This window comes from Mya arenaria, chromosome 16, assembly GCF_026914265.1.
Source record: "Mya arenaria isolate MELC-2E11 chromosome 16, ASM2691426v1".
Taxonomy (NCBI): domain Eukaryota; kingdom Metazoa; phylum Mollusca; class Bivalvia; order Myida; family Myidae; genus Mya; species Mya arenaria.
The window spans coordinates 19,276,933-19,349,021 of record NC_069137.1 but is presented as its reverse complement, the minus strand read 5'-3'; the positions used below and the strand labels follow the sequence as shown (position 1 = coordinate 19,349,021).

The window sequence follows — 72,089 nt, the reverse complement described above, 5'->3', positions numbered from 1 at the left end:
ACTATTTCGTAAGAATGCCATGCACAGTTGAAGGAGATATGTTGAGTTCACTGGCTTTGGTTTCCTTGACTGTTCAAACAAACAAGCTGCTATTTTCAAACCGGATGTAGTAAACAACGGTTAATTTTTACGGAAATAACGTCATGTCATGGATATTGAACGTGCAAGATTTGCGCAGTTTTTGACGATAAGAACCAGTGTATATATTACATTACTTAAGGTGGATGAATGATAACAAGTATACACTTTTCGGTGTGCGCCGACTAGGGCCTGATGGGTTGCCAAGGATACCGTTTATTGTTGTTATAATTAGCCGATTATTATTTCGCCTCGTATTTTATCTCTAAATATATTGATCTTGTGGATAATACAGTTTCAGATGTATTGGAATAGAAATTAAAATGTTACGAACAATTTACACGAACTTCGCGATCACCCCTCGTACATAAACGATAAGTAGATAAGATGCAAATCAAACAAGTAATATTGACAAATTGTATCAAAACTAGGCATACTGAAAGTAAGCCGTACTAATTTGCTTAAACGAGCGCAAAGGCGCAATAACACACTTGTACATGTTTTCAATACAATGGTTTAAATATCGGTTGAGCACAAATCCCATAACTTAACTAAAGGTCTAAATTATCAAACTTATCATAGTGAAAACAAATGTTTTAATACAAGTATTTCGCTTTATTCATTTAGTGAGACCAATGACTATTTGTATATGAAAATTATTTATAAAAATAATATTATCAATGTTTTACTTATTTCATACATTCTTAAATTGAAATTAATATTTTACTCCTTTCCGTGTTTATCACAAAGAACAATAACTTATATATATATACGTATAATTCCCGAAAAAAATCTAATTTATAATCGCGAACATGACGCTGTCAACAGCTCTGACTGATCCATACTTTTGTTATTGCCTTAAAACATTACTAGTCCTGTAACAATGGGACAAAAAAAATGGAATTGAACAAATTAAACGCCAAAGACATAGAAAACAAAAACAAAAAAAATCAAAACATAAACCATGAAAGAACAGAACAAAACTCCACAAACAGCAAAGTGCGTACATAATATATATATAAAAAAAACTAGGTATGTTTATTAAGGATTGTTAGGTACCGCCTTGGAACGGTCAGTAAAATGTAAATTTACTAGGTTTTTAAACCAGTTTGTGTGCACAACCTCACTCTTACCCGAACAATCCCGAATAAAAACGTTAATAGTAGACTTCGTAGAATTATGCATTCTCTTGTCAATGTATGTCTGAAGGCCTAAATATGGGCAATGTGGATCACACAATTAAAGCATATCCTTACTTGTGTTTTTTTATTGTATTGTTTACTGTATAGTACGTCAACACATCATTTATTTTTAGGCTCTTAAACCTATTTACGTCAATACTTGTTGCCAGTTTTACGTATAAATAGTAACACATTGAATACGAAAACCTAAATATAACATCTATTGGTTTTCCCACTCTGGTTTTCCTGGTGTCTGGTTTTCCATGATTACACTGACTGGTGATATAATTTCTATATTTAATATTTAGTACTGTGTACTCATTTGTACAAATCAAATACCAACGGTCCAGAATTTGAGCCTAATGGGGTGGAGGGTTAAGGGTGCTACCTCAAGAAAAGACTTGCATTATTAAGTCTAAATGGAAAATGTTACTTGAATATTAAGGAATGGGAAGGTTAGGTGTGGGGCGCCGAATGTGTCCCCACTATCTGATCCTCAAGTGAATACAGTGTCTAGTATACATTTGTATAGTAATTAAATTATTGGCAACTTCATAGAACAAAAGTGCTTGTGTTAATATTTCAATATTATAATACTGTTCAACTTATTTCTATACACCAAACAATTAGGCTTACAACACAGGTATTAAGGCCCTTATGTCAGGCATTTATTCCCATACAGCAAACCATTAGGCCTACAACATAGGCGTTAAGGCCTTTATGTAAGGCACTTATTCCCATACGGCAAACAATTAGGCCTACATCACAGACATTAAGGTCTTTATGTCAGGCATTTATTCCCATACGGCAAACAATTAGGCCTACATCACAGGCATTAAGGCCCTTATGTCAGGCATTTATTCCCATACGCCAAATAATTAGGCCCACATCACAGGCATTAAGGCCCTTATGTCAGGCATTTATTCCCATACGGCAAACAATTAGGCCTACATCAGAGGCGTACAGGCCCTTATGTCAGACATTTATTCCCATACGGCAAACAATTAGGCCTACATCACAGGCATACAGGCCCTTATGTCAGGCATTTATTTCCATACGGCAAACAATTAGGCCTACATCAAAGGCATACAGGCCCTTATGTCAGGCATTCATTCCCATACGGCAAAAAATAAGGCCTACATCACAGGCATTAAAGTCCTTATGTCAGGCATTTATTCCCATACGGCAAACAATTAGGCCTACATCACAGGCATACAGGCCCTTATGTCAGGCATTTATTCACATACGGCAAACAATAAGGCCTACATCACAGGCATTAAGGCCTTTATGTCAGGCATTTATACCATACGGCAAACAATTAGGCCTACATCACAGGCATTAAGGCCCTTATGCCAGGCATGTATTCCCATACGGCAAACAATAAGGCCTACCTCACAGGCATACTGGCCCCTATGTCAGGCATTTATTCCCATACGCCAAACAAATAGGCCTACATCACAGGCATTAAAGTCCTTATGTCAGGCATTTATTCCCATACGGCAAACAATTAGGCCTACAACACAGGCATTAAGGTCCTTACGTCAATCATTTAATCACATATGGCAAGCAATAAGACCTACATCACAGGCATAAAGGCAATTATTTCTTGCATTTTTCCCATTCGGCAAACAATCAGGCCTTTAACACAGGCATTAAGGCCCTTATGGCAGGCAATTATTCCAATATGGCAAACAATCAGGCTTACATCACAGGCATTATGGTCCTTATGTCAGGTATTTATACTATACGGCAAACAATTACGCCTACATCACAGACATTAAGGCCCTTATGTCAGGCATTTATTCCCATACGACAAACAATTAGGCCTACATCACAGGCACTAAGGCCCTTATGTCAGGCATTTATTCCCATACGGCAAACAGTTAGACCTAAATCATAGGCATTAGGGCCCTTACGTCAGGCATTTATTCCCATACGGCAAACAATTTTGCCTAAATCATAGGCATTAAGGCCCTTATGTCAGGCTTTTATTCACATACGGCAAACATTTAGGTCTACAACACAGGCATTAAGGCACTTATGTCAGGCATTTATTCCCATATGGCAAACAATTAGGACTACATCACAGGAATACAGGCCCTTATGTCCGGCATTTATTCCCATACGGCAAACAATTAGGCCCACATCACAGGCATACAGGCCCTTATGTCAGGCATTTATTCCCATACGTCAAACAATTAGACCTACATCACAGGCATTAAGGCCCTTATGTCCGGCATTTATTCACATACGGCAAACAATTAGGCCCACATCACAGGCATACAGGCCCTTATGTCAGGCATTTATTCCCATACGTCAAACAATTAGACCTACATCACAGGCATACAGGCCCTTATGTCCGGCATTTATTCCCATACGGCAAACAATTAGGCCCACATCACAGGCATACAGGCCCTTATGTCAGGCATTTATTCCCATACGTCAAACAATTAGGCCTACATCACAGGCATACAGGCCCTTATGTCAGGCATTTATTCCCATACGGCAAACAATTAGGTCTACATCACAGGCATACAGGCCCTTATGTCAGGCATTTATTCCCATACGGCAATCAATTAGGCCTCCATCACAGGCATTAAGGCCCTTATGTCAGGCATTTATTCCCATACGGCAAACAATTAGACCTACATCACAGGCATTAAGGCCCAAATGTCAGGCATTTCTAACATTCGGCAAACAATTAGGCCAACATCACAGGCATTAAGGCCCTTATGTCAGGCATGTATTCCCATACGGCAAACAATCAGGCAAACATCACAGGCATTAAGGCCCTTATGTCAGGCATTTATTTCCATACGGCAAACAATTAGGTCTACTTCTCAGGCATTAAGGCCCTTATGTCAGGCATTTATTCCCGCACGGCAAACAATTAGGTCCACATCACAGGCATACAGGCCCTTATGTCAGGTATTTATTCCCATACGTCAAACAATTAGGCCTTCATCACAGGCATAAAGGCCCATATGTCAGACATTAATTCCCATACGACAACAGTTAGGCCTACATCAAAGGTATTAAGGCCCTTATGTCAGGTATTTATACCATAGGGCAAACAATTAGGCCCACATCACAGGCATTAAGGCCCTTAAGTCAGGCATTTATTCCCATACGGTAAACAATTAGGCCTACATCACAGGCATTAAGTCCGTTATGTTAGGCAGTTATTCCCATACGGCAAACAATTAAGCCTACAACACAGACATTAAGGCCCTTATGTCAGGCATTTATTTCCATACGGCAAACAATTAGGCCTACAACACAGACATTAAGGCCCTTATGTCAGGCATTTACTTTCATACGCCAAATAATTAGGCCCACATCACAGGCATTAAGGCCCTAATGTCAGTCATTTATTAACATACGGCAAAACAATTAGGCCTCCATCACAGGCATTAATGGCCTTATGTCAGGCATTTATTTACATACGGCAAAAAATTAGGCCTACAACACAGGCATTAAGGCCCTTATGTCAGGCATATATTTACATATGGCAAACAATTAGGCCTACAACACAGGCATACAGGCCAATATGTCAGGCATTTATTCCCATACGGCAAACAATTAGACCGACAACACAGGCATTAAGGCCCTTATGTCAGGCATTTATTTACATACGGCAAACAATTAGGCCTGCAAAACAGACAATAAGGCCCTTATGTGCGGCATATATTCACATATGGCACACAATTAGACCTAAATCGTAGGCATTTAGTCTCTTATGTCGGGCATTTATACCCATACGTCAAACAATAGGGCCTACAACACAAGCGTTAAAGCTTTTATATCAGGCATATTCGTCTGGAATTATTTCGATTTTATTTCGTGTGTACGTTCCAAACAGTCCGATTATGTAAAATTACTTAATGAAGTTTACATTTGTTTTCTTATTTATGTTCCATTGTTGAATTAAAATGAAATTATAATCTGGTTTAAAATATTAGAACGTTACTTATGAGTATAATTTCAATAAATTGACTGATTCAGAAATGTTTATAACTTTTTCCTGAGGTGCCATTTGACTAAAACGCTCAGTTAAACAATATCATACGTATGTGAAAAACTACAGAAACAAGCTCAGAAGCAAATAGTGTAAACATAAACCCGGTTTAATGGCACTGGGTAAACGCCAAAGACATAGAAAACAAAAACAAAAAATATCAAAACATAAACCATGAAAGAACAGAACAAAACTCCACAAACAGCAAAGTGCGTACATAATATATATATAAAAAAACTAGGTATGTTTATTAAGGATTGTTAGGTACCGCCTTGGAACGGTCAGTAAAATGTAAATTTACTAGGTTTTTAAACCAGTTTGTGTGCACAACCTCACTCTTACCCGAACAATCCCGAATAAAAACGTTAATAGTAGACTTCGTAGAATTATGCATTCTCTTGTCAATGTATGTCTGAAGGCCTAAATATGGGCAATGTGGATCACACAATTAAAGCATATCCTTACTTGTGTTTTTTTATTGTATTGTTTACTGTATAGTACGTCAACACATCATTTATTTTTAGGCTCTTAAACCTATTTACGTCAATACTTGTTGCCAGTTTTACGTATAAATACATAAACACATTGAATACGAAAACCTAAATATAACATCTATTGGTTTTCCCACTCTGGTTTTCCTGGTGTCTGGTTTTCCATGATTACACTGACTGGTGATATAATTTCTATATTTAATATTTAGTACTGTGTACTCATTTGTACAAATCAAACACCAACGGTCCAGAATTGGAGCCTAATGGGGTGGAGGGTTAAGGGTGCTACCTCAAGAAAAGACTTGCATTATTAAGTCTAAATGGAAAATGTTACTTGAATATTAAGGAATGGGAAGGTTAGGTGTGGGGCGCCGAATGTGTCCCCACTATCTGATCCTTAAGTGAATACAGTGTCTAGTATACATTTGTATAGTAATTAAATTATTGGCAACTTCATAGAACAAAAGTGCTTGTGTTAATATTTCAATATTATAATACTGTTCAACTTATTTCTATACACCAAACAATTAGGCTTACAACACAGGTATTAAGGCCCTTATGTCAGGCATTTATTCCCATACAGCAAACCATTAGGCCTACAACATAGGCGTTAAGGCCTTTATGTAAGGCACTTATTCCCATACGGCAAACAATTAGGCCCACATCACAGACATTAAGGTCCTTATGTCAGGCATTTATTCCCATACGGCAAACAATTAGGCCTACATCACAGGCATTAAGGCCCTTATGTCAGGCATTTATTCCCATACGCCAAATAATTAGGCCCACATCACAGGCATTAAGGCCCTTATGTCAGGCATTTATTCCCATACGGCAAACAATTAGGTCTACATCAGAGGCGTACAGGCCCTTATGTCAGGCATTTATTTCCATACGGCAAACAATTAGGCCTACATCAAAGGCATACAGGCCCTTATGTCAGGCATTCATTCCCATACGGCAAAAAATAAGGCCTACATCACAGGCATACAGGCCCTTATGTCAGGCATTTATTCCCATACGGCAAACAATTAGGCCTACATCACAGGCATACAGGCCCTTATGTCAGGCATTTATTTCCATACGGCAAACAATTAGGCCTACATCAAAGGCATACAGGCCCTTATGTCAGGCATTCATTCCCATACGGCAAAAAATAAGGCCTACATCACAGGCATTAAAGTACTTATGTCAGGCATTTATTCCCATACGGCAAACAATTAGGCCTACATCACAGGCATACAGGCCCTTATGTCAGGCATTTATTCACATACGGCAAACAATAAGGCCTACATCACAGGCATTAAGGTCGTTATGTCAGGCATTTATTCACATACGGCAAACAATTAGGCCTACATCACCGGCATTAAGGCCTTTATGTCAGGCATTTATACCATACGGCACACAATTAGGCCTACATCACAGGCATTAAGGCCCTTATGCCAGGCATTTATTCCCATACGGCAAACAATAAGGCCTACCTCACAGGCATACTGGCCACTATGTCAGGCATTTATTCCCATACGGCAAACAATTAGGCCTACATCACAGGCATTAAAGTCCTAATGTCAGGCATTTATTCCCATACGGCAAACAATTAGGCCTACATCACAGGCATACAGGCCCTTATGTGTCCGGCATTGATTCCCATACGGCAAACAATTAGGCCTACAACACAGGCATTAAGGTCCTTACGTCAATCATTTAATCACATATGGCAAGCAATAAGACCTACATCACAGGCATAAAGGCAATTATTTCTTGCATTTTTCCCATACGGCAAACAATCAGGCCTTTAACACAGGCATTAAGGCCCTTATGGCAGGCAATTATTCCAATATGGCAAACAATCAGGCTTACAACACAGGAATTATGGTCCTTATGTCAGGTATTTATACTATACGGCAAACAATTACGCCTACATCACAGACATTAAGGCCCTTATGTCAGGCATTTATTCCCATACGACAAACAATTAGGCCTACATCACAGGCACTAAGGCCCTTATGTCAGGCATTTATTCCCATACGGCAAACAGTTAGACCTAAATCATAGGGATTAGGGCCCTTACGTCAGGCATTTATTCCCATACGGCAAACAATTTTGCCTAAATCATAGGCATTAAGGCCCTTATGTCAGGCATTTATTCACATACGGCAAACAATTAGGTCTACAACACAGGCATTAAGGCACTTATGTCAGGCATTTATTCCCATATGGCAAACAATTAGGACTACATCACAGGCATACAGGCCCTTATGTCAGGCATTTATTCCCATACGGCAAACAATTAGGCCCACATCACAGGCATACAGGCCCTTATGTCAGGCATTTATTCCCATACGTCAAACAATTAGACCTACATCACAGGCATTAAGGCCCTTATGTCCGGCATTTATTCACATACGGCAAACAATTAGGCCCACATCACAGGCATACAGGCCCTTATGTCAGGCATTTATTCCCATACGTCAAACAATTAGACCTACATCACAGGCATACAGGCCCTTATGTCCGGCATTTATTCCCATACGGCAAACAATTAGGCCCACATCACAGGCATACAGGCCCTTATGTCAGGCATTTATTCCCATACGTCAAACAATTAGGCCTACATCACAGGCATACAGGCCCTTATGTCAGGCATTTATTCCCATACGGCAAACAATTAGGTCTACATCACAGGCATTAAGGCCCTTATGTCAGGCATTTATTCCCATACGGCAATCAATTAGGCCTACATCACAGGCATTAAGGCCCTTATGTCAGGCATTTATTCCCATACGGCAAACAATTAGACCTACATCACAGGCATTAAGGCCCAAATGTCAGGCATTTCTAACATTCGGCAAACAATTAGGCCTACATCACAGGCATTAAGGCCCTTATGTCAGGCATGTATTCCCATACGGCAAACAATCAGGCCAACATCACAGGCATTAAGGCCCTTATGTCAGGCATTTATTTCCATACGGCAAACAATTAGGTCTACTTCTCAGGCATTAAGGCCCTTATGTCAGGCATTTATTCCCGCACGGCAAACAATTAGGTCCACATCACAGGCATACAGGCCCTTATGTCAGGTATTTATTCCCATACGTCAAACAATTAGGCCTTCATCACAGGCATAAAGGCCCATATGTCAGGCATTTATTCCCATACGACAACAGTTAGGCCTACATCAAAGGTATTAAGGCCCTTATGTCAGGTATTTATACCATAGGGCAAACAATTAGGCCCACATCACAGGCATTAAGGCCCTTAAGTCAGGCATTTATTCCCATACGGTAAACAATTAGGCCTACATCACAGGCATTAAGTCCGTTATGTTAGGCAGTTATTCCCATACGGCAAACAATTAAGCCTACAACACAGACATTAAGGCCCTTATGTCAGGCATTTATTTCCATACGGCAAACAATTAGGCCTACAACACAGACATTAAGGCCCTTATGTCAGGCATTTACTTTCATACGCCAAATAATTAGGCCCACATCACAGGCATTAAGGCCCTAATGTCAGTCATTTATTAACATACGGCAAAACAATTAGGCCTCCATCACAGGCATTAATGGCCTTATGTCAGGCATTTATTTACATACGGCAAAAAATTAGGCCTACAACACAGGCATTAAGGCCCTTATGTCAGGCATATATTTACATATGGCAAACAATTAGGCCTACAACACAGGCATACAGGCCAATATGTCAGGCATTTATTCCCATACGGCAAACAATTAGACCGACAACACAGGCATTAAGGCCCTTATGTCAGGCATTTATTTACATACGGCAAACAATTAGGCCTGCAAAACAGACAATAAGGCCCTTATGTGCGGCATATATTCATATATGGCACACAATTAGACCTAAATCGTAGGCATTTAGTCTCTTATGTCGGGCATTTATACCCATACGTCAAACAATAGGGCTTACAACACAGGCGTTAAAGCTTTTATATCAGGCATTTATTTACATATGGGAAACAATAAGGCCTACATCAAAGGCATTAACGACATTTTGTCAGGCATTTATTCCCATACGGCAAACAATTAGGCCTACATCTCGGGCAGTAAGGCCCTTATGTTAGGCATTTATTCCCATACGGCAAACAATTAGGCCTACATCACAGGCATACAGGCCCTTATGTCAGGCATTTATTCCCATGCGCCAAACAATTAGGCCTACATCACAGGCATTAAGGGCCTTATGTCAGGTAATCATTCCCATACGCCAAACAATTAGGCCTACAACAAAGACATTAAGGCCCATATATCAGGAATGTATTTACATACGGCAAACAATTTTGCCTACATCATAGCCATTAAGGCCATTTTGTCAGGCATTTTATTCCCATACGGCAAACATTTAGGCCTACAACAAAGGAATTAAGGCCCTTATGTCAGGCATTTATTCACATACGGCAAACAATTAGGCCTACAACACAGGCATTAAGTCCCTTATGTCCGGCATATATTCACATATGGCACACAATTAGAACTAAATCGCAGGTTTTAAGTCTCTTAAGTCGGGCATTTATACCCATACGTCAAACAATAGGGCCTACAACACAGGCATTAAAGCTATTATTTCAGGCATTTATTTACATATGGCAAACAATAGGGCCTACAACACAGGCATTAAAGCTATTATTTCAGGTATTTATTCCCATACGGCAAACAATTAGGCCTACATCACAGGCATTAAGGCCCATATGTCAGGCATTTATTCCCATACGGCAAACAATTAGGCCTACATCACAGGCATTAAGGCCCTTATGTCAGGCATTTATTCTCATACGCAAAACAATTAGGCCTGCATCACATTCATTAAAGGCCTTATGTCAGGTAATCATTCCTTTACGGCAAACAATTAGGCCTACAACACAGACATTAAGGCCCTTATGTCAGGAATTCATTCACATACGACTAACAATTATGCCTACATCACAGGCATTAAGTCCCTTATGTCAGGCATTTTTTCCCATGCGGCAATAATTAGGTCAACAGCAAAGGCATTAAGGTTCTTATGTCCGGCATTTATTCCCATACGGCAAACAATTAGTCGCACATCGCAGCCATTAAGGCCCTTATGTCAGGCATGTATTTACATATGGCAAACAATTAGGCCTACAACACAGGCACTAAGGCCCTTATGTCAGGCATTTATTCACATATGGCAACAAATTAGGCCTACATCACAGGCATTAAGGCCCTTATGTCCGGCATTTATTCCCATACGGCAAACATTTAGGCCTACATCATAGGCATACAGGCCCTTATGTCCGGTATTTATTCCCATACGGCAAACAATTAGGCCTACAACACAGGCATTAAGGCCCTTATGTCAGGCATTTATTCCCATATGGCAAACAATTAGGACTACATCATAGGCATACAGGCCCTTATGTCCGGCATTTATTCCCATACGGCAAACAATTAGGCCTACATCACAGGCATACAGGCCCTTATGTCAGGCATTTATTCCCATACGGCAAACAATTAGGCATACATCACAGGCATTAAGGACCTTATGTCAGACATTTATTCCCATACGACAAACAACTAGGCATACATCACAGGCATTAAGGCCCTTATGTCAGACATTTTTTACCATACAGCAAACAATTAGGCATACATCACAGGCATTAAGGCCCTTATGTCAGGCATTTATTCCCATACGGCAAACAATTAGGCCTACATCACAGGCGTACAGGCCCTTATGTCAGACATTTATTACCATACAGCAAACAATTAGGCATACATCACAGGCATTAAGGCCCTTATGTCAGGCATTTATTCCCATACGGCAAGCAATTAGGCATACATCACACGCATTAAGGCCCTTATGTCAGGCATTTATTCCCATACGGCAAACAATTAGGCCTACATCACAGGCATACAGGCCCTTATGTCAGGCATTTATTCCCATACGGCAAACGATTAGGTCTACATCATAGGCATACAGGCCCTTATGTCAGGCATTTATTCCCATACGTTAAACAATTAGGCTTTCATCACAGGCATTAAGGCCCTTATGTCAGGCATTTATTCCCATACGGCAAACAATTAGGCCTACATCACAGGCATTAAGGCCCTTATGTCAGATATTTATTCCCATACGGCAAACCATTAGGCCTACAACACAGGCATTAAGGCCCTTATGCCAGGCATTTATTCCCATACGGCAAACAATTAGGCCTACATCACAGGCATACAGGCCCTTATGTCAGGCATTTATTCCCATACGGCAAACGATTAGGTCTACATCATAGGCATACAGGCCCTTATGTCAGGCATTTATTCCCATACGTTAAACAATTAGGCTTACATCACAGGCATTAAGGCCCTTGTGTCAGGCATTTATTCCCATACGGCAAACAATTAGGCCTACATCACTGGCATTAAGGCCCTTATGTCAGATATTTATTCCCATACGGCAAACCATTAGGCCTACAACACAGGCATTAAGGCCCTTATATCAGGCATTTATTCCCATATGGCAAACAATTAGGACTACATCATAGGCATACAGGCCCTTATGTCCGGCATTTATTCCCATACGGCAAACAATTAGGCCCACATCACAGGCAAGAAGGCCCTTATGTCAGACATTTATTCCCATACGACAAACAACTAGGCCTACATCACAGGCATTAAGGCACTTATGTCAGACATTTATTCACATACGGCAAACAATTAGGCCTACATCACAGGCATTAAGGCCCTTATGTCAGACATTTATTCCCATACGACAAACAATTAGGCCCACATCACCGGCATTAAGGCCCTTATGTCAGACATTTATTCCCATACGACAAACAACTAGGCATACATCACAGGCATTAAGGCCCTTATGTCAGACATTTATTCACATACGGCAAACAATTAGGCCTACATCACAGGCATTAAGGCACTTATGTCAGGTATTTATACCCATACGGCATACATTTAGGCCTCCATCACAGGCATTAAGGCCCTTATGTCATGCATTTATTCCCATACGGTAAACAATTAGACTTAAATCACAGGGATTTATGCCCTAATGTCAGGCATTTATTCCCATACGGCAAACAATTAGACTTAAATCACAGGGATTTATGCCCTAATGTCAAACATTTATTCCCATACGGCAAACAATTAGACCTACATCACAGACATTTAGGCCCTAATGTCAAGCATTTATACCATACGGCAAACAATTAGGCCTAAATCACAGGCATTAAGGCCCTAATGTCAGGCATGTATTCCCATACGGCAAACAATCAGGCCCACATCACAGGCATTAAGGCCCTTATGTCAGTTATTTATAACATACGGCAAACAATTAGGCCTACATCACAGGCATTAAGGCCCTTATGTCAGGCATTTATTCCCATACTGCAAACAATTAGGTCTACTTCACAGGCATTAAGGCCCTTATGTCAGGCAATCATTCACATACGGCAAACAATTAGGCCTACATCACAGGCATTAAGGCCCTGATGTCCGGTATTTATTCCCATTTGGCAAACAATTAGGCCTACCTCACAGGTATTAAGGCCCTTATGTCAGGTATTTATACCATAGGGCAAACAATTAGGCCCACATCACAGGCATTAAGGCCCTTATGTCAGGCATTTATTCCCATACGGCAAACAATTAGGCCTACATCACAGGCATTAAGCCCGTTATGTTAGGCATTTATTCCCATACGGCAAACAATTAGGCCTACAACACAGACATTAAGGCCCTTATGTCAGGCATTTATTCCCATACGGCAAATAATTAGGCCTACATCACAGGCATTAAGGCCCTTATGTCAGATATTTATTCCAATACGGCAAACCATTAGGCCTACAACACAGGCATTAAGTCCCTTATGTCCGACATTTATTCCCATACGGCGAACAATTAGGCCTACATCACAGGCATACAGGCCCTTATGTCAGGTAATCATACCCATACGTTAAACAATAAGGCCTACATCACAGCCATTTAGGCTCCCATGACAGGAATCGGGCCTGAATGACAAACATTTATGCTTTAATTTCAGGCATTTTCTTCCCAACTTTTTTTTATAAAAGGATTTTTATTATTGCATCATTTCCTGTTAATGACAATTTATTCACTCGTATAACCATACTTTCGTCTGAACTAATTTTCATTTTATTTAGAGCGTCTATTTCAAACGGTTCGATTGTGTAAATGTTCTTTATGAATTATACATTATCTTTCTAATGTATGCTTAATGTTTTGAAATTATAAGCTGGTTTGAAATTTTGGTGCGTTAGTTATGCGTATAACTTCAAAAAATGTAATTTCGTTATGACCTCATTGACATTGAAGTTAGTATAATTCAGAAATTTTCATTACTGCTTTTGGACGTGTCATTTTACTGATACACTTAATATAACAATACAAGATAATGCATGTCCGAAGGCCTTAACTCGCGCAATGTGACTCAAACGATAAATGCATATCATTTCTCGAATGTTTTTACATGGTTGTGTAAAATGTTTAATAAGTCAAAAAATCATATATTTTAATGCTCGTTAACCTGTTTCAGCAAATACATGTTTACATTTTTAACGTATCCATTGATTTGTACGAATGAGTGCACGCTACTTATTACTTAATATAGAAATTATATCACCAGTCGATGTAATCATGGAAAACCAGACACCAGGAAAACCCAATACATGTAGTTATTTTTAGATTTCTAAATTCAAGATGTTACTATTCATACGTAAAATATCATAAGTTTTATCCTATAACTTTTTAATTGGTTCATAGTGCAACATGAATCCTAAAATCTGACTTAAAGTTCTGCCGCGCAAATTGCAATATGGTTGCCATGAAATTCGTATTTTGAAAAACATTATAATGTTTGGGCGTGAAATATTTGTAATGTTGTCGCAATATTATACTTTTCATTGAACTTTAAAACTCGTTGATACATCCAAATGAACCCTTAAATCTGACAAAATGTTCTGACGCGCAAAATACAATATTGTTTCCATGATAATCGTCTTTTGGGACACATGATAACTTTTTTGGCATGAAACCCGCCCCACTCCCTTTAAAACGTAATGATGAAAATAAATGAAACTAATAAAATGATTACTAAGCAACTAGATTAAATGCAAATCAAATATTGTAATATGACAAAATTATCCATAAAACTGTTTATAAAAATAAGCATAATGAAAGTAAGTCGTACTTATTTGAAAGACGCAGCCGCATTGTTGTTATTTTTTTAATAGAGCTGTTCCTTATATAACACGATCAGTTATCAGTGAAAATGATTCTTTCGCTGTACACGTTAGAAACGCGTTAACTAAATTATCTGTATAAGTCATCTATAACAATCATTTTCAAATCGTAAGAATTTGCATTTCATTTCCAAAATGTTACCATATTAAGGAATAATTTATTTTAACCACACGGGTATATTTAAACACAGTGCATTCCCGGGATCCCAACTAACCTTATTTTAACCCCATGCGAACATTGGAGTACACTTCAATCATGGGTTCCCAACTGTCACCTATTATAATTACTGACATAATGTAATATTTTCAATAGAGATGTTCCTTTAAATTTATAATATGCGCAGTTACACGTGAGAATGATGCGTTCCCTGTACACGCGTTAATTAAATCATTTTTTATTTCATTTATAACAATCATTTAGAAATCGTAAGAATTTGCATTTCATTTCCAAAGTGTTACCATATTAAGGAATAATTTATTTTAATCACACGGGTATATTTAAACACAGTGCATTCCCGGGATCCCAACTAACCTTATTTTAACCCCATGCGAACATTGGAGTACACTTCAATCATGGGTTCCCAACTGTCACCTATTATAATTACTGACATAATGTAATATTTTCAATAGAGATGTTCCTTTAAATTTATAATATGCGCAGTTACATGTGAGAATGATGCGTTCACTGTACACGCGTTAATTAAATCATTTTTTAATTCATTTATAACAATCATTTAGAAATCGTATGAATTTGCATTTCGTTTTCATAATGTTACCATATTAAGAAATAATTCGTGCAATAAACATCTATTATATTTACATAATTGTTTAGATAATCAATCTTTAGAAATATACATTAACACAGCAGTTGTTTGAGATTCAAACATTAAAAAGCTATTACCAAAATCCAACATCATATTAACAAATTGTTTTATTACCAAAATCCAACATCATATAAACAAATTGTTTAATTACTCACAATATTTCCTTTCCACCTCAAACGGCAGCGACGCAAATAATGATTTAAGATCTTGATTCCTACCTTAGGCTTATAATTTATGATATATCGATTGGTAAAGAAGATCAATGTCACTATTGACAGGCTTTGTTAATTGATCAGTTGATTTTGAACTGTATTGAGGTATACAATGAAAAATGATTATAATTTAGGTAACCCAATATCATTTATGTAGCATGTTAAAATTGTTCGATGCGTAAAATAAGAAATAGATTTATTGTCATTAAAAATGCCAATAATAATTTCAGGACCGATTTCATTTGTAGTATAGAACAACAACTTTAACTGCAATCGTACTATTATTATTTCGCTTAAAGCTGCGCTCTCACTGATTATTTTGTTTTACATTTTTTTTTGTTTTGGAAAAAGCATTTTTTGGCGTAAATTTCTGCAAACTAGTGATAAAAGACAGTTGAAAAATATAAGATCACAGATTTTAATAGTTCAGTTCCATGAGTTTGGGAGCTGTTTTGTGACTGAAAACGTTATTAACGGTTTAAGAAAAATGTACAAAACATCAGTTTTTAAACTTAAATAGAAAACTAGGTTTATATGCATTTTTGCATACATTGGCTCATTCCAAGACCAAAAAATAAAACAAATAATTGTCAAAACGTTCAATCTGTGAGAGTGCAGCTTTAAGACAATTGTTTCATTTTTGTTATCAGAAAGAAAAACATCTCTTTTAAAATATATTTCATGCGATTACGGATCATCATAGTTTAACATCATTACCAACGTCTCGAAAGAATGACAAAATCATTTCTCCTTTATGTACTTTAAGAACGTCACTTAAAAAACTAGGAACAATGGGATGGTTTTAGTAACGTAAGTTTATTTGAGATTTATTATACTAGTTCAAGGTTATAGCGTTAAAGACTGTTTAAGGGCAAATACAAAATTGTGTTAACGCAAAAATGCATTATCAAGTATAACGCACTTCTCATTTATGATCAAAACAAAAAGGAAAGCATTTGATAAGTGTAAAAATAAAAACATATAAAAGCAATGCTTGCACTTTTAGCCTAGCCTTTTATGGCCAGGTAGCTACTGACAGAAAATCCAATTCATAAAAGCTTTTTTTCATTTTTATACAAATCAAATATTTTTCCAACTCGTTCTGTGAGTCCTTTGAAATGATTAATTTGATAAGATTTAGTTTCGACTTCAATTTACAAAATCCTTTTTAAATGAGTATGTGTATGTAGACGTTTGGTGTTTGAGCAAAGAAGGAGTCGTCTCGGCATTATACGATATAGACGAGTGCCTCTAACCAACGGAATCCCATTTAACCTAATTATAACAATATGGATTCATTAGATGACATTTCATTCTCGGGATCCCAGCTAACCTAATAATAACTCAATGGATTCATTAAAAGACACTCCATGCCAGGGATCCCAACCGAAACCAATTTAAACTATATGCAGATTGTTTACCTACTTTATTCATGGGCTCTTAAAGTCAATACAGTGGTCTCGATTAAAGTATAAATAATGAAAGCATTGAATCGAAAACAAACTTTGTGAGCAGCCCCAGAACGTTATAAAGTTAAACGTATTTAAATAATGTTAATTGTATTTCTCATTTCGTAAGTGTCGGGTGTCCTTGAATTTATGACAAAACACGCGAGACTTGAGTTGTGTTGTTTTTTCTTGTAATGATTTTTAATTTATATATAGATGAAAATCCAAAATAAAATGTTTACGAAAGTTAACTTCTTGATATTCACCTTTCTAACTACTTACGACATTGGACATTTTAACTGAATGAGAAATATGATTGAAATCGCAATAGTTATAACATTATCGGAAGCTGGACGTTTGATTTATTACCACATATTTGAACAATGTTAAACGCAAACGCTTCTGTTTGTCGAAAGCTAAATCACGCCATTATTACCATTATTACCCTACTGACAAAATGATGGTGCAACAGAATACTTTGAGGTCAACACAATAACCAGCAGTGTTGTGTAGCCGCAGTTATAGTTTGGTATTTGATCAAGCAATGGATAAATGATAAAACTCAATGTAAACAAGTCAAGCGGATAGACTGTATGAACTAATCCCGCTTACAATTGGGATCCAACCAGTGACTAATTATAACTACATATACACTATTATTAAACACATTTTATGTAGCCGAAATATAAATATAAATATCTGCGTATTGATTATTAAGAAAAGTCAAATATCATACAAAAAGTATAAAAAGAATTGCATATCAAAATACCTTTACATTACAATTCAATTGTATTACTATTGAGTTGTTATTAACATTATACATGTATGTAACAGAACATGTGAATTTCAATGGAATATTGTCAGTTTGTTGTGTGTGCATATTGTATATCATTATATATATATATATATATATATTAACTAGTTGTTAAAATAAATAAACAGACTGTAAGTGTTTGCATTTCCAAATAGATTGTAATTGTTTCTCAAAACGTCTCCTGCTTTAATCAGAACTCACATTCGCCACAAATATTTTAGAAAACGTTTTTAACGAATCATAGCACAATGTGTTTAACGCAGTTCTTTTATTTGTACTACAAGTTCCTGTCCTGAGGTAAACAACATTCAGAGGCACATTTCTAACTGTAAAGTTATTCATCGACTGATCTGCACTGTACCATATAAATGGCTTCAATGTTGTAATTCATTGGTTTGGTGTAGAAACTGATACAAACATATTGCAAAAGACAACGGTCTTATCTTCAATCACTTCATTGGAATTTATAACATGGCTGTGCAAAATTAATATTTAAGATCGGTCGAGTCTAAAAAGGGCATAATTGTTATGCTGTTTCTAATATTAACAGTGATGGCCAATTAGGAACATTATTATTGTTTTGTTTTTGTTTTTGTTTCAAAAATGAGGTAATAATCTACGTTGATATTAATATATTTTCATAGATAATCATTATGTTCTTCTGAAGATTTGCAAATGGCATTACTTATTAGAATTCAAAGTTTTTCTTTTTTTGGTACCACATACAAATTATACGCTTAACAGCAAAGTAAACTTAATTTATGAAATAATAAGTAATACAAATGCCACGAGTTTAACATTTTATACAATACGTCTTAAAGTTCATAGCACGAAAGCAATTAATTATTTATTGTGCCCATTTAATTTAATTATTTAAGGTGCTTTACGATGAAATAGTTAATACGTAGGTAAGAAGTGAAATTTAAAATTGTTTTCTTAGGTTTGTCTAGCGTTAAGGGATCTAAATAAAGTAAAATAGGACTTATAAGTAAGAAACATGACTGGTGTACTTGTGAACTCGTTCGAACTGATTGACATTTTTGACACGTATGTGTTACCCAGATTTTTGAATTAGGTAAAAATATTTCACTTCTTTGTTAAAAGTTCGTCCGATAATGTCGAGATATTTTGAAACGTATTTTTCATTATAACAGAAGTTACGAAGATATTTGCAGTGCATTGAATTGACTTACCATTTCGTTAAAAGCTGATGTAAACTGGAAAAAAAGCTTGGTCTTAAGTCAGAGTTTTGGGCTCAGCCTCAGAAAACCTAATTTTCAAATCTTTAAACATATCTATAATATCAATAATTTTAACAAAGTCTAAGTCATAAACATAAACTCAAGCAATTTGTAGATATTTGCCCTGTTTCGTGTATATTTTTTTTACTTAGTGCATGCGATTGTTATTTCTCGTGATCCTGCCGAGAAAGTAAATGTTATAGTGCAGACTTCATGGACAATTCCAGAATATGCCAAATATTAAAAGGAGCCTCTGTTTAAAAATCGCGTGGCTAGGACCCATCATACGCCAAATTATTGACACAACACACACAAAACTAAACATACATCTATAGTTTATTGCGATACCTTGTTTGCAGGACGTTTACGTTGTTATTAAGCCAGACTGCGAATGCGGAACAAAGCTTATTCTTCCCGGATACTTCAGCTTCAGTGACACATCAATGTCAAGAAGGTGGCGTAAAAACAGTACTAAAAATCCTCTTCTAGTACGCATTTTGGGGTAGGTAAACTCATCAATTTTATTGCACAAACTCTTGCTAATTAATGTAATTAATCTATACAAACATTAAGAGGTGTATTCCATTAAACGCCGATATGTTCTCTGAAAATAACAGGACTGAATTATCAACCGCTTAAAACAAAAACTAATTTTCAAAACATATCATCTTAAGGCACGATTCCCGAGGAAAGTCGTCACTCGGTTTAACTCATTAACTTTTCAATTGAACATTTGACAGACTGAAATGTGTTTATATTTTTAAACAACAACACTGTAACATATACATATAATTTCTAATTATTCAATAACAAGTCTAATCTTTTTACATTCAGACTTAAAATGCATATTGTTCAGAGGCACAAGGCAAGGACCCAAACGACAATGAACTAAAGAGACAAACGTGTAAAAACCACAAACACCAAATACACAAACATGAACCCACTACGCTAGCAACAAAACAGTGCTACCGATAAAATAACATTGGTAAATGCACAGTTACAGCAAAATTGCGACTGCATTGCATCGTCTGAACGGTACTGGCGATAAATGCAGGGTACGGGAATGGTCCATATCCTTTGCTTCGTTTGTCTTTCGGTTCCGGTTGAGTGAGAGAACTATGTCCAATATGACCACATCGACCATTCAGCGTCTATACAGAATGATTGAAATGACTTTGAAGTGTTTAAGGTGCGGGTTGAGAAATTAAACCGTGGTTAGCATTTGTCCTCGGGCAAGATGATATTACTTTCGAATGCGATTTGTCTGTTTGTAAACAGAGGAAAATAGTTTTAAACGGACTTGCCGCCAGTCCGGGAATTAACTCTTTGACAATGTCTTGAGAGAATAATTTCACTTACCAAGGCGCTGTGCTGTTAAATTTCATAAGTAAATTTAAATAGTATGTACATTATATTAACTTTATAAATGAGTAACAAACCTCTGCAAGGGTGCAACTTGCACATTTGGAGTGACCAAAACATTGATCTTCAACCCTCTCTTGTCGAGGGTATTCTCATGTCTGTGTTCTTGTCTGCAAATGCTTCCCGCAGGTTTTCTATCATGTTTCCTAGTTTTGTAAATGGTTCCATGCTCTATTAATTAAAAACATACGATGATGATTCAAAATCATGTATAAAATAGTGACTTCTCTATGAAATAGGTTAACATATTTTTTGTGAAAGGGAAGAACATTTGATATGTCAATCAAAGTTTCAACGGAAATGATAAAGTCCAGTAGGCAAGCAGATATGTTATATTTCAATGAAACAACAAACGAAGTCATAGCCACTTGTATATTCCTTCCTGGACACCTTAGCATTGTAAACCTTGCGGGCTATGAACAAGATGAGTAGGGCTTGACATGGTATTCTCATTGGCGAAACTGTCAGTAAGTGTCTACACATAGGATGACCTAAAGGAGCAGGTAAACATTCAAGAATGAATGTTTATATCCTGGCGACAAATCTACACTAAAGAAACCTATCATGAGGATAATTTACATTAAATCTGTATCGTCATTGAAAATGTTACTAAACGATAAAATATACCCAGGCCGGGAAATCGAACCAAAGTTTCCTTGGCCTTCACCTGTCAATATTTAAAGAATCAGTGCATCATTGCTTTTATATGGGTCATTTCAAATAACACATTCAAGAAATATACTGATTGTCACATTTCAATACAATACATTATTGCCACAAATACTGAAGAATAGTGCAACATCTGTCACGGGACGTGTTTTGTTTACCGAGAAGTAGGACATAAAGTAAACAACCTGTCCATCTAGAATTCTGTCGAAAAACATCTTCTAACTTCACACAACTTAAGAGTAGTCGGGAAGGTGCTTTGCGCGTTTCTTTCTTGCTACGAACTTAAATGTGAAGGTCATGAATTGTGACCATCTTATTAGTACTGGTTCATTAATGCTGTAATATTCAACGGAATTTTGCTATTTAAAGGATTTAGTTAACATTCATAACGAGTTTCGTGAATTGTATTCGTGCTGTTTACCTCAAATGTATTTAACAATTTGAAACTACATGGACAACTGCAGTAGCGTAAGAGATTATCAAGGTCCTGTTTAAAACTACTGTTTTCCAGGCTAACAGACACTATTGCCATTGATAATGATGGAGGTTACCGCCCTGGTATGGTCATTTTCTCACTGAGGTATAACGATGATGGAGGTTACCGCCCTGGTATGGTCATGTTCTCACTTAGGGTATAACGATGATAGAGGTTACCGCCGTGGTATGGTTATGTTCTCACTGGGGGTATAACGACTGCTCAATCTAACACTTGTCCAACATCACGTAATACATGATAAAACATGTAAACCACAACCGAACATGCATCAACTTGAATGCAATGAGGTTTACAATGTAACATAGACTTATCAATTAACTGGAAATGCTCATCGACAAGATACAGGAATTAACCGCAAACGAATCGCGTCGAAGAAACATTTGTAAAGTCTCACTTGGAGATCAGTGTTATTCCACATCGATTTAATGGAAATGCCGTGTCATAGCCTAAATTGTTTTAATATTTGTTCTACCTGAACATTAAAGACTTGCAGTGTTATTTTGGAAACTTCGTATGCTAACGTTATAGCTGTAGCTTGATCAGATTCCTTTGACAGCTCTAACAATTTAAACGTCTTGATTTCTCACATTCAAATCAAAATTCAAGCGAAAGGGATATGGCGACAGTATATAAAGGTGGTAAGTTCAGTAAAAGTTCACCATAAGAGCATTCGCACTTTGTTTTCGTCTTAATATTTCGCAAAATCGGCTGCTGGTTTGTGTCTCGAAACATTTTCAACGATAATAAACTTTCTTTCTTAATTATTTGATATACATGAACTTAATTTGGGCATATACAAATACAATTCGTCGATAATTTTCCGTTCAGTTTAATGAGCATGTGTATACTCTCAAGAAATCCGTTTTAGCGTGAAACCTCCTTCACCCTGCAACGAAAAATACCACATTAAATTGAATTTTTCAAACATTGATTGCATAATGATGTTTTTAATTTTACCTTCATCAATATTTTAATCAAAAAATTATTGACCGAAACACTTTTTGAGTGTCTGTTCGTTTGATTCGGTATGAACGGATACTTCAATGATGTGCTTATACTCCTCTGTAAATTGAAGTTTAACCTCAGTAAAAACTAAACCTGTTAGAACAAAAAAAAAAAAAAAAAGAAATTGATAAGTCAATACTTCCAATGACCTATGTTAAACTTGGTTTCTATTTTCTTCAATTTCTGTTAGATATAAGGAATTCTTACCAATGACACCCGGGATTATGCTGGCATCTGTGCAGTTTGAGTTGCAGAAATCTGTTGTACAACAGTGAGAGCAGTCCGGAACATTTCTCCCTTCCCTGTCAAGTTCAGCCATAGCTCGTTTTCTTGTATTACTGCAGAGCTAGAGCAACAAAATGGAAATGACACTGACCCTGTCGGATTGGAGTGTCAGAAGGGTACAGAAGTGATAGCAGATTTACACGATCCTTCCTTTCCGGTTTATCCATTGTGTAATTTCTGGAATCACTACAGAGCTAAACCAAATACAAAGCAAATACAACTTTTCGCGGCCAATACAGTGTTAGTCACAAAATTGAATTGCACGACGTCAGGGTCTGATTGCATTGCTAGAACAATGATTAAGAAATTATCAAGCCCGAGCACACAAAATTTCACTTAATACCAAATATATAATAACCACAAGTAATTCAATTTAAAATTTCAATGACTTCCATAAACTAGGTGTTAAAACTGTAAATGGATGCAACTGCATATCATATGAATAATTAAACTTAGACGACAATTATTATCACAAGAAACACTCAGTCAACAACAGAATAATTAAGCACGTTGTGTTCAGACAGTTCTTGGTTTTATTATACACACCTGAGCGTCAGTGCATCCCGTAATGAAGTGTCTGTCATTTTCACCCCACTTATACTCCTCAATCAAGCACTCCTAGAAAATATAATTACTTTCTTCTAACACAAACCTTAAAGTTGCATACCCTACTCTATTGGGTTCATGGGTTCAGCCACCAACTGGAGCAATGGAGACCATTACCACAACCACTTATATTTACAAGGTATCGACCTAGGATGTGATCTTTATTGATTTACTTATATTGTATAGAAAAAGGTTATTGCACGTTGATCAAATATAGTTGATTAATTGTCGATTGTTGCCTAACAACGTCTATGATTTGTTATGCACATACATAATCGACTTTCAGCAAACCTATAATTTTTATCTAAAACTATTAAATACACTTGTATAATATCATTTATTTACGAATATCGATTTTTTTCCTTTACAATGATCGATAATGGGTGTCCATTTCAATTCGATTATTGATTTGAAATTTGTCCGATTATCTAACACTGCTTAAATGTAGAATATACCTTGATTTTCGACATGTTTTCTTTGCGTGTTTTTTGTTTGTTTTGTTGTACCCCTATTCTGTTGGTTTCCGTTTGGAGTTCAATGTATTATATGATAGTGAGACATGATATGAAAAAAATGATTTCGTTTAAGGTACCTCAGTCACAGAACACAACCCCACGGTTTCACATACATCTTCGGCCCCAGTGTGACCACATTCAAAACAGAATGGACCCCTCTGAGATATCCCAACCATACCTGTAATCAATGAACAAACTGAGAGCATCCTTTGTGAAAGCATTCAAAGTAGAATCAACTTCCCTGGCCTGTAGCAAAATAAAACACTTAGAAGAAAGGTATAAAAGTGTTGGCAGTGAATGCAATACAGGCGTGTTATAAGCATTTATTCATTGATTGAAAAATCAAAGCAGAACGGTATTTTGACCATATCGTACATCAATACACTCGGAAACGACGTAACGGCACGTCTGTCTATATACAAAACGAAACCAGTACGAAAACTCTGCGACGTTTTGGCGTCGAAAATTCAAAGAACAATGGACCTCATTGCCATTTGTCTACGTTGTGGTGTAAATCAGTGCAATATGGGACGTTGACCCGCTGCATCTGTCTGTGAAAACATCACCACCCCCAGTTGGGGATAGTGAAAGCTTATTCCTTCAGACCATTTTATCAAAATGAAAATGATTGACATTTTCTAAATATTTTTTTGATAAACGGTAAGTTTAAACATATGTAGCCTTTTCATTTTTTCTTTTTGGAAAAACATTTATTGAGTCAAAAGCGATGTATAAGGAGAGGTAAATTTACTTAGATTTAGATAGATTTTAAGCGTTGTTCGAAAGGTGATATTGTCACTCCTTTGTTTGCAGTGAGAATATCAGATTGATATTTTCAGTGATGGCATTTTACTGATTAACTCCAAATTTCATCGAAAAGCAAGAACCAAAAACTTATTTCATTTCTGTAAACAATATAACTGTGTAAGAGTGTCACATTTTGAGTAAATCCAGGATACTTTTACTGATATTCACGGTGTATTTTGTAAGTAAATTATTTGATAGTATTTTCAGTATACAGGCCATATCTCTTCTACGAAATATTCTCGTTTGTTTTACGCTGTTAATCATAATGACACACTTACGTTTTGCAATAATTATATTCATTTGTCATTATTATGTATTCATATTTATCAACAACGGTAACAATACTAACCATCATCCTTACACCCTCGTATATTGCAGTAACTTCCAAAGCAGCATTCAAAGCACCCGGATAGACCGTGACTTCTACAGCGCTGGAATGGAGAGGAAATGCATCAATCAGTAGACGTAGTTGAAAATATACGGCAACGGGCCGAATGTTCAGAACTTGTTTTAAAGTTAACAAACAAGTAAACGAAATCGTTGTTGCCCCAAATCTTGTTAATAATAACGCAGATCACTAATGTATCCATAAGAATTTCAGAGCAGTAACGAGTTTGAAAGTTAACAACTACAAATTCAACTTTACCTTGACCAAGTTCAGAAAAATTACTACAGTCGAACACCGTTGGCTCGAACTAGCTTGGAGCTTCGAGCCATCAAGGTTCTACTGCATCTGATCTCAACCAGGACCTCGGAAATTACTCTTTCTAATACATAACGTAAGTTTTCAGTCGTATGGAATTGGTCAGTAATTTTAACTGTGTATCTGGGCAGCGTTAAAAATGTTAAACTTTGAGCCAAAATAAAGTTCAACTCAAAAAGCATGGAACGGCATGGGCACGTTACTGATTTCTCATTACATAACAACTGCTAGGTATTTATTAAATTCATTACAAGCTAATCTGTGCAGCCAGACTTGTAGCGAACGGTGTCGAGACCCTTGGAGTAGCTCTGGACGTAGCAAACCTGCAGGTCAAATCGAATAGTTGAAACATGTTGAATGAACCGTCGAGATTGTCATGTAAATTGTAAACATGTATATTTATCATGAACGCATTTTTGACTCATCTTATTTTTCGTCCACGTGAGCAACCTGTCATACTTGTTTGGTGATTCATAACATTTAACAACACATACACGCACCATCCATGAGCTATTGAAAGAAAGGACTCGTGTAACATTATTTAAAGCACTCACCTCGTTTTCCCTACATGTTGTAACCCTGTCGCAATACTTGAGGTGTGTCATATCGTCACAATTGAAGCAGTGAACACCATTACCTTAAATAAATATTTCATATGTTCTGAGGTTAATGCAAAATAAAGTACATGTAAGCAATGGATACACGGCTATCTGATAGGACTGCCATAAGTTCAATTTTGGTTTATTGTTTCACATTGTTTATGAATGTTACCATGTAAAACATCCAATTCAATTAAGAAGCAACTTTCAACTTTTGAGGAGATTATTATGACAAAAGGCCAACATTTATCCTAATCGAACAGTGAAACACATTTTTGGAGGTATTTGATAGAAGGGTTTACAATATCGATCTAATATAAAACAATATTGTTTTATAGACTGGTTTGTGCATGTCCTCAAAAATTCTTTAACTGAATTGGGTTTTCGAATTACGTCTATAATTGCGATACCAGACTGGTAATGATTGGAAATGTGACTCAAGGTAAGACCCGTATGATTCTCGATTTCCCGTACAGTACCGTACCGTTATATAATTACGTATATTATAGCGATACCAGACTGGTAATGATTGGATATTTGGCCCAAGATAAGACCCGTATGATTCTCGATTACCCGTACAGGCCCATACCGTTATAGAATTACGTCAAAAATTGCGATACCAAGCTGATTATGATCGTACATGTTGCCCAACGCATTACCCGTATGATTCTCAAATACCCGTACCATATCGTACCGTTATAGAATAACGTCTGCTATAGCGATACCAGACTAAAGGTAAGACCCGTATGATTCTCGATTTCCCGTACAGTACCGTACCGTTATAGAATAAAGTATATTATAGCGATACAAGACTGATTATGATCGTACATGTTGCCCAAGGCATTACCCGTATGATTCTCAATTACCCGCACAATCCCGTACCGTTATCAAATTGAAAGGAATAATCATTACATCTAATAATGAAGCATAACGCATGCTTGATAAGCCTACGTTAGAACCTTTTGATTTGACGTCCTTATTCAATCTAGACAAGTAATGCACTTAAATGACAATTGACTAATATATCGACCTGCTTGTTTCAGTGTATAATTGCCATCTATTTCACCGAGTGAGCACCAAAGCTATCTTTTAACAGTGAATAAATAGTGTGTTTTTCTTCTGGTGTAAGCCTGGTTAAATATTTGAAATCCTGCACCGAAACAGCAAACTATATGAGAACAGGACGTTTGTTCATTTCTTGAACTAAGTTAATTCAACTGTGTATGGACCCTGAGTAACCTGACATTATATTTGGAGAATGAGCACAATTTTCAAAACTGTGACAAATATCAATTATACTCTACAAATCTCTTAAACAAAAAGGGATACCCTTAGCAAAAGCAATTGTCCAGTTTGGTTTGTGGTCACCAAGCCTGACAAGTGGGTTTCCTCAGGGAACTCAGGATTCCCCCATAACACAAGACCAAACTCCTGTGTAACATCGTGGCAACGAATAATGTTGTAATATCATTGTAAACATGACTTGAATCTGAACAAAGCGTAGGATAAACCTATAGCTTATTATAAGGAACAATGTCAGTTGATGCCTTCATTTAATGACTATGCTCATTTCTGAAATACAAATTATCATCTGAGAGACATAACATCTGTCATTTTCCGTTGATGTATATTCGAAATAGCTCATGTATGAAATTAGGATTTATAACCATACCAGAAGCTTGGTAGTCGATTTGAGACCCATGGTGAGACCCTTGTCCTGGGTCGAACGTACTGTTCGTGCCATTGATCAGGTAACATCCTGAATGAAGAACGATACAACATTTAAAACCGTTGTTCCAATATTGCTTTACACTTGCGGGCTGGGTCTGTGTCTAAAGCATATTTAGGATGAAACGTGTTCGCACACCCTCGTGTTTTCCTACATAATTGACATTAAAAGTTCAAATACACTATTAGAGTTTGAATTGGAGAAGAAATCGGTATAATGTTTGAATACTGTATTTTTCTTTGGTGTGTTGCGGTAGTAATACTTAATATTTCGTAATTGGCTGAACATTGAAATCGCAAACTAAATAAATATAAGGTATCTAACTGTGCGAACTCAAACGTTTGAATAATATAATTTTCTGCGTTTGAACATTTGAAATAAGAAGAAAATTATTAGACTGAACATTTGGAAAAAACTCACAAGAGAAATAAGATTATGAGGATTGCGGATACCTCAACATGGGGCTGGGAGACTGTAAGGCAGTATGAGACGAATCCAGTGGCCAGTGATTCGGACGATGAGTCGAGGATCCAGAAAGCAGAAAACAGGGCCCTCAAGAAGCAGAAGACTCGTCAACGAGGCGGCCTACGTCGCTCTTACGGTAACGCTGCTGTTTCGACTTGAAATCCCAGTTTTGCCGGTCCTTAGCCATACGGACCCTTTCCGAGTAACCGCGGGAGGTTTTTTCGAGGCCCCTACCATACAGCAGGTTTCACCTCAGCAACTTCCGGTAGTTTCCCGCCCGGATCCTGTTACGCTTGTGGGGACCCCGACCACTTCCGGCGGAACTGTCCCAAGTATAGATCCGCTGCGTTCGCTTCAGCCGCCGGTGCCGGGAACCAGTCTGCCAACGGAACCGTTGGACGTTAAACCGGAAGTCGCACCGGAAATTCAGCATGACATGTTTGAAGATGAGTATTTTGACTATAGTAAATTGACTCATGATTTTTATGAATATGAGCAGGGACATAAAGGCATTATTGTAAGAGGAAGGTTAAAGAAACATATACAATTTTGGCAATCTATTGATGCAGGTGAATTTATTTTGGACGTTATCGAAAACGGCTATAAACTTCCTTTGTATTCAAATCCACCAAGGACATTTTGTAAAAATAACAAATCTGCTTTGTTAGAATCCAAATTTGTTACAGAAGCTATTCAGGACTTGTTAGATCGAGAATTGATTTCAGTTTGTAAATATCCACCATATATTGTTAACCCTTTAAATGTTTCTACTCAAAGTTCAGGAAAGAAACGTCTTATTTTAGACTTAAGGGAAGTAAATATACATTTGTGGAAGCAGTCCGTTAAATTTGAAGACATTGAAGTTGCATTGTCATTTTTCAAAGCTGGGTGTTATCAGATAAAATTTGATTTAACGAGTGCCTATCATTTTGTTGATATTTTTGAGCCTCATACAGAATATTTAGGGTTTTCTTGGAAAACGCCAGAAGGAACGGATGTGTTTTATAGATTTCTAGTGCTACCATTTGGGATTTCAAGTGCATGTTATCTTTTTAATAAATTGACCAGACCTTTGTTGAAAAAATGGCGTGGAGAGGGGAAATTTGTTACAATGTTTTTAGATGATGGCTATGGAAGTTCACAAACATTTGATGGTGCAATGTCACTTGGTCAACAGCTTAAGTCTGATCTTTTATTGTCTGGTTTCGTTCCGAACGCAACGAAATGTATTTGGGTGCCTACGCAGGTTTTAGAGTTTTTAGGTATCACGCTAGATTCGGGAAATGGGCTTATTTCTATTCCAGATCGTAGAATAAATAAATGTTTGGGTATAATATCAGAGATTTTTGATAATCTCAAGACTCACAGACATGTACATGTTAAGAAGGTTGCAAGTTGTGTAGGTCAGATTATTTCTATGAGAGTTGTTGTTGGACAAATTTCATTAAACAAGACTAGAAATTTGAGTATCGATATTCTTGTTGCACGCCACTGGGAACAGTATATCAAACTTTCGGATGAAAGTAAATCGCAATTAGAATTTTGGCGGGAAAATATGTCAAATTTAAACACAAAGAGTATTGTTGAGTCTTTTAAGTGCTCAAAAATTGTGTATTCGGATGCTAGTTGTACAGGGTTTGCAGGGTATGCTGTAAGCACGAGAAACAGTGTATCACATGGTACGTGGACTACGGAAGAGAGTGTTAGGTCTTCTACTTGGCGAGAGTTAGCCGCTGTTTACAGGGTTTTCCAGTCTTTAGTACATGTATTGGCAGGTCAGAGTGTAAAATGGTTTACAGACAACCAGGGAGTAAAAGCCATAGTAGCAAAGGGCTCGATGAAAGTTGATTTGCAGGTTTTAGCAATAGATATATTTCAGTTTTGTATTGCAAAATCTATTACTTTGAAATTGGAATGAATTCCAAGATCTAGCAATGAGATTGCAGATTACTTGTCAAAGATAGTAGACAATGATGATTGGGGTATTTCGAAAAATTTGGCAAATTGCAAATAGATTGGTTTGCCTCGGACTATAATGCAAAATTGCAAGTATTTTATTCGAGATTCTGGAACCCTACATGTGCAGGGGTTGATGCATTTTCAGAATTTTGGGGAGATCATGTTGGTCTATTTGTGCCCCCGATCACAATGATTACACATGTATTCAAGAAAATGTCATTTGATAGAGCATCAGGAGTTCTGATTGTTCCATGCTGGAAATCGGCATTGTTTTGGCCGTTTATTTGTCCGAATGGATCATTTGTAAGGGAGGTAACCGATTGGTTTGATTTGCCTACTAGGAGACAGTATTATTTCCCTTGCAGAAACGGTAAAGGCATGTTTGGTAACACGGATTTGAAATTCCGAATGTTGGCTTTAAAAGTCGATTTTTCTTCTAAATGAACAGGCTGAATGATTTACGTTACGTATTGATATATGGTCTTTGTATATAGTAAAAGCAGTATTGCACGATTTGATCTAATGTTGCTTGGTCTAAGAAATATGACAGTATTGTCCTTGTTTGACCGCGGGCAGTATTGCAAGGCGCGGAAATCTATTTTAATCATGTAAATAGCGCGGGCAGTATTGCAAGGCGCGGCACTTTATTTTAATCATGTACATAGCGCGGGCAGTATTGCAAGGCGCTGGTTTTGATTCAATTTGATATTTAAAGAGAGCGCGGGCAGTATTGCAAGGCGCTGTATTTGATTCATTTAGACATATGAAAACAGTGTGCACAGGCAGTATTGCAAGGCACAAAAATGCATGATAGATAAACATAATATGCACAGAGCGCGGGCGCGCAGTATTGCAAGGCGCCAGTTTTTCTAGTTGAGCTATTTAAAGAGCGCAGGCAGTATTGCAAGGCGCTGTATTTTTATAATTCAGTCATGCAAACAAAGCAGAGGCAGTATTGCAATTTCTGGATGTAGATACGATTCGAATGTCATTGATGTTTCTTTGGAGATAAAACGTTGCCAGAATTGGTTTATATTTGCATGTAAAATAACATGATCTATGTCGATTTTGAATGTAAAATAATCATGCATAAAATTTTGGTTGTATTCGATACTGTTTTGTATTGTAGATATTATTTAATGCAATTTTATGATTAAAACTGATATTTAGACATATAACTAAAGGCAGCCCAATCTGTATTAAGTTATACATGTATATCATTTCATTTTATTGCGTATTTCAAGCTGATGCAATAAAAATTATCATTTTTCTACACATGTATTTTTTCAGGTCCATAAGAACGAAATTGATGAGTTACCGGAAGCGATGGCGGGCAGGGCGCACCTACTTCCGGATTTGTTGAAGAAATCCAGGGCAGATTCCACCATTAGCAAATACCACGGAGCATTTGTGCGTTTTCAAAAATGGATTATGTGTAATGGGATGGGAAGTAGGGACGCTTTGCCCGCTGGGGCTTTCGTAGTAGCAATTTATTTGGCTTCACTTATACAAACTGTAAATTCTACAAGTCCAGTTTTTGCTGCTTTTTATTCTATAAAATGGCACCATGAAATAAATGGGTTGGTTTCTCCTACTAGTTCAAAATTAGTTGAAAATGTTTTGGAAGCTGCTAAAAGAATATTAGGGAAACCTGTTGTAAAGAAAGAACCTATTACCATAAATATTATTGCATCAATTTATAAGACTTTATATGAATACAAGAATTTAAAAAGTCAATGAACTATTTGTGCGATTTTGATTGGTTTTGCTGGTTTTTAACGAATTTCTGAATTGTTAAATATTAAGGTATCAGATATTGTTTTTCATTCTTCTTATATGGCAATATTTATGGAAAGCAGCAAGACAGATAGATATAGAGACGGTTTTGGGGTATTAGTTGCAAAAATTGGCACGCCCCTATGTCCTGTTGAAAATACTTTGAAATTCATAAATTGGGCAGATTTGAAACGGGATGATTTCTTACTTTGTAATTTGAGTGCGACAAAATCTGGATATAAAGTGAGAAACGTGAATAGGAAAATGTCTTATTCTAATTTACGTGATGTGTTCATAGAGGCATTAAAGCCTCATGTGGAAAATGTTAAGAAGTTTTGTGTGCATTCTTTACGCTCAGGCGGTGCATCCGTTGCAGCGAACAACGGAATTGCAGATCGTATGTTCAAGAGACATGGTCGGTGGGCTAGCGAATCCGCTAAGGATGGTTATGTGAAAGACAATATTGACGAGAGATTGAAAGTCTCATTAAGTCTAGGTTTATAAATGTGTTACACAATGTTGTGTTTTGATAATTTGTTTGAGTTTTGCTGATCCAAACGTTAGTTAATGAAATATAATCATTTTTGGTAATGTCTGTTTTATTTCAATACTATTATATTGAAAACGTTTATTAGTACCCGTTCTTTATCGTCCATATACGTTCGAGTGCTAGAACACATTTCAAATCAATAAATGAAATTTTGCATTCATTATGTGTTGTTTATTGTAAGGAACATGGAGTCAGTAAAGGAAATATGATTTTCTGCGTTTGAAAATTTGAATAAGAAGAAAATTATTTTCCTTGATTAGATTTAATGTCCAGTAGGTGGCGTGCAATGTATGCACGAGTAGTTTAGGCGGTAAATGGTCATTCAGCTTCGAGACGTTGACTGGACAAGACTAAGTTAATTTTTAAGAAATGTTTTCTTTAGTTTAATAATAATTTGTTTGGATCAGCTTTAAATATCATATATTTATTCGAAATATGTTTGATATGGAACTGATGTATTGTTTGTCAATGATATATGTTTATTTCAAAATATCATTTGATTTAAAATATATGTATACACATATGCACCAGTCATATACGTTCGAGTGCTAGAACACATTTCAAATTAATAAATGAAATTTTGCATTTATTATGTGTTGTTTATTGTAAGGAACATGGAGTCAGTAAAGGAACTGTACTTTTCTTTGGTGTGTTGCGGTAACAATACTAAATATTTCGTAATTGGCTGAACATTGAAATCGCAAACTAAATGAATATAAGGTATCTAACTTTGCGAACTCAAACGTTTTTTCTAAACATATGAAAAATAGTATATGTTGTGTTTCTACTCAATCTATTTTGACCTGTTTATAAATACTATTTGGTTATATTTTTAAAATATTTTCATTTACAAAATTATATAGTACTAACCAATATCTGTCAGCGTCATTTGAAGAGGCATTCCGTATGCATACTGATTTGTACCGTACAGAACCGCTCCAAACTGTCGCTGCCTAGAGTGATGGATTCGGTGAATTGTTGCTTCAGAGATTGGTATGTATAGGACACTGTAGTCATGTAGAGGGGATGCGACCTGGGTGACTTTCGAGTTTTCTATGGCAATTTTGTTGCCGTCAAGATATGGTTCACTGATTTCTGCTGTCTTGATAGTTACAGCAACGATGTTAGGATTATAATTGCCTTGAAGGGTGAATTCATACTCAGACTGATACTGTGACATAGCCTGCGCAGTCATCATGAAATTGCTAGTTGAGTAAATCATCACATAAATGGGCTTATCAGCTAGCAACACGGTCGGTTCCGCCATGAAATGGCGCTCATATTGTTCAAGCCTTTTCAGGAAGTGTGAGTCATGAGTAGTTGAATTGTATATGTACACTCTCGTGTCATCATAAATGGAGAAAATGCGAATGTAGTAGTCGTCTCGTGGGCTAATTGCAGGAACTATGAACTTGAAATCGTAGAATCGTGTTGGTAGGACTTGCTCAACCATATATCCATAGCCTGAGCCGTTGACAGGCACTGTACCATAGGAAGTACCGGCGAGAACAGAAACTGGTTTATCACTAGTGACAAGTGTTCCAGTGGTGTCCATTCGGTTTTGAAACAGATATGTTTGATACTTTTGCAATTCAATCTTAATGCGGCCTTTTGCCCATGGTGTAAATGTAGAGGGAAATTCAATATCCACCTTTGTGTCAGTTTCGGTGGCAACGATTAAGAATATATCTAGCCCGGAATTAACTTAACTGGGTTTTCCCATGCCGGTACAAATAAAAGGTGAATATCGAGCTATTGAATTTCATGTAACAGTTCAATGACTCTATTGTCTCCGAAGTAAAGTGTGTATATAACAACGGTTTAATTCTATTTGTACCGGAGGATTAGGCTGGGAAAACCCGAATAACTATAATTCCGGGCTTAAACTATTGGGACATATACCTATTGGTAGAGTATGGCTGGTACGACGGAATGAAATATTCCGTTGATAATGCGTTCACCGGAAGTAGCAGAAAAGCCTCGAATTCATAACTAACTGTAGTCACAATCGCGGCCCAGATCGGACTAGTTGAATGGAGTTCAATAGCTTTTTTTATGAAAATAAAAAGAAATGGATTTCATAAACTGTGTACATGTGGTTACACGTGATACCTACTTCAATATGCTAAATTCTAGGCTTGCGTAATTGAAGCTACGTGTGTCATACACAGGCTCTCCAGCAATACATATAACAAAAAAAACAAGGAGAAAACTAGGAAAATTGTGACAAAAACTAGGAGGTTTTATCAGATAATGTATTACCTTACTACTGCTTTACAGTCCAAAAACCTTACATATTAGTGTTCTACTGACTGTAAATTTGTTCCTGTTTGGAGTCACTTTAGCATAGATCTTTAATCATCATGAGTAAAAGCAAAACAGCATTTTTTTCCTTCAAGAAAATGTTTAAAACGAAATGAAAACACAAAATTGACACTTTCAGACTGCAAAAAACTAGCAATACTATGAGCATTTTATAATAGCTAGGAAAAAACTAGGAACACTTTAAAAAAACTGGGACAAACTAGGAACGGCTGGAGAGCCTGCATAAATATACACGACTAAATACATTTCAACTTCCATCAACTGTATAATAAAATAATAATATGAAAAATAATAATAATAATAATAATAATAATAATAATAATAATAATAATAATAATAATAATAATAATAAAAATAATAATAATAATAGTAATAGTAATAATAATAATAATAATAATAATAATAATAATAATAATAATAATAATAATAATAATAATGAAAATAATAATAATAATAATAATAATAATAATATTATTAATAAAAAATAAAAAAAATAAAAAATTAATAATAATAATAATAATAATAATAATAATAATAATAATAATAATAATAATAATATAATAATAATAATAATAATAATAATAATAATAATAATAATAATAATAATAATAATATAATAATAATAATAATAATAATAATAATAATAATAATAATAATAATAATAATAATAATAATAAAAATAATAATAATAATAATAATAATAATAATAATTATAGTAATAATGATAATAATATTAATAATAATAATAATAATAATAATAATAATAATAATAATAATAATAATAATATTTATAATAATAATAATAATAATAATAATAATAATAATAATAATAATAATAAGAATTATAATAATAATAATAATAATAATAATAATAATAATAATAATAGTTATGATAAAAGTAATACTACTAATGTTTCCATAACTTAAAAATAATTGTGATAATATTACCGAAATCTTATACAATAACCTTATATTCCCAATGTCAATTGTATCGAAAATAATACACATTTGATGGCAGTTGGTTTGAACACTTTGATCTAACGTCAAGATTTTTTATTAAAACACTTAACCTTACCTTTAAAATGGGTGCCATTGACCTTGTGTGCCACAGAAGTACCGATGTTCACAGAAGTGTGTTTTGTAAAGACATAATGTTGATTGAAATTCAGGAAAGGAACAGTAATTCGAACATCTGCGCTACTCTGAGTTGTCATATGCAGTTCAATAGCCGAAAATCCATTGTAGGTACTTGGAACACCTAAAATAAAGTCTGTTCCAACGCTTGCTGAAAAAGCAATGGGTATATTCTTATGGTTTGGTCACATTTTCTTCGTTTATGATGCATGAACGCAGGAGAGCATTCAATCATAGTTTTTGTCAGCTGAGTATTGAGTTGACTGGTATTTACATCATACGTTTGTGTAAAAGAATAGCCGTTTATTGTAACCGTTTTCAACATTGGTTGAATGAAGTCGACATAATCTAATCAGGACGCATATTAAAAACAATAATGATGTCATAACCCAAATCAAAATGCAAATAAAGCTGATCTTTAGAGCTCTTGCTTCCGATACCAAACTATGATACCCATAGTGTAATAGTAATAATCATTAACTAGACTGTTACGATGACTGTAATATGTCCTTAACTATGATACCCATAGGGTAATAATAATAATCATTAACTAGACTGTTACGATGACTGTAATATGTCCTTAACTATGATACCCATAGTGTAATAGTAATAATCATTAACTAGACTGTTACGATGACTGTAATATGTCCTTTACACAATTATTTGAAAACGCTAAAACTATTTTAAAAGAGTAAATGTCTATATATTACCGTGTTTCCATAAAGAGGATGTATTAATTTTGAATGGAAACAATAAAGGTTACACGTGATAAATGCACAAAATTTGTTTATAATTGAATGCATTATTATATTTAGCTTAAATGACTTTAATAATCAAAACACAAAACAATTGGTGGCCATGCAGATATTAATTGATTAAAAAGGTTTAAATTATTATCTACCGAGTATAAACTCATAGACTGGCCCTTTAAGATAAGAAATCATTATATTCTTCTTACTGATGTATCACAACGCTTACGGCACACGCATCTTTCGCAGTTTTTACGCTATTTTACAGTTTAAAATTTAGCGCGGTTGTCTAGTATAATAATCCCAGTAATTAAAATATAGCGTCGGTATATTCATCTGTACTCATTCACAGGTATGATTTAAACTGAGAAACCATTATGCACTATTACTAAAGTGAGAACTTATATGAGACATTTTCATTTATCGGAGGTTTGATAATTATACATGAGGTACATTGGTGTACGAGAAGAAGATACTTAAGCAAAAATATTCCTAATCGTGTAATATAGTTTATAATCGACCTCTTACTAGCTCGCATTTACAATCCAAAGCTTTTTTGAGAAGATACTGTATTTGCAGATTTTTTGACCATCTGGTGTCTAGTCCCTTTAAGCTACGTAAAACTTCTAAATTGTGAAATAACCTGATTTTAACCTCGCTATTGTTTATAAGTTCACGTAAGGTGTTCGTAAAGTGTGCGAAAGGTGTACGAAAAGTGTATGTAAAGTGTACGAAAAGTGTATGTAAAGTGTACGAAAAGTGTATGTAAAGTGTACGAAAAGTGTATGTAAAGTGTACGAAACGTGTATGTAAAGTGTACGAAAAGTGTGCGTAAAACCCTATTTTGTTTATCAGTCTACGTATTACATTATATTTGTATATTTCACTCGTAGACATGCCATCGAGAACAATATTTCTGAAAGTTAAAGTAGTGTTATGTCAAGGTGGCTCTAAGATAACTAGGCAATGTGATGTTACACTTCTAAATCAAGGACCTTACGTCATTTGGTCTTTTCACCAGATTGTTGCAATATTTGACTACCTAAGGCCTAAGCATGTGTTTCTTTTGAAAGGTGTCGTTTTAATTTAAGGCATTAGAATAATGATTTCGTTAAGCAATAGTTAGTGTATGGTTAGGATAAATCATTCAAAATACAAAGCCGATAATTCACTCGAAATGAACGAAGATAATCTAAAATAATCAAAAGTGTACTTATACACTTTTTTTATCATATACATAACACTATTATCCCATTCAATGAAGAACGAATAATGGTTTCAAAACAGGAACTAATATTTGTACATTAATATCTCCAATTCGATTGTACAATGGTGTAACACAAAAACGGGATATATTACATTCGTATGTTATGTTTAATAAAACAACAATAAGTTTCGATTATGTGTAATCATAATCGATTATCGACGATGGTGGGCGCCTATCAGCAATTATTCGACTATATTTGATTATCGCGTCTTCACTCGTAGTTGTGATAGTTATTTACTGTGTATGCATTCAGCGGATTCCACTGTTCTCGGTTAAGGCTTCTGGTCAAGGAAACTCTTCCAGAGTTGCCAGAATCGAGGAGGCCTCTGTTCAAGTCTCTCTATATTTCGTTTGTGTAGAAAAGGAGGCCACTTACCAAGGAACAGGCATCTGGTACGAGGACACCCTCTCAGAGTTGCCAGAAACTGAGGAGGGCTCTCAAACATGTCTCTGTATATATCGTTTCAGTGTAAACTGAGACCACAACCCTCGGTTGAGAAGTCTGATAGGGGACAATCTCTCAAATTTGCCAGAAACCGAGTAGGCCTCCCAAACATGTTTCTCTATAAGTCGTTTCAGTGTAAGCTGAGGCCACAACCCTCGGTTTTGGATTATGATGGAGGACACTCTATCAGAGTTGCCAGAAACCGAGGAGGCCTCTGTACATGTCTCTCAATATGTCGTTTCAGTGTAAGCTGAGGCCACAGCCCTCGGTTCAGGAGTCTGAGGCTTCAACCCTCGGTACGATGGAAGACATCCTCTTAGTGTTACCGGAGTCCAAGGTGGTTGGAGATGTGGAGAAAACCCGTAAATATCACTTCTTAATGTATCACAATTCAATGCATGCATACCAGACCCATTGTTCAAGGTGGCAATGTATGCATACCAGACCCACTGTTGGTGGAGGCAATGTATGCATAACAGACCCATTGTTGGAGGAGGCAATGTATGCATAACAGACCCATTGTTGGAGGAGGCAATGTATGCATACCAGACCCATTGTTGGAGGAGGCAATGTATGCATACCAGACCCATTGTTGGAGGAGGCAATGTATGCATACCAGACCCATTGTTGGAGGAGGCAATGTATGCATACCAGACCCATTATTGGAGGAGGCAATGTATGCATACCAGACCCATTGTTGGAGGAGGCAAAGTACGCATACCAGACCTATTGATGGAGGAGGCAATGTCTGCTTACCAGACCCGTTGTTAGAAGAGGCAATGTACAAATAAGATACCATTGGCCTTGCTTATTTTCTGAAATAGCCCGAAAACAAATGACTCATAATGAACATTAAAACTGAACATTCAATTCGAAATTTCGAATGGAATTTTCTGACATTGTATTTTGTAATTCCAAAGTGCCTGAATGTACACAGAGTCATTTGAAGTCGCAATTATGAGACAGCTGATGATTTCAAAAGTAAAGATAAATTGCTACCCAAAACACAGGATGTCAGTTCGTAAAGTTTTACAAGTCATAGATTTTTAGTTTCAGTCCGGTGATCAAACCTAGGGTTACCTGGATTCCCTCCTTGCAAGTCAGGCCCCATAATAAAGAACAGCCTCAGTCTGAGTTCAATCTTCTTCGTTATCACGATGTTACGTTTAGACAGTGTTTTCTTGTGTTGTTTTTGAAACCGGAGATTCCAGAGGAAACCAATTTGTCCGACTAAATACACGCCAAACTCACATGTATCTAGGTGAAAAGTAAAACTGCGCTTACAATACAATCTTTGTTTTGTTTATATAAAGAATGTCAACCACTACGCCAATTTTATTATTTGTTCTATAATTGTAGAAACATCCACGAGTTTTGTATACACAGATGTTCGTTTTATGTTCACATTCATCCAACATATTTACATGTCTGTGTCGTATTTTGGAGCAAATTTGCACATTTATTATATCAAATAAAATACGTCCTCTTTTCTTGCATTTTAGGTCCATATCAATTTTGTATGATATTGATTACCTGTTATACTTCCAAGAACAGTTTTATTTAAGTGTGGCTGATCAGTTCGTTTATGGGGTAAATTTATCTTCGGAAAATCTCACTCAGTTCTAATGACATTATAATTATATTATAACACTATCAACATTTTGACATCTGAACCATGCCGTTTCTTTCAATTTGGGTTGGCCTTATTGATGGAAGCTCTGAAATCCTGACCTTGATAAACCTTGATAACGATAACCAGTACGTAATGTTAAAGAACACATCAAAACAGCTCCACTTAGAGAGGTAATCAGCCAAAATTATTTCTGATGTGTATAAGGGTTTTTATGGGTACACATGAAAAAGTGCTTAGTAATATAATTTTTCATTCTAGCTTGATTGTTACGTGACTGGTTGCTTCTATATTCACGCTTGAGTCTGTTTTCAGGTTAAAACACAGTACAAGTATCCAATGTTGCAAAAATACCACAATAATTACTCAATCTCAAATTACCACCTTAGTGAAAAGCATGATTCAAAAGTATGTATGTGTTGCCCTTTTAAAAAGTGCATTCCCTGATAATATATGTTTTATAGGTAGAGATTTTATTTAAAATAGTCAAATTTAGGTATAACTCGCGGACAAATTTTTTGGTATAAACATGTATAAACCAACAACAATGATATCTAGTATGTATTTTTCTTTTAATTTTAGATTCAGCTAACTCAATGCAAGGGAGTGTGTATAATGGTGTATCTATATATATTTTTCAGATAATTTAAGAAATCCACTGAACTGCTCGAGGGAAGAAATGCCAAGAAATCACGCCGTAATATGTCCATTAAATCATACGGAATTGGTATGGATTGGTTTCGTATATACCCCAAAAAAGTATATATATATGTTTAAGGCGGATACCGTTTTCTTGCTTAATCGCTTTGACACTCCAGCCGCTGACTTTTATCTATGCCCTGGTCACATCCACGCTAAGACCTCCGTAAGAGTAGATTGTTAGTAGAAATTTTACAAAATCGCATACATTTCATAAGGACATTGTTAGCTCTTATCATTCTGCACCGAGTTTATGAGTTTAGGCCGAGCTGGTAGGGATATTGAAAGTCGGACGCAGCTGGCAATATTAAATTAAGACGATATAACGGTTTTCACCCTTAAGTGCGTGTGCTCTTATGATGATAATGAACTGATATTACCAACTCTATCTACTGCAAGAAGTTAAGTAAGACACACAGTTGGAACTCGAAATCTGTGATTTTCTGGCATTTTCCTCTAACACGGCCCTTTGAATTAACTTTATTATCTAAAAACAAAACCATAAAACCTATGATCATTTATAGTTGTAAATACCCTTCTTTTCAATTCGTTTTTTTTCTGTCATTCTTTTCCCTTGCACTCTATATTTTTTCAATCATCTAAAAGTAAAAAAACACATATGTCTAATTGTGATTAATACCCCTAACTTTGAATCTCCTATTCTGGAATTTCACCTCCCTCAGCTTATCCTAAACATAGATATTTCAATTCCATAATTGCTGTTCATACCCATGACTTTTAATCATTGATTTTGGCAGTTCGTTTTACCCATTGTTGCTCTCCGATTTGTTTAAACCTAATAAAAAGGATAACTGTTTTAGTTTGATTTCACAAATTTTCAAATAAGGTAGTTAATACATGAATGATATAAATTTAATGATATCCCATTATACAATAGTTCTAATACTAGACACATATACATTGTATCAATATATCATTTTTGGTAAGAGTTTTATTTAAAACAAGCGTGCAATGCTGTCACACAAAAGAGGCAATGTTCAACATAACACTTCATACCGACTTCATAAAATGGACCTTGAAGTCAAAAACTAGTCTTATTGTGAATATGACCCAACCAATTACTGCAAAAAGGTATGTCAATGCAATTGGTGTGGTGTGTTAATAAAGTCTTGAATAATTCTAAGTAAAAAGTATATGACTTTCTTTGTTAACATTTTTTGATATAACGACCAAATCTGACAATTTCTATATAAACTGTAAGACCTGTTTCAAATGTAAACAATAGTTACCATAGAAAAACAAAACAAATGCCCCTTGTTGATAATTTGTATATAACATTTAAACACTACTACGTTGAATAAACCGATTGATTGAAATTCCATGTATTTCAATTAACGACATCAAACAGTTCTTTCAAAATTTGCAAAGATTGATAGAACACCCACTTTAAGGTATACAATTGAGACAATAAGTTCTTAAACTTACATCTACTTGTTTTTCTAATATCAAGAGGGTGAAAGTCGTAATCCTAAGATTCACCCATTTTCATATCATTGTGCACAATGTTAATAAACAGTATTTACCATGTCTGTAAGTAACATTAAAAAAAAATACAATGGTCTCAAGTGTTGTTTTTTTCTTTCTATATTTATTTGCCTTTGAAATAAAGACATAAGCTTTTATCAACATATTCCATGAATGAATGTCCTGTTAAAATCTATCAAAACATGTAACATTTAGAAAAATGGTAGAGGAGAGTAAAATAATCTGAGATTGAGAATTGACTTCAGAATTTTAAGCAGTATTGGGGCCAGGACGGTATTCCGACCTGTCAACTTCTATAAGCTACCAGCTTTCGTAAATTTCAAGTAAAAAAAACGTAATTTAACATCACATATACTTAATTTTACGTTCAACCGTGAATAATATCATAAAGGATACACATTATCTAGTCTTATGAGGACGTGACTTTTAAGCAGGGGATCTTCTTCTTCTTCTTATTATTATTATTATTATTTTGATTATTGTTACTGTTATTACCACGACTACTGTGCTTAAGAGTTTCAAACTAAGAGCGAAATCTACAAACGTCATCTCAGTAACCAACATCTATGAGAAAATAATCTCCGCCAGAAAACTGAACCAATGGTAGTTTCCTCAGCCTTAATTGAAAATACATATAATGGACATATACAGAGGCAATCAGTTATCCATTTAGCACCCTAGCCGAGTGTAGAGATGTTGGCAACTAACATGACTTTTGGATGGCATCCTCTCAGATTTACCAGACACCTGTTGTGTTTGTGTGCATTTTCAACTGTAAGTCTGTTCAGTGGTGGCAACAGATGTCCGGCAAATCTGAGAGAATGCCTTCCATCAGGCACATCAATAAGGGTAGAAGCCTCAGTTACCACTGAAAAGACATACAGAGGGAAATGCAAACAAACACATCAGGGTTCCGGCAACTCTGAGAGGATGCCTTCCATCAGGCACATACAAAAGGGTAGAGGCCTCAGTTACCACTGAAAAGACATACACAGGGTTAAGCACACAAACACATCAGGGCTCCGGTAACTCTGGGAGGATGCATTCCATCAGGCACATGAATAAGGGTAGAGGCCTCGGTTACCACTGAAAATACATACAGAGGGTTAAGCACACAAACACATCAGGTGTCCGGCAACTCTGAGAGGATGTCCTTAATCAGATTCCAACCGAGGTTTGTTGTCACAATTTCGAATAAAAAGACGCACAGTTTTAAATGTACACAGACAACCTCGGTCTCCAGCAACTCTGAAAGGATGTCTTAAATCAGACGCCGGCAGCGACTAAAGAGGTCCTACCTTCCACTGAAAACATAGTCAATACATATCTATCACAATTACTATTGAAAGCGCCATTTTCGATTATAATCGAACACTCTTTGATGGGTACCCAACAGTATCAAAAATCGCTTATGATCAACAATAATCGAAACTAAATTGTTAACCTTATAAAACATAAAACTGTTCATGTATTCTATCCTTCTTTAGTCATAACTGTGCATTATATACTTGGAGCTTTGGATGTACACATATTATTTCCTGTTTTGAATGGTTTTTATTGGCATCAAGTAGTGTTTTATTAAGATTGATACACAGAATATGTAGATACATACATATCTTTTTACCAACATTCAGTCTGCATAAACACCTTTCGCTAATAAGATTACGGTTGTTCATTTTGATTTGATTATCTATTCTGAAAACTGAAAGATGTATCATTACCAGAAACTAACAATTACTTAAGTTATTATTCTAATGTCCCAAATCAAAGCCTCTTCCTATCGTTGAAAGGTATGCATAGGTCTGCAAAACTTTGAGGACAGTGTGATAAGGCCATTGACCCAGTAGCGTGTAAACAAATTTGGACTAGTTACCGTACAACACCTTCTCTTACAGCAGCTATTACATTTAGAAACAAAATTTTCTAATGGCATGCATGAGAATAAAATACACATATAAACAGTGTAAACAATCACAATAATTATGTAAACAACGTGGATATTACGTTGCATTAAAACCAGTATACGGTTATACGTAGGCATATAAAAATAAAGGGGTTTTACTTACTCTTATAAACAATGTATGGAAATAGGCTTATAAACAATAAAGAGTTATATGTAGGCGTTTAAACTTTATAGGGTTTCATGTTGGTTTAAAAAAACAATATAAGATTATACAAAGGCTAGTACATACAATGCATAACTAGGTGTAAACTATATCGAGCTTTACGTAGGCTAATAGACAACATTGAGGCTATTAGTAGGTAAATAAACGACATTGAGACATGACCTGATAATTGATATAAAGGTTATACGTACAGACGTTTGCATGTTCTTCCATTGTGATTACAGTGACCTTTACACACGGTTTGTGTCCTATGTCTTCGTCTCATGAAACACTGATAATGCTTTTATAGAACATTGACCTGTTCTCATTTTAGTTATATAACCTATTTCACAAAGTTTAGGGTCTATCATTTGTGGATCGCATAATGATCAAGATGACAACAACGAATGCAGTTGTGGTTTTGGTAAGACAATTTGCATTATTCATCATAAAACGTGTATCAATTGGGGGTATTTTTCTTCTTTTCTATTATTTGAATCAATGTTTGTTCGTAACCTTTCCCTTAGTATTAATTTCCAAACTGTTAATATAAATAAAATAAAATAATTGTTGATTTGCATTACCGATATTCTTCAATACATTTTATAAATTAAGTTAAAAGTTTAAAGTTATTTTTTTAAATATTTTTTATGCAAACGTTTGTTTTTGCAAATGCAATGTCTAAATATCCTTATTATTATATCTTAAAATATAAAAAGACCGTTAGTGAAGATGAAAATGAAATATTTGTTATTGAACTGGTTATTATTTTATTTGTAAGAATTATAGTGATGACTGGCTAATATCTTTATTAATAGGGAGGGGTTCAATGCATTCTTGCAAATGTTTATAACATTTGAATGGAAATAAATATTTCATAACCGAATGCCTTTGTTCGAAGGTATGTGAAACACACATAATCTAATAAATGTATTTTCTTACAGACTCTGTTGTTTATATCGGTATGGCCAATCAGAAGCCAGGACGAGTGTCACGTGATTTGTAAGACCGTTTTTGTATTTTTATAGGCACTTATTCTTACAGTTTAAATATCATTATTTTGCGACTGGAATAAATATACTGTAAAATTACATGATAAAACTAATCTATTGAAAGCATTTTACAGTTTAAATATCAACATTTAGGGACCGGAATGCATTAATCTTCTTGTAAAACTAATTGAATGAAAGCATACACTAAACAGTCACTGTTTAGAAACAATAAACTCTTGTCGACTGTTCATTGTTGACACAATTGGGGGGGGGGGGGAATATAAGACCGAGCATTTGCAGCTGTCAGTCCTTAATTACAGTCAATATAATCACCTGACAGTAATAAATGTAAAATGGTAAATTAAAAGCAGGTTTTCTGTTCAGTTCAGTTATTTACTTCTTTTTTGTTGGTAGATTAGTACATTTTGGTCAAGATGAACTGTAATCCCTGTAAAATATCGGGAAATATATAACCGTTATATTGTAGTATGTAACGATCAACTACATAATCATCCGACAGGTTTTACTCAACATTTGATTTTACCGACTGTTCATTACGATTAAAAATATCATGAGACTTGAGCTTTTGGCTACTGAGCTTGTTTTTGTAGTTGTTCATATAAATATTGGAATTGAAGATAAGCTGCTAAATGTCACGAAAATGCAAAAAGAGTTAGTTCAAAATAACCTCCAGAACAGGTGCTTGTGTGACGTCATGAGTGATGTCATTGAATTTTTTTTACAATAAGCTCGATAAGGGCCGCAACATAACTCGGCGGTTGCATTTTTGTTTCGACGCCATTTTTTACATTCGTTTGGAAGTGGGTGTTTTTTTTTTAAATTGACAGGATTACTGCAATTATTTGCACATTGGGTAATCGGTTATTTACCGATATAGTCATACTTTAACTTTTATTTGTTTTGACAACTAATTTAAGCCTGAAAAAAATGATTACATGCTCTTGATAAAATGCACAGCATATTCAGCATCAGAGATAAAATATTGAAATTTCTTTGTTCATTGCATACGCATAATGGACTCATGTCCATGTAAGTCGTTTGTGCTGTATAAAATCGACAGAAATAAGTTCGGAGGAGTTTAACGTTTTAGACTTAATTAAGTGCTTTTAAAACAAACAAATAGTCAACACAAGTACTATCTAGAAAACACAAATCAGCTTGCCAGGAAAAGACAACTCAGAAGTCAATATGTAAGTTAAATGCGGTATATTTAATTTGTTGATATTTGTATACAGCTATATATGCTGATTTTTTTAATTTTTTTTGCAAAAGTTGGCATCGTTGACCCACTTTCGGTCAGAAACCAGATCGCTCAGCTGCCATTGTTACGATGCGAGCCCTGAAAGCGCTTTTGTAAAACAAAAAGACGGTCGTTAACGGCACGTGAATTTACTGAACAATGCATGTTTTCTACCGTTAACATCCCGTTTTTTGCGCTTTAACACACTACGATAACAGACCAAAAGCACGAATTTTATGCAATAATGTATAATAATGCATATACATTTATATTTGATCACGATTTGTTCTTGAACATGCATAAGTAATTAAACATAGGGGTGCACAACAAACCTTATTGTAAATAAGGATGCACAACAGCCCCTAATGTTAATAAGGGTGTTTAATAGAAAGATCTGCTTTTAAATGTATTTGGGAATGTGAAATATTTGATATGGATAATCAGGAAAACATGTTCGATCTTGATTTTCTTCGCAACGGGCCCTTTTCCAATAAAAAACATATTCGAATAACAATAATCTTAGTGTCAAATATACCTAATTTTGCTGTAAATTTGAGCAAATTAAAATGCATTGAACCTTAAACTTGAATGAGACGCTGCGGAAATGCAAGCAAAGTCGCCTTTTCCCAAATGTGATGCTCCTACAGACTTAAGAGTGTTTTCAGTTGTGACTTAAATCCTTTATTTAGCCGGGAGATAAACTTATAATAGCTGGTCCTAGCAGCAGCTGGTGGTCCTATACCAAACAGGTCGGACTCAGATGTTTACATGTTAACATGTGTATGCATCTTAACAGGTCAAAGACATGTTTTGTCTGAAATCAGAAGCCATTGAACTCAGTCAAGGTATTCCCATAAAGCACGTTCTTCTCCTCATTATGTTAATGGGGCACACTATAGGTTTACACTTAATTGTTTTGGTTTTGTTTTTAATGCATTTTAATGTTCAACTCATTTTACTTTAATGATCAACAAAAATTCATGATATACAAATTTAATGGCTTTTTTTAATTAATTCATATTTACGTTGCAATTTAAAAAGGTAGAAAGGCGCCAAAATATCGCAAATGTTTTATAAATGTACACAAAAAATCTGCTTATTTTGCTTTGATAATTATCGTCAAATCAGTAAATCGTTACAATGAATTAATATCGAAATTTTAACCTTGAGTGTGCCCCTTTTCAATTGATACATCTTATTGCACAGAAATTATTTTTTATAGAAACATGTCTATAAATTTAAACATACCTATGTTTTTAAGTGTATTCAATTAATTAGAGTTAGAACAGTCATCACAGTTGAAAGCTAGTTTATGATTTTATGACGGATGTTAATGTATTATGAACATATTCATTCAGGAATAGGAATTGTAATTACACCAGTACCTTCATTTTATTAATAATGAATTCAAGAACGTTTTAAATATATTTACTTACAGAGATTGTTAAGATTATTATACATGCTCGTTAAAACATACATTTTATTGACGTAAATACCTTAGACATTTGTGTTCAAGTGTTGTTAAATATCTTCCACTTTGATGAGCTTTCAAATCATTATAATGATGACACTAACAATCTTAGTTACAGCCTAAATAATTACAATTTTTAAACTTAATATATATCTTTTAAAATGCGATCATAAGGGTTTGTTGTGTGTTTTTTTTGCTATAAAAAACCTGCTAGCATACCTAATTACTTTCAGCTTAACTACACAAACAAATGCGATTCTAAGGATCTACTACTTATAATTATTATCTTTTTCAGCAAGCTCAGGAACAGACTTTATTTTCGGTGTCCCCAGTTCATACAGCGCATTTTCGACTATTGAACTGCACATGACAACTCAGAGTAGCGCAGATGTACGAGTTACCGTTCCTTTCCTGAATTTCAACAAGCATTATGTCTTTACAAAACACACATCAGTAAACATCGGTACTACTGTGGCGCACAAGGCCAATGGAACCCAGTTTAAAGGTAAAGTTTCGGGTAAAAAAATGATCTTCAAGTTAGTTCAAAGCGGTATAACCTACTCAGCCGAATACCACTCAGATACGTTGCAATTAAATTCAACTGAATATATTCTTATTTATATACAGTTTTTTCAGCCCAATTTCGGAAAGCGAGATACCGCCCTTTGATAATTAAACCAAGTTTACAAAATGCAACATGCCAAGTTGATAAGATCAGGTTACGCACCATTTTTTTAGAAGCAATAAAATGTGGTCATATCATTACCAGTAGGAGCAGCATATGTAGCTATAGCAGTAGAAATTGGAACTTCCCTTTATATAAAACGTGCATCAAATTTTAACGACGATGGAGAAAAGTCTTTGAACGTAAACTTGTTAGCCCTCTGTTATCGAGTAGACCACCTTCTTTCGTGTTTTTTAGAGAGTCATCGTATGTATATATGGCTCATTTAACGTCAATTGCACAAGCCTTGGAATCAAACCTGTTGATAACACAGATCAAAAAACTAATTATATGTCATTTATATGCATTTTTGTCCATTACAAGCTATCGAAATCCATTCAACTAGACCAATCTGGGCTGCGATTGTGACTACCGCAAGTCGAAATATGGAGGCATTTCTGCTTCTTCCGGTGAACGCATTATCAACCGAATACTTCATTCCGTCGTACCACCCATTCAGAGAGCGTTCCAATGAATATAGGTCCCAATTCCTAATCGTTGCAACCGAAGCTGACACGACAGTGTCTATTGAATTCCCCTCTACATTTTCACAATGGGCTAAAGGACGTTTTCAGATTGAATTGCAAAAGTACGAAACGTATCTGTTTCAAACTCAAAGAGACACCACCGGAACACTTGTCACTAGTGATAAACCAGTATCAGTCGTAGCCGGTGATAATTATGGTACAGTACCTAAAAACGGCAGTGACTATGGATATATGGTTGAGCAAGTCCTACCAACCAGGTTTTATGACTTCAAGTTTATAGTTCCAGCAATTAGCCCTCGCGATGACTACTACATCCGTATTTTCTCCGTTTATGACGATACGGAGGTGAACATGTACAATTCAACAACTCATGACTCACACTTCCTGAAAAGACTCGAGCCATTTGAGCGCCGTTTCATGGCAGAGCCAACACTGCTGTTAGCTGATAAGCCCATATATGTGATGATTTACTCAACTAACATTTTTATGATGACTGCGCAAGCCATGTCACAGTTTCAGTCCGAGTATGAATTTACCCTCCAAAGCTATACTAGTGCTAACATCATTGCTGTCACTATAAAGACAGCTGACATGAGTGAACTTTACCTTGACGGCAACAAAATTGGCATTAACAACACGAAAGCTATCCAGGTCGCATCCCCTTTGCAGGACTACAGTGTTCTCTATATCCCCATCACTGGGGCAACAATTCACCGAATCCATCAATCTAGGCAGCAAAAGTTCGGGGCGGTACTATACGAATCCGGCAGTAGCTATGCTTACGGAATGCCTCTGCAGATGACACTTACAGATATTGGTAAGTACAAGAAAAAAGGTTGTTAATGCCACTATGTTTAGTAGCAAAACTGTGTACCACTTTGCAATTGTTCATAAAATGTAATAGTTATTTCACAGACCGAAGTTAATTAAGAAGATGTAAATTCGTTTGTTTTGCGTTTTATGTTTCAGCCAGTCATGCCTGGTTACACCAAACAGTTATCCTCTAATTATTGGTAAATTGAAGTGTATATGGCGATATTAGAATGAAAACGCGACTGGTACCTAGTTTAGTATTGTTTTCAGAATGTAAGAACAAAAAGGGAGCCCGCGAGTGTTAGGTAATATATGCACACAGGTTTTAATTTCTATTTCTTCGTTCAGGATGTTACCTGACCAATGGCACGAACAGTACGCTCACCCCAGGACAAGGGTCTCATCTGGGGTCTCAAATCAACTACCAAGCTTCAGGTATGAACATCTTGATTTTAAAAGGAGATATTTAAATCAATATTGACGACAAATGGGTCGATTGTTCAGAATTTGTTTAAGGTTTACAACGTTGTGAACAGAATCGTTGTAATCCTTGAATGATGAAATAGGTTATGATTTGATCATATATTTGTTTAAAACAAGAACATTTAATACATTATCTTTATTCTTGGTAAAAATACTGCAGATCACTAGTGTATTTATTACAGAGCTGTAACGATTTGAAAGTTAACAAAGATGGTGTAGACAACGTAGTTATCTTGAACAAAGATCTGAACAATCGGCGCACAACGACATATTTTATGTCTCTCCCATTTACATTCCTATTTCAAACACAAGCTATATATGAATGTGAATGTATCGAATTTGAATGCTGACGTCACATGACATGGTTTAGCCTTCAGGCATTCACTGACTAACAAGCTGCAGGTTATTATATGTTTTGTGAGGGTTGTTAGAGATGTGCTTTTGCAATCAAACTGAATTTTCTCCGCACTACGTCAAAATTTAAAGTCAGGTCACTTAGGCCCGGTACACAATTTCATGAAGAAGTCTCAGAAATTAAGTTACGTTCAAATACGATATGAGGTTTCAGTGTATATTAAGTTGGCAATATATTTCACCTCGCTAACTCAAAAATTGAAAATCGTGGCTAAGCCACTCGTAAAATATATCATTTGATGCTCACTCGGTAAAATATCTTGCAATCTTACACTGAAACAAACAACTAAACTCTATGTATCAGTTAATTCACATTTCAATACAAGAACAGTATTAATTGATTTATGACGTCAAATGACAGTGGTCTTACTTAGGCACACATATCAACTGCCGATCATCCTAAAAATCCACATAACTCACAAAGATGTATCAAATAAATTAACTGACCACCACCAGTGAGACCTAGCACCTCACACCAATTAGCATGGTTCCGGAATGTTAGAACATTCACTTTTCGAGTAATGAGATGTGATAGTGAAGTTTTTGATAACAAGGTTCTTTCCTTAGGCTACATTTAATAATAGTCTGCTATAGTTATAATAGTCATAACTTGCAAAAACCTGACTATACGAGTATTTATAGGTAAGAGTTTATTTAAGTAATTTCTCAGTGTTATTACCTCCCAAATTTTATCTGCTTTAAAAGTCAGGCGCAACTGTCAAAAAAAAAACCTGTCAACAACTGCAGGATGTTGTGGCGTCATTTAAATCATCGCTGACACTAAAATTGTGTCATTGCATTTGCAAAAGTAGGCGTGGTTGTAAACGTATGCTTAGTTATATAGCAATTTACTTAAACATGATGTTTCTTCTTAAGCAATTGTTAATGACGCTTTACAAATAAGAAACTAAACACTTTAATAGTCTAGCGCTGTTGAATGGCTGAAAATGTAGCGCAAACTCTAAATTGATAAATCTATGAATTCGTCCAAATAAATAGATAGATAATTAAAATGTTTAGTATGAATATTTGATATTTAAAATTTATAAAGCATCAGTCGACAGTGTTGCCTCGAGTTCACAAGGAAGGGCACTATATTCGCGTTATTAAAGCGAAGAAAACTTGCTTTATTTTAAGGAATTGTTGCACACCTTGCCATTGTCGTCTGATACAATAATTATAAACAAAGCGTCTAAACGGTACAGAGGAAATGGTAGAAGGTAATCCCCGTATCGCATCGTATCTGTGACGTCGGGATGGTAACAGCGTACAATCGGATGATAATAAGGGTCACATTGAAAATTTGTATTTATAAGTAAATTGTATAAAGGAATGAAAGGAGTGAGGTATAATAATCTGAAATAATTCAACTAGACTGTACTAATTGTGGCAATCCTTACAAACAACCGAGTAGTCCTTGTTTACATAAAATGTAGTATGCAATTGTCTCTAAATATTGTACCTATTACATTTAGGTAAGGATGTTCACTGCTTCAATTGTGAGGATATGACACATCTCAAGTATTGTGACAGGGTGACAACATGTAGGGAAAACGAGGTGAGTGGTTTGATTTATGATACACGTGTCCTTTGTTGCATGAGTTCATATTTTATTATTGTGCCCGTATGTGTTGTTTACTTATATCAAGCACCTTAATTATCATGGTCATATATGCGTTCATGTTATATGCTAGTATACGCGTTTATTTTGTTATAAGACATGACACATCACGAGTATCGCGACAGTATGAAATAAGGTCATGTAATGTGTTTTGCGTAAATTTTTGTCAATGAAAGAGATTAACATACAGTTATAATAACGTTTTTGAAATTCGTTGTGAATGAGTTTAAACTGAACGAAAGAAAAACATGAACCGAATAGCGTTAGTATCAGACATTTTTGCTCGGTTGAAATGATCGTTCGCCCGATATTATCTCGCTTGTCCCGACATGTTCGAGCCACAAACTATACAATTTAATATTCAGGTATGCTACGTCCAGAGCTACTCCAAGAGTCTCAACACCGTTCGCTACAAGTCAGGCTGCACCAGTAAACTGGTAATTGTATTCATAAATACCCATTAATAGTAACGTTATGCAAAATCAATAATATGCAAGGTCTTTTTGAGATTGTTATGTTTTAAACGTTTATCGGGCGTAAGGTTGAGCTTTCACGTTACTGCATTTATGTATTGCTCAACGTCAAGGTACTAAGTGACAGGCCGGGTCGAACTCGTATGGATGAAGGGAAAACGTAACACAAGCTTTGAATGAAAATAGGGCATTTATTAATGCCATAAAAGTGTTTTTACGAAATATCGTAAAATAAAACATAAGTGTCAATAGCATGTGTATAATAACATTTCCCGAAATACATATCTGGGTGGAAAAACCGCCAAGAAAATAGGGCATTTATTAATGCCATAAAAGGGTTTTTACGAAATATCGTAAAATAAAAAATAAGTGTCAATAACATGTGCCTGACAAAACTGGTGAAGGGAAACAAATAACTAACAATACATATGGTAAGAAAATATGAAGAAAAACATGGTGTTAAACGATGTGTTCACAATTAAATGTGACATGAAAAACAGTTAGATAAGCTCATTTCTCGACCTTGTAAAACTGACAGATATTTAAACAGAAGGTGGTGGGGATGGTGGTGGTGTATTATATGAAAACTTAAATAAAATGCCGAGGCTTTCGCCCACGCTAAAATTATATTAGTAATGGCTACAACGTATCGCGATTGGCTGTTCAGAGCCACATGAGATAAAACTCAAAGGTGATTGGCTGAGGCAATAATTTATGCAGGATGCTCACATGGTTAAATACCACTAAATTAATGTTTGAACAATTCCATAAATAATTTTATGTTTGCATAAAATTTCATATATAAAACATTTGAATTGAAACATTCGTTACAGTATTTATGTAATGTAACACGATCTCTTACGTTCGAGATCTTGTTCTAGATTCTTTTCTTTTAACATCGGCAAAAAGCGTACTATTCGCAGCGCAAGCAAAATTAATGACAATGGTTTTAACCCTTTGATGATTGAATGCTTTTGAAGTAATCTCGTTCAATAATCACAGAGTTTATACTATTTTCGACTGCTTAGCTTGTAGCTGTAGTTTTCATTTAGGATGGAAACCACTGCAAATAATCATCGAAGCAATGTTGGTTAAGGCGGACAATTGCAAAACTTCTCCCCCAACACCCCCTTCCCTCAACACCCCCTTCCCCAAACACACATATTTTTAACATTTTGAATGTGTTTTTAAACCAAATTGATGAATAATGGCCTTTATCGACTAATTCAATCAAGATGCATATTTTCTCCCTTGCAGAATTGCCGGAGTCATGGTTCATCCGGATGCTTTGAATGTTGCAATGGAAGTTACTGCAACTTCCACGGGTGTAGTGATAATGGTAAGTGTTGATTCAACATTTTCCACTTACGTCTATTTATTACAAGTCTTATTTCTGATTATGACGGTTCCGGCGAGAAGGTGATATTATTATTTTGCGTAGTTGATTTTTAAGAAATTTAGATTAAATAATATTATAAGTATTAATTCATGTCAAATGTACTGCCTTCTTTGCTTTTCAATTGGTGTTTAATATTTGGGCAAATATTCTCGTTCATCGTCTTAAGGGTATATCTTACACGTAATTGGACGATAACATTTGAAAATACGCATAAGACTGTTCCAGATGTTGCAGGGAATGCTGAACAAGATTGTAGAGATTTAACTAGCTGCTAACAGTATAAGAATAAAAGAGCACAATCATTCTCCTTTAAAACATATCTTGGAAAATAAGCTTTCATAAGTTATGAACCATCTTCCAGTCCAACCCTATTATTTGATATTGTATATATAACCTTGCATACGTTGTCTGTTGTTGTTTTTTTTTGAATAAAAAAAACAAACATATGTTTTACCCAAAACAGGTGTGTTGGACCAATCTTGTTGGATCTGCTCTTACTGTCATCACCCAAGTAGATAATGAGATCGTGTCTGTTTCATGTTCACTGGAATAACATCTATACGTTTTGTTCGTTAAGTGTTTTGATTGATTACAGGTCTGGTTGGGATTTCTCAGAGAGGTCCGTTCTGTTTCGAATGTCGCCACATCGGGGCAGGCGACGTATGTGAAACTGTGCAGTTATGTTCCGTGACTGAGGTAATTTAACCCTTGTGAACTGCATTAAAACTCCTAAAGGGAAACGATGGAGTCCTTGAAATATTAAATAAGAACCATACATGATTACTATGTTGAAAGGCAATGTGAAGTATATAACTGAAAAATCGGTCAAATCTCGTGTTCGGTAATGTTATCAAATGGACATCCATACTCGATTGTCGGTTATAAGGAATTGCACGTAATTGAACGTGTATTTCAGTACCAAATAAACATAACTGTTATTCCAATCCCGCGTTTAAACGAAATGATTGTTCTCCTTTTCAAATTTTAAACAACAAACTAAATGGTATAATGATGAATTTAAAAGATGAATACTTGTTATAAGATACTTGTTATACATTAATTATAATGTCATTCCCAAAAAAATAATTGTAATCACATGCTTTTTATGGTTTCTGATTGAATTCATAATGTTTGATGAAAGTCGGTTATTAAATGGTGATATTTGATTTTCGCCGATATTCGGCATTTATCGATCATTGTGCAATCAATATTGTTAATAACCTTTTTATCTCCATTGTAAAAAAACAGAATAAAATCACGTCTTATTTATTGTCTCTGACAGTATTTGTGTCCACTTTAAATGGCAATGAGAATGGTCGTCAATTATTCTGTTTATTGCAACGTTCAGGTTCGTGAAAGAAGAAAGTAATAATCTTTTCCAGGCATGCATGGTTGAAGAATACAAGTGGGGCGAAAATGACAGACACTACATCCAGGGATGTACTGACGCTCAGGTGTGTATAATGTCCCAAGATCTTCCAGAATATAACATGCTTAATAAGTATACCTCACGTGACCTGCCCATGTCAATTTCTCATATATCTATTAGGGGTAATTTTATACTTTCACACAGTGACAGTACGGATTTTACCATTTGGCATCATACTGTCATAGCATGCGCATCTAAAAATATGCATTTTAAGTTTCCCGCGTGTGAGGTGGAAAACACTTATTAAAATATGTTGAGATTCTGTTACTTCAGATGTTTGCAACCTTTTCAAACGAAGAAATTACAGAATTACAGAATAAATTGATTAAACCAGAAAGTTCAGAATTTGTGAAAGGACTTACTTATGGTGTAATTGCGTTCGTTATCCTAAAATAAATATCGCATGGCATCCCGTGTGAAAGAACATATCGTATTGTCCACATTCGGGTGAATACCATATCTCACATGTTGACAACATGACCGTTCCAAGGAGGTACCTAACATATCTAGTTGTTTTTTTTATGTATAGTATGTATGCATTGTGCTGTTTGTGGAGTTTTGTGTTGTTCTTCCATGTTTCTTGTTTGTGATTTTATGTTCTATGTATTTGGCGTTTACCCAATGCCATTAATATTTATGCAAAAAGCTACAGAAACAAGCTCAGTAGCAAAATGCTTAAACATTTAACCGGGTTTATTTTCATTTTTTGCTACTGAGCTTGTTTCTGTAGCATTTCGCATACACATATGTATACTATTTCACCACTCAACTTGTGTCTGAGTGTGAATTTAAACTTATTTGTCTTCTTTCAAAACATTGCAATAATATGCAGTTATTTAATTTTACAGCATTAATATCTACCTCTCCGTTGTCCGTGACACATTGTATTTGTCTGATATGCAATTGATGTAATAACTTACGCAGAGAAAGGTTACCAGCTTAGATCAGACACAACTCTTTAAATTCCACGTTGTCTTAAATCAAGTCAGTCTTTATATGTAAATACATTTTCATAAAAAAACATACGAATATCTCGTATATAAAAAAGGTCCTTATGCTGTACTTGATATGAGAATTGTAAATGTGTATTTGTGTATTTTACATCCTCGTGTTGCTTAATGAACCTGTATTCAAAATAAACTATTCATCTAAAAGTATGGTATTAGCTTAAAATGTGCCGGCTCGGTCGGTTTCAATTTTGAATCATTGTTCGAGCAATGCCGTGACCCATTAAACGCGCAGCTAGGCAGAGAATGTAGATAAATGTGCCCGTCTGATCTTTCCGTTGTGCAACACATTTCTGCGACTCACGCCCCAATTTCTCGTAAATTCTTTATCTAAACAGGCTTTAGTAGCTTATTTCACTTACTAGCCAAACTACATACACAAATGTAATGTCGATGATGAAAAAAATGTTTATTGTGATTATCATAAACATCATTCCTATTTAAAGCCCTCTAAAATGATAAAAGTCCTCAAACTATAGGGAAACGTTAATAGTGAGATCAGCTTAATCCTGTTTTAAGGGACGTTTTGAGAAATTGGGGCCAAATAACATACTGTATTCCTAAGAATTTGGTTAAGGGCAGTAGCATGGGTGAAAGTTGGAAATTTTGAAAAACCTGAACTATTTTGCTGGGGGCATGGGGGCCGCAGGGCCCCCGGTGGGTCCAGGGCAAAGCCCTGGCAGGGGGTCCAGGGTGCCGGAGGCCCCCGGAAGCTCCTGAGAATTAAGAATTTTAAGGGAATAAAATGCCATTCCAGAGTATAAATTGACTATGAAATAAAATTGAAGCCTGACTTAAATTACTCTAATGTATGGCTTAATAATATTTTCTACACTATTAAAAAGAAAAAATATTAATATAAGAAAATGATACCATTAATGAATTTTATGCCTAAACTGATTCGTTTGGTAGGAAATGTATCAACAGTCACAAAAATGTATAAGGTAGAGTTTCTTCATTTATTTATTATAATTAAGATTTGGACCAAAAAAAACTTAATAATATTTCAAACTGAAGCTGTGATTGTCGGCCATCTTTATGTGCAGTCCTTAAGTGAAAAAAAAGACACGCTATTTCATTGGGGGGGGCAAAATCGAGTAAGCCAATCAAAAGTATCCTTTCACACGAATGACGTATAGGGTTTTCCTCGACCTCGTGTGTCGGAATTACGATTCGGCGATTCCCGATGAAAGAGGATCGCACACCGAGTCTGTTTGGCCGTAATCGAACAAAAAGATCGGCTATCTCCGTAAATGAAATAAAAACGCGCACTTGTTCAAGCGGGCACCTGCTGGATGGCAAAAATGGAGGTTGTGAAATCGGACTTATTGTTGACCTCTGCAAAATATGATCGAAATTCGGAAGAGGAGTTGGGTCATACCCCCTAACCCCCCACTGAAAATCTCAACGGATTTACACGATTTGGAAAAACGACCCCTCTGGATCAGGAAAAACCGGAAAATCCGGCATTTGCCGGAAAACTTTCACCCATGCAGTGGTGATATATAACAGAAACAGCGAAATGGATGAACCGGGCAAAAAAAAGCATTGTGTCGGTATGCGATCACTTTTGTACTTTTCTGCACTTAAAACTGAATCAGACAGGGTCAGTATCATTCCCTTTGTTTTGTTCTAGATCTGCAGTAGTACAAGAAAACGAGCCGTGGCTGAGCTGGACAGGGATTGGAGAAATGTGCCGGGCTGCTCTCATTGTTGTACAACAGATTTCTGCAACTCAAATTGCACAGCTTCCAGCATCAACCCAGGAATAATTGGTAAGAATTGTTAATATCCATCAGACATTTCAGCAAAGTATTACCAACATATAACATGGAACATTGGATATATCAGTTCCCGTTGTTGCTATTACAGGTTATGAAACTGCCAATATATCTAACAATGAATTATACAAAAATGAAGTGCATCATGGGAGTATTTGTTAATACCGAATCAAATCAAAACATTTGAGTAGCCTATCAATTACCAAAATATAACATGGAACAGGTTATGAAACTGCCAATATATCTAACAATGAATTGTACAAAAAATGAATTGCATCATGAGAGTATTTGTTAACGCCGAATCAAATCAAAACATTAAAGTAAACTTTTATTGAAGTTTAAGTACAACAATCATTTTAAGAGTCATCAAATCATTATTTTAAAGATTCATTTAAATCTAACGATTTATGTTGCAGGTTGAAGGCTGTTCGACATCACAACAGATTTTGTGAGCTTAAACATGTTTATTAAACAAACTGAATATGTACGCATTCATTTTAATATACAACACAATTAAGAACACCACATTTATCGTCTTAATAGTTTCGTGATTCTAGCCACTGGCCCTCGGTTGACCGATGATGTGTATGCTATACCACCGGCCGTTTTTGCGACGTGTATCGGCTGTATGCCGGTGCATTAGTATACGTGGTTCGTAAAATTATAATAGCGACAATGTCTACCAATATGGTGTCTGACTGTGCTTTATGTATAGGGTCGGACAAGATGGAAATAACAAAGAAGCACAGAGCCAGTTATATTTTCAAACCGAATGACTTCCTGATCTACTAGCAGCATAGATATTTGTTTAGAGGTTGTAAACCGTACATATACAACCGAATTCGTCAGAATGAAAATGGCGAGCTTGCTCCGATTGGATGACAATTATCGTTGACAATAGTTTGTGAAATTCGTGCTATCTAGTGACTTTGTCTTTCATTTATTTTGATTGGCCGTAAGTATCGTGGCTTGAAACGGGCGCTAAATTACCCCTTAGGCTAATTGACTTGTCCATGTTGTTTTATTTTTCAAATAACCTTCACGTTAAAAGGTACGGACGTGAATCACAACCCACCTAATGAGTAAGATAGGTCACCTACGAAAATTACATTAAGTAGTACAATAGCTATGAAGTACGTATTAGCTGGGACCAATGGCATCCCGGCCGGTAGATATAATTGATCTCAATACGTGACCTTAGCATATAAGCTCACAAAAGAAAGGCACAAAACGCCTTCCCGACTGCTCTCAAGTTTTTCTTAACTTGAAATTTATTAGGACTAACTTATTGCTAAGATACTATCTACTGACGGAATTCAGGACAGACGGACAGGGCGATAGCTTTATGCCTCGGTTCTGGGTAAATTTAAGGCATCCATGTCCCGTACACAGTGGTTCCAAAGTATTTCATTATAGGAGGAAATAATGTATTGATAAATTATGACCACGGGTATTTTTCTTAAATTTGTTACTAGTTGTAAACCTGACATTCACCATATTAATGCACTTCCATTCATAACGTCCAACAGTCTGTCAAGTTAAATCATTGCGAATGCAGGAATACAATGGCTCCGTTAAACATACATCAACACTCGTCTGTTTTTCAGGCGAAAAAGTGGTAGAATCATAAAATTGTTGTACGACAACGACGCCAAACCTTTGACAAATAGAAATCTTTCTTGGTAAACAAGAGCTGTCACAGAGACAGCGTGCTCGACTTTTTTTTACCGCCTTTGATCCGAAACCGAAGTCAAATTACAAAGAGCCCTTATTTGAAATACATGCTGGATAAACTGACTTAGTTAGTTAAGCAGTTTTTTATGATTTGAAGTTATTGAATAAAGTTTCAATGCAATTTATCAAGTACAAATGTAGTTGCTGATTTATTGAACTATACACCCAAAACTTGAACCTGAATTCCTAAGTCGAATAATAAACGTAAAGGGTAGCAATTTTCCTTATATGCAAAATAGAGTTATTGTTCCTGCAAAACGTTGGATGAATTGAAACACTTATCTACAGATTCGATGCAATATGCGATGTGTTTGATCAAAATATTGACTTAGAGGATATTAAATGCAATACGTTAACCAAGATGAGATGCCAACGCGGATGCCATGATGAGCAAGAATAGATCTCATTTTTTGTTTTCAAATAAAAACACATGAGCTGACAAACTGACAATACCAGAGGGACAACGGACAAACTAGTATCATAACAAAATACTTTTGTCAGGGTAGAGCTTAAAATTGTACTGTATTTGAAATCAGTATAACAAACATACATCTTGAGTGTTAAACCAGTAACTACTTACTTAATATTGCATTTATGGAAATATCAATTACTGATACAAGATGGAAACCATGTACTTAATAGCTAAAACTGTACACATTTCAAATCATTGGTGGGTCCTAGAAGATAAAACGGCGATCAACAATCGTATTATAAGGTATATGTATCCAGTTGTATGCACCTTTCTTTCAAATTTAACATAGAAATAAAAAATCCATTGTTTTCGATATATTTTTGGTAAAACTCGTATTAATTGTGGTACTCCTTATTGGGGAATATGAGTGCACCGTTAAATAATAAATAGTGTAGATGGTTCAACACAAATGTTATAGATAAAGTAATAACTGCTTACAGTTTTATTTTCAATACACATAAGGCATCATAAAATGAAATGTGTTAACTACAGTATTTCGAATTTCGCAAGGATAAACCATAATGATAACCATTCAACAACATGGAAAATTATGTCATCTTTCATAATGATTCAAGTTGAGAAAAAAATGACATTTACCACGATTAATAATATTGTTTTAATAAACCAAATAACGATGAATACATGTCAAAAACAATGATTGTTATGAAAGATGCTGAGTTAATTTGAAATAATGGTGCAGAAAACACAGTATTTCTACCTTATGATATGGTAGTAGATCACACTATATATATTTTAGCACTCAATAATCATTTAAAATTTTGGGGTTTCAATCTATTTAATATACAGATTCAATCTGGTCATCCGTAATGAATACTTATCATAAATGCATTTATAAGTAATAAGTTAAAGGTTCGTCACTCAAAATTTTGTTTGTTATACATGTGTATGTATTGATTTTGAATAAGAGTGTCACTTTAAGTATCTTGTCTTTTCTATGGTCAATTATTTCAAATATTTTTGAAACTATTTTGAATACATTATTATAAGTATATATTTGTAATCCATAGTTTTGCACAATGCGGGGAAGGCTAGCCTAATTTTAGGCCTAAATTGCTAAATGCAAGTGTTTGTTCATGATAAGTGGTCAACGTTATATTTTGTCCAATTAGAAAGCATCATTTCTTATGTTTACCTGAACATTTAATTTAAAAAATCAGCTGTCAGCAGTTATTGATTTTAATCAGGTGATGCGGTAAATATAAATAGTGACTGACCCCATTTGAGGGAACATGTAGTTTACACAATATAATATAGACCACTAAAAAGAATGTTGGTTTGAAAATCATTACAAATTATCTAAAACAACTTAATACATGCATGGTCGAATTTCGAAATAGAAGCACGTGCCAACATGAACCCTTTGTGTGAGACCGACCCTTCAACGGCAAGTACACTTTTACTGATTAAATATTTCGCAATTACAGTAATTTATCAAAACAGTTATTTTTCATATTGAATCAATCTTTGAAAAACCTCAATATTTATATGAAAAACTACAGAAACAATCCTTGAAGTAGAAAGTTTCAACAGACACCCGTTTAATTGCACAGAAATGTTTGAGAATGATAAATCATAAATCTTTTCTCTTTACATTTGATTTTCTTACATAAAACATTTATTAAATGCAACTTTGATAGTTATACATCATTTTTAAACACATCATAATAACAAATATCAAAAATAATATATTAATATTGAATCAAACCAGAAAAGGTGGTCTATAAAGAAAAGGAATTTACAATAATAAGGTATGAAACCATATATGTATAATTATTGAACACAAAATATATACATGTATTTGAATGTATATGAACAACACAATGTAATTGCAACATGAACGTATATATCTTCTGTATATTAAAAATACTTTAAAAAAGGAAATATTGGAATCCCTGACAATCACTCAAATACTAACATCAAAAATATTAATCAGAAAAATAGCTTCATTTGTTTAGCTAAGTTTCCTCATGCGCTTGTGTAGTATTTAACTGAAAATCTGGATTTGAAATATCCCTTACACACTTACAAGGCCTGTAAAAAGGAGAAACACATCATCTCAAGAACACAACAGTTATTTAACACAATTTATGTGGTACTAAAATGAATCTATTTGTGGAAAATAAAATTGACAATGGCAGTCACAGGATACTGTCAAATGACTCCGATTTTGTCTTGTCTGATGAGAAGCAAATGGCTTATAATTGTAATCTTGACCTTTAGGGTGAGCGCTTGAATGATACGGGCAACAGTAACACACAATTGATGTGGGAAACACAGGTCCCCATGCTGATGTATATTAATCTGGAGTTTGATGTAATTCAAATAAGTACAAATGTATGTTATAAAGTATTTCTGTACACAACATTCCATACATTTATTAAAACTTCCTCTTACATCACTAGTTTATTCAAAATTCATTTAAAACATCAAAAAGGTAATTTCATGTTATGTCTTTTTCCCATGCATTAGCATGCTTCAATTTACTTGACTGATATTTTAATAAACAATTAATGCTGATTTTTTGTTTGTGTCCAACCATCCTCCTTGTAGTTTGTCATCTAAACCACTGGTATATTTCAGTGTTCATGTGTTTCTGTTTATTACAGGCTAGGCGTTTGTGTAGTAGGCACACAGGGTTAGAGTAAGACACACCAGGGGGACTCGGAATCCGTTATTTCCTGACATTTCTCCCCTTGTGAAGCCCGCTGGATTTCCTTAATAATCTGAAAATAAAGAATATATATCTATAATTAAGGTTAATAGTTATGACTTCAATTCAACTATTTCCTAGCAGTTCTCCCATTGGGCAGCCCTCTGGATTTAATTTATTTTCTGAAAGTAAAGACAAATGACTGATTATAGTTAAAACCCCTGACTTTGCATCAACTATTTCCTGGCATTTCCTCCCTTGGGCAGCCCTATGAATTTATTTTATTATCTGAAAATTAAGATCAAATGACTGATTATGGTTAATACCTCTGACTTTGCATCAACTATTTCCTGGCATTTCTCCCCTTGGGCAGCCCTCTGAATTTCTTTTATTATCAGAAAATTAAGATCAAATAACTGATTATGGTTACTACCCCTGACTTTGAATCAACTATTTCCTGGCATTTCTCCCATTGTGCTGCACTCTGGATTCCCCTTATTATCTAAAAATATAAAACACATATCACTTATTATGCTGTATACCCCTGACATTGAATCTGTAATTTCCAGACATTTCCAAATATAGAAACCAACTTCAACTCAGCACTTTTGGATGTCTTGATAATCTAAAAATAAATAATACATTTCACTATTTGTGATTATTACCATTGGCTTCCAATTAAACACTTTTTGGCAGGGGTTTGGGCCCTTGTGTTGTTGTTCTTAGTATCCTAAATAACCTGAAAATACATAACAGGTACCACTGAACACTGAAGTTGGTTTATACCCAGATGACTTTAATTTGGTGGCATTTTCCATTGCTTGGCTATTTGTTGAATAATTATACAAACAGAGAGTATACATGTTATCCTGGCTTGTAAGCTCAGTAAATAGAGTGTCATTGTATTACTAAATGCAAATTCTCAGTGTATTATTGCATAATTAAATAAAGATTCCTTGAAGTAAAGTTTTTAGGTTTAACTGCTAATTTGATATTAGTATGTGATCTACTTGCAGCGTTGTTAAATGTGAAAATTTCTGACATTGTAAACCATCCATATGCATATTTGGTTGTTTTCGAAGGAAAATGCCTGAGGAGTTCTGTCAGCTGACTTGAAAGCTTTGATGAGTGTGTGGTCTGTTGATGGTGTTTATACATTTAGTTCATCTGAGCTTGTCCCTGAAGTTTTCATTGATGACTGAACATAACTATTTCTGTTTATTCTATATCTGTGAGATTTTATTATTATTATTATCATTATTTATGAACTTACATCTTGTGCTTTGGGGAACCCATATGTCTTGAGTTTTGAGAACACCAGCTGTCCATTAATTGAGACCTCAAATGACTCTGAAAACATAAACAAAGCATTCTTTGAATTTCTCAAGTGTGTTTTGCAGCCAAAACATGAACTAAGTTGTTAATTACAAGATACAAGTTAAAAATGGTTTTATTGAGTAACTATTTAAAAAAATATATGCTAGTATGGTCCAATGAATGACATATTGCTTTGAAAATAACAAGTTAATTTGTACATTAACTCCTCCGACTTTACTCCGGCATTCATACATGAAACTGTAAAACAATGCTCAAAGACACTTACGGTTTCTCCCGACATCTCCAACCACCTCGGTTTCTGGCAACTCTGAGAGGATGTCCTCCATCAGACGCCTAAACCGAGGGAAGTGACCTCAGCTTCCACTGAAAAAACAAACAATACAGCCTTTAATATTTTCGAATGAAGTGTTTCAGGCTTGTGCTTTTTAGACAACAAGCTTATCTAACATCTTACAAGCTTATCTTTCAAAATTAAGTGTAAGTAAGAACGTATGCCTGAACCCTATACGCAATCAATACCATGTTGCTATAAAGCTAGCTTAACAGCAAGACTGTTTAAAGTGCAATATATATATATATATATATATATATATATATATATATATATATATATATATATATATATATATATATATATGGTTGTCAACTTGACACTATAAACAAGTGAAGTAAATCTACCCAACGTCTAGGCTTCATTGTCATACATAATATTGTACATAAAGGAAGAGAAGCCCAATTCCGTTGTAATTATTAAGAACTTACTTTAAAATCTTGAATATTTATAGCGCGAACATTTCTAAAATAACTTAAATTTAAAAGCTATCATGCGTAGAAATCTTAATGAAGCAGACTTTTTTTAATTGTATGAATTAAAAGAAACACATACAACATGGTCAAACATTGCTTCAAAGATAAGAAATACAGATAAATTATGTGTTTTGTTTACCAGTATTCAACCTGAACTTTAACCGACGCCATTTTGTTTGTTTTTGGTAAGTCTCGTTTCAGCGGCAGTCAATGGTTTTCTGACTCCTGCAAGTTTTCTTCTATAGACGCAGTGGCTTCCCCTTAAATATATCGAAACAAATACATTTTACATACGGATATATACCGATGCCTAGCTAGATTTACTTGTATGTGTGAGCAGATATTTAAGGTAGTCCATGTAAATGGTATTGACAAACTCGTATAACAAGTAAACATGTATAGAAATGTCCAAATGAAAAAATACCCCTTTGTTGCTAACATTTTAAGTTGGACATCGCCAGACTCCCAATTTAAATAGGTGTGACCTAGCTTGCCACTGGTGCATAATGGGGGCACATTTTGTTCTTAATTGTGCAATTACGTCAAAACTGTTCGTCTTTTGCTGTTTTCGTTTAATAAGCGCTATTCATTTGATTCACAATGGTACATTTGTTTGAGAAAATACATGATCCACGATCAAACAATAAGTGTTCGGTAACCTTTAAATCTAAATCGCAACCATTCGGCAAGATAACCTTAAGGTAACTGTGTGTTGAGATCGTAACATAGTTCCCCATGTGCGCAAAGAAAGTCAGGCTAGGAAAGATTAATCTTTATAACTGTTTGGTCATATCTAAAACTAAGGGAGGAGGGAAAGAAGTTTTTTGTTTAATTTTCACTCATTTTTTTGTGTACTGTTTTTCGGCAACAATTGTCAATTATTGATAAACTGTTATCTTCATAAGACGTTAAAAACATTTAAAATGATTAAAACTACTTTTGTTGTTTATTTTTTTGTTTGGAAAAAATACCAATTATGTGCCGGAAATCGATGGTTTGAGCCCCGCAAATAATTTGATTGATGCGGCCGGTTTCTCACTCAGCAGGTCATCAAATAATTGGCACCGACTGACTACTTCCGATCGGCTTGTATGTATGATAGAATCCGGGAATAAAATGTTCATAAATCAATGGGTTACACCAATCAGCTTTCAATTGAGAAGGGTGGCACTATAAGCAATACCATTTTTTCTTTACGTATGATAAAAATACGTAAGTAGCACAATTGTATGTATCCAACAGGATTCGTATTTGCTTGCACTTTAATAGTCAATAAACACAAACACAAACACAAGTACAATCCTCAAACATAGCGTCTTCGATTTCCTGTTTTTACATCTCAGTCTATGTCTGACCTCCCTTGTTCTCGTCCCTCCATCATGCGTTTCTTTCGTTTTGATTGAAACTGTTCTAAAACGATAGTAACATTTGCAACACTGCTAACAAAACAGCAAAGGGCGTTATCACGTTTTACAATGCACTATTGTGATATAAATAATTAATGTGGAATTTAACAGAATGGTGCTTTTTAATAAGATAGGCCGTCGTAAGAAGTACTAGGTTTGCTGCTTATACAGTTGAAAGAAATACACAGAAACGCGTGAATGACGCTATTGCATTAGTCTTACTGGATGAACACAGGCATGAACTGACCCTATCTGATCAAATGAGTATTTGTTGAAAAATTCCCGGTGTTTCATCATTATCCAATATCTCAATTAGAACACTTAAAAACATAGTGCAGCTAAATCATAAATAGAGTCCCTTGAAAGTATGAACATTCGTTGTTAACGGTACGTGATACGGGTTTATGGTTATGGCAATATAGTGTATACTCAGCAAGTTGTCTTTGGGCATAGTTCAATGATATTCTTATATTTCTTCTTTTGCATGCCTAAGTGATTCCATACAATATATCAGCAAGATATTTTAACTGTCCAATCAAAATATGCTGTTCTTTAACTTAAGATTTTTGTTCATCAAACCGGACAAGTGTGTTTTCAACACACAACATAACCGAACTCTTGCATCATAGTGCGAATGAGAGTGATTTAGTATGAGTTAATTCATTTGCTTTCTTCACACTCATTGTAAACTATATAAAGTCTAAACTAATCTTCAGTTATATCTTAATTGGTTATTGAATACGTTCCTAAGAGTCAAGTACAAACAGTTGAACAATAAAACACAAAGACATATGTATTAAAGCTTTATTATATATCATTATAAGCGATGAAATAAAATAAGGCATGTAAGGGACTTGCTCATGTTAAATTCATTTTTTTACGAAATAAAGTGTGGCAAATCATGAGAAGTGTTAACACTTGTACAACGAATCCTGGATTCCTTCAGTAAACGTTGACATTTTCTCAAATGATATCCTGAAATACGCCGATTTTATTTGCGATTAAATCGGCTTTGAACGATTCGTTATTGCGTGATTCGGTTGATTAACATCATCACGTGCTGCTATAAATGTATTTATAAAAGGTCAATATATCCCTCTCATTCATATCCCCGGTGGCCTAGTGGTTAAGGCGTCGATTTTCTTATTTGTTTTTTACTTTTTACCCGCGTGGGATTGCATATCACTAAAACCGATATATTATAATTGTATTTTCCTACAATTTCGACATCATGGAGTAAAATAATGATAGCATATATGATTGAAGATGCATAACCGGGAAAACTAAGCTTTGGTCCAAAGACATGAGCGAGTCCCTTTAAGTTGCGTTTTTAATTAACACGATTATTTGATTAACATACCCAAAAATTGGACTAACTCTTATATTGATTTTTGAAATGGAATATTTTAATAGCATTTTTTTTCATTTTCAGAATAAAATGTATGTGTTAAAAATGTACAGATTAAAATAATTGAGTGAATCGACTATTTCTTCTTTCAGCAATGGTATCTTTAAATGCAAAAATGGGTGAACTAGTATTATTTCAAAAAATAAATTCATTAAACTTTAGAATAGAAAATGATCCAATAAAGTTTGTTTGTTCGTAGTATTTTATTATGGAAAATATAAATGTGTCCGATATTCTGTATCCAATCAAGGTCTCACTGAAACAAAAAACAATTATACTTGTGTTTATATTTACGTTTGTGATATAAGATAATGTTTTTTTCTTCAAAATTACTCCTTTTTTATAAGTAAGATATACTTTCTCAAAAACGCAGTCAAGGTAATCCGTTCATGCAAACATCGAGAACGAAAATAAATTCTTGTGAAAATACAATTCAATGGGAATGAAATTTAACTTAATAATAGGAGTAACGCATTAAATCACACTTAACTAACAATAAACGTGTTACTTTTACTTTACGATATACTTATACTAATGTACTATACATTCAAGACTCGTCCTATGGCCGAGACGGCCAAGGTGTTCCTAATGCTCCAGCTATATTTATTCTCTATAATTTTATAATCATTTATTTACTCGACTGTTCGGGTCCATCTACGGCAACAGTCTCATCACATGACGTTTGTACCACATCATTCCACCAATCATAAACAGTTCCATCAAAGAGATAGCGCCAAGTCCAGCAATGGATAACCAAAAGTTGGTGTCTTTTTCACATGAGTGCTCGTCGGTTATGACTGCAAAGAAAAAAAGGGCAACTTACAAAGAGAGATATGAGATATAATATGTTTCGTAACGATAATAATTTGGCGTTAACAAAATGTTGTTCAAACAATTATTGGTGTATTCCAACTCAACAAATTCGGAAATTTAAAAATTACAAAACTTCAACTCATTTATTTTCACCCTATATCAATGATTCCAATTTACTCCTGTCGTCTGTGGTGGTTTATTATTTCACATAATGATGTTTTGACACTTTTTGAAAACAATGAACTACTGATGTAAATATAGAACAAGAATTGTGTGATTGATGTCATTATCGTGAATATGAACGAAGTTGGGCTGGTTTAACTTCGCTTAGGGAACTAGTACTCCACGCACTTTAACCAGCTTTCTGTGTTCATACCTCGATAATGACATCACGTAATTCATTTCTTTAATTATAAAGTAACATGTCACTGAAAAAAGGAAAAAAATAATCTTTATATGGATTGTTTTTATATGATAATATGTAAATATCAGATACCATGAATGGTGACAGCAGAAATGGAATGACTACCGAACAAATATAGTTTACACCGGTTTCGTCTGCGAAACGCTTAGCGCCAAGTAATTCGGATTTCAAACTACAATTTATAAGCGCCTAATGCGCTCGGACGCTTGAGAAAGCATGAACGCGAGGGTCGTCTAAAATTTATAACATGAGACATTACAAACAATTATATATTTACTAAGTGTTATAAAGGCATGTGAGATATAGTAATATGTAATATGATAGCAGTTGATTAAATTTTTAAGGGACATAACTGTACACTGTTTAACTTTTTTCCCTATTTTTCAAGGCATTATGGTCTACCTTTGCTCTGTTCCTTTGTATTTGAAGAACCGTACTCATCCGTCCTGTTTCCGCTAATTGACACATGAACAGAGGCAAAGTGTTCAGAGATGGCGCCAGAAATGTCCCGTCTTTTTCTCTGAGCCGAAGCGCATTATGCAATCTTAAAGGGAGATGAATAGATCAGAAAATAAAATAATATTAATTTTTGTTGAAGCAAATACGATGATAAGATATAATCACATGTTTGTTAACGTACGCCATCCATCTTTAGGATGGCAATTTGTGCTATGCCAATAAATATATCATCATTGAGATTATTTCACTGTTCAATTGATGCTGATTAACCATTGCATATTTTTGCATCGACTACATTTTGGAATAATACTATACTGATTCTGCTACTTTAATGATATGATGAATTAAGGGAGTTAATAAAACACCAATTTACTATGACAATATAGCAATTCAATAAATTGGTTTCTAAAAAAAAATAAAAAAAATATAGATGTATTCAAACTTAGCCATTTGTAACGTCAAAATAGAATATACCAGTTACACTTCTTCGTTATTGTGATGATTTAATTATCTTAATACTTTTATTTCAAATTGGAGTTACTTGAAAAGCAGGATTATGGAAGACATTGAATAAAGAGTGTTGAAAAAATGAATGATTTTACTGCTGGCTAAGTCAGAGATATTTACTTATGTTATGCATGCTAACCATAAGGTTAATATTTCAATCTTAAAGGGCGATTCAAAAATAAAACTCCTTTAAAGGCTTGCGTTAAAACAAAATGTAAGTTTACAGTATGGGAAATGGGAATAGGGTATATAAAAAATCGTTTGAATAGAACTTATACTATGTCCGCTGACTTTCGTCACTGAATTGAATGTGAGTGTGTTATATACAAGTGTATTTGGTAATTAATTAGTTAGATCATTTATATTCCAACTGTTTGACACGTTTCCTTGCATGCAAACGAGAATTCCAAACGTTTTGTCTAAAATATCCATATGAATACATGCTTTGAAAACTTAAAATGCATACCGTGGGTTGGACACACGTGGTTGGCAGGTCCCCGTCGTAACACACTTCATATTTCACTCCAAAGAAAAGGGACGGTGCATCGGCTACCTGATATTAAAGTAACCCCTACAATTACTTATGAGGATATTTGGGTACAATAAGGTATAAACTGAGATTGAGCTTTATCATATTGGTGTCAATCTAAATACCGTATATATCCTATTAACGGCACCCAGTGCCTGT

At 35.1% G+C, this 72,089-nt stretch overlaps 4 protein-coding genes across 13 annotated transcripts in view; 1 reads left to right on the top strand and 3 right to left on the bottom strand.

Annotated features, from left to right (window-relative positions):
• The window catches only part of LOC128221318 (uncharacterized), a 73,120-nt gene extending 57,046 nt beyond the window's left edge, over positions 1 to 16,074 (bottom strand). For 9 of the 10 annotated variants that reach the window (XM_052929860.1, XM_052929865.1, XM_052929864.1 and 6 more), the window contains exon 1: positions 16,001 to 16,074. The gene's annotated coding sequence lies outside the window, so the exon portion shown is untranslated. Of the gene's footprint in view, positions 1 to 14,969; positions 15,128 to 16,000 lie in introns of those variants that run through there. The other variant, XM_052929861.1, reaches the window with a different exon arrangement.
• A 33,766-nt stretch (positions 16,075 to 49,840) lies between these two features.
• On the top strand, positions 49,841 to 59,783 carry LOC128221467 (uncharacterized). The gene is made up of 9 exons (XM_052930074.1): positions 49,841 to 50,759; positions 51,104 to 51,190; positions 53,128 to 53,210; positions 53,639 to 53,710; positions 55,004 to 55,085; positions 55,741 to 55,841; positions 56,528 to 56,599; positions 59,218 to 59,356; positions 59,779 to 59,783. Exons 1-9 carry the CDS (start codon positions 49,841 to 49,843, stop codon positions 59,781 to 59,783), a joined length of 1,560 nt encoding a protein of 519 aa, XP_052786034.1.
• Positions 59,784 to 62,751: 2,968 nt separating this feature from the next.
• On the bottom strand, positions 62,752 to 66,586 carry LOC128221317 (migration and invasion enhancer 1-like). The gene is made up of 4 exons (XM_052929859.1): positions 66,524 to 66,586; positions 65,843 to 65,940; positions 65,513 to 65,589; positions 62,752 to 64,312 (listed from the first exon to the last, which is right to left on the bottom strand). The coding sequence occupies exons 2-4, from the start codon at positions 65,901 to 65,903 to the stop codon at positions 64,226 to 64,228; spliced, it is 225 nt and encodes a 74-aa protein (XP_052785819.1). The 5' UTR covers positions 65,904 to 65,940; positions 66,524 to 66,586; the 3' UTR covers positions 62,752 to 64,225.
• Positions 66,587 to 69,852: 3,266 nt separating this feature from the next.
• LOC128221466 (uncharacterized) overlaps positions 69,853 to 72,089 on the bottom strand; it is a 28,873-nt gene continuing 26,636 nt past the window's right edge. Inside the window, exons 23-25 of the mRNA XM_052930073.1 lie at positions 71,868 to 71,954; positions 70,838 to 70,955; positions 69,853 to 69,995 (exon numbers count right to left, since the gene is read on the bottom strand). Coding sequence (XP_052786033.1) covers positions 69,853 to 69,995; positions 70,838 to 70,955; positions 71,868 to 71,954 — 348 coding nt within the window. The remainder of the gene's footprint in view (positions 69,996 to 70,837; positions 70,956 to 71,867; positions 71,955 to 72,089) is intronic.

Bases quoted from the DNA above. Each gene is read 5' to 3' on its own strand.
- LOC128221467 (XM_052930074.1), top strand. From the start codon at position 49,841: ATGGAGGCATTTCTGCTTCTTCCGGTGAACGCATTATCAACCGAATAC. The intron at 50,760-51,103 runs GTAAGTACAAGA...TTCTTCGTTCAG, and splicing joins GATGACACTTACAGATATTG to GATGTTACCTGACCAATGGC. The intron at 55,842-56,527 runs GTAATTTAACCC...AATCTTTTCCAG, and splicing joins AGTTATGTTCCGTGACTGAG to GCATGCATGGTTGAAGAATA.
- LOC128221317 (XM_052929859.1), bottom strand. From the start codon at position 65,903: ATGGAGGACATCCTCTCAGAGTTGCCAGAAACCGAGGTGGTTGGAGAT. The intron at 65,590-65,842 runs GTAAGTGTCTTT...TTATGTTTTCAG, and splicing joins TGGAGATGTCGGGAGAAACC to AGTCATTTGAGGTCTCAATT. The intron at 64,313-65,512 runs GTAAGTTCATAA...CTTTATTTTCAG, and splicing joins GGTTCCCCAAAGCACAAGAT to ATTATTAAGGAAATCCAGCG.